Source organism: Rhinolophus sinicus, chromosome 18 (genome assembly GCF_057876585.1).
Source record: "Rhinolophus sinicus isolate RSI-liver-muscle chromosome 18, RSI-T2T, whole genome shotgun sequence".
Taxonomy (NCBI): domain Eukaryota; kingdom Metazoa; phylum Chordata; class Mammalia; order Chiroptera; family Rhinolophidae; genus Rhinolophus; species Rhinolophus sinicus.
Window position 1 is genome coordinate 47,104,590 of NC_142518.1, and position 72,089 is coordinate 47,176,678.

The window sequence follows — 72,089 nt, forward strand, 5'->3', positions numbered from 1 at the left end:
CAGAAAACTGAAGACAGAAAGACAGGAAATCCTCACATATCAATAATCACCCTAAATGTAAAACAAAAAATCATCCGATTTGTTTGGAAATACAAAAGACCCTGAATAGCCAAAGCAATCTTAAGAGAAAAGAACAATACTGGAAATATCACACTCCCCGACTTTAGCTTGTACGGCAGGGCTACAATAGTCAAAACAGCATGGTATTGGCAGAAAAAAAAGACACATAGACCAATGGAATAGAATTGAGAACCCAGAAATAAAACCACGTAAATATGGAAAGATAATTTTTGATAAAGAAGCAAAAAACATACAATGGAGAAAAGACATCCTCTTCAATAAATGGTGCTGGCAGAATTGGATAGCCACGTGCAAAAGAATGAAACTGGACTGCTATCTCTCACCATTTACCAAAATGAATTCAAAATAGATCAAAAACTTAAGCATAAGACCTGACAGAATAAGCTGCATGGAAGAAAACATAGGCACTATACTTAGGGACCTTGTGTTCAAAGAGCTTTCCATGAATTTGACTCCAAAGTAAAGGGAATTAAAAGCTAAAATAAACTAATGGGACTATATGAAACGTAAAAGCTTCTGCAGAGCAAAAGAAACCATCGACAAAATAAAGAGGGCAACCAACTGAATGTAAGAAGATTTTTGCAAACAATGCCTCTGATAAGGAGCTAATATCCAAAATATTCAAGGATCTCATGCAACTCAACAACAAAAAACAAACAACCCAATTGGAAAATGGGCAGGCGACCTGAAGGGACATTTCTCCAAAGAGGACATATAAATGGCAAATAGACATATGAAGAAATGCTCAACATCACTAATCATCAGAGAAATGCAAATAAAAACTACAATGGGATATCACCTCACCCCAGTCAAAATGGCTATCATCAACAAGACAAATAGTAACAAGTGTTGGAGAGGCTGTGGAGAAAAGGAACCCTCATACACTGTTGGTGGGAATGCAGACTGGTGCAGCCGTTATGGAAGGCAGTGTGGAGGTTCCTCAAAGAATTACGAATAGGACCACTTTCAATGTGTCCCATTGATTTGGGGTCATTGTGTTTTCATTTTTTATTGTCTCAAGGCTTCTTTTGATTTCTTCCTTGATCTCATTGTTGACCCATTCATTATTTACTAGCATATTATTTAGCCTCTATGTCTTTGTGTGATTTTCAGATTTTTTCGTTGTAAATGATTTCTAGTTTCATACCATTGTGGTCAGCGAAAACACTTGATTGATAAGACTTCTGTCTTCTTAAATTTATTGAGACTTCTTTTGTGACCTAACATGTGGTCTATCTTGAAAAATGTCCCATGTGCACTTGAAAAGAAGGTATATTCTGCTGCTTTGAGGAGAACTGCTTTTAAACATAGGAATTAAATCTATCTGGTCCAGTCTGTCATTGAAGGATGTTTGTTTTTTTCCTTTTTAATTTTCTGTCTGGAAGATCTGTTCATTGGTGTCAATGGGGTGTTAAAGGCCCTAGTAGAATTGTGTTACTGTCCATCTCTCCCTTTATTTTGGTCAATATTTGTTTTATATATTTATGTGCTCATATTTTTGGTACAAAGATGTTTCCTAGAATTATGTCCTCTTGTTGGATTCTTCCCTTTATTATTATGTAATGTCCTTCTTTGTTTCTTAGTATAGTTTTTGTTTTAAAGTCTATTATGTCTGATATAAGTATTGCTATTCCTGATTTTTTGTTTGTTTCCATTTGTGTAAAATGTCTTTTTTTTTTTTTATTCCTTTACTTTCAGTCTATGTGTGTCTTTCAATCTGAGGTCGGTCTGTTCTAGACAGCAAATGTATGAGTCTTGTTTTCTTATCCATTCACCTACCCTATGTCTTTCGATTGGAGTATTTAATCCATTAACATTTAAAGTGATTATTGATTGGTACATAGTTATTGTCATTTTTTTATTCGTATTTTTTATTTTTGTTTGTTTGTTTCCCCCCTTCCTCTTCTTAAAGAAGTCCCCTTAACATTTCTTGTAATACTGGTTTAGTAGTAATGAATTCCTTTAGCTTTTTTCTTGTCTGGGAAGCTCTTTATCTCTCCAATCTTAAATGATAGCCTTGCTCAGTAAAGTAGTCTTGGTTGTAGGCCCCTGTTTTTCATAACTTTGAATATTTCTTGCCACTACCTTCTGGCCTGCAAAGTCTCTGTTGAGAAATCAGCTGACAATCTTATGGGAGCTCCCTTGTAAGTAATTAGTTGCCTTTCTCTCACTGCTTTTAGGATTCTCTCCTTGCCATTTTAATTATAATGTGTCTTGGTGTGCACCTCTTTGGGTTCATCTTGTTTGGGACTCTGCACTTACTAGGCTTTTATGTCTATTTCCTTCACCAGGTTAGGGAACTTTTCAGTCATTATTTCTTCAAAGAATTTCTTGATCCCTTGCTCCCTCTCTTTTCCTTCTGGAACTCCTATGATGTGAATGCTATTACCCTTGATGTTGTCCCAGTGGTCCCTTAAACTATTTTCAATTTTTAAAATTCTTTTTCCTTTTTGTTGTTCTGATTGGGTTTTTTCTGCTCCCTTGTCTTCTAAATCGCTGAGTCTATCATCTGCTTTTTCTAATGTGCTTTTGATTCTTTCTAGTGTATTCTTCACTTCAGTTATTGTATTTTTTATTTCTGACTGGTTCTTTTTAATGGTTTCTATGTCCTTCTTTATGCTTCTTTATGCTCTTTGTTGAGGTTCCCACTAAGCTCCTGAAGCATTCTTATAATCAGTGGTTTAAACTCTGTCTGTGTAGGTTGGTTGCCTCCATTTCATTTAGTTCTTTTTCTCAAGTTTTCTCCTGTTCTTTTATTGGGGACACATTTCTTTGTTTCCTCATTCTGGCTGCCTCTCTCTGTTTGCTTCTATGTATTAGGTAGATGTCCTATGTTTCTCTTTGTTGGATGGCCTTATATAGTTGGTATCCTTTGTGGTCAAATGATGCCATCACCCCGATCACCTGTGCTTGTGTCCCAGGAGTGTGCCTTCTGTGTGTGTTCGACTGTTGTAGTTGATCCTTTATTGCTTTTGACTCATCAGTGTGTGGGATTCACACTCAGGCTGACTGGTTGTGAGAATTAGCTATGCCCACAGCAAATGACCTGCTGTGTTGGAGCTGATTCCTCAGAGGTGATTTGCTCCAGTGGGTTATTTTGCCTGTTGAGACCACCATTTGGGGGTACCACTTATAGTGTTGATCTAGTAATGCTTAGTGTGGTCTGAGGCCGGCCTTTGGGTGTGTTGTTTCTGGTGCCTCTTGAGAAGGGCTCCCATGCATGCCAATTTCAGCCTTGCCTGTGACTGGTTTAGAGCTACTGGTAGGAGCTACAAAGCTATATCCAATTGGTTGTTGCTTCTGCTGGACCTGGAGGCATGTGTGGCTTTCCTCACCATGAACTGAGACTGCCTACCACCAGTATTTGTCCTGGGGAAGCTTAGCAAAAGGTCCAAGGCCCCCAACACCTGTTGCCACCTGCTGGCTGCTTGTAAGGCTCAGCCACTGAAAAAGCCTTTTTAGATGCACAGGCTGGGCTGGTTCACTTGGTGTTGACAGTGCCCCTGGTGATGCCTCCAGATTTAAGTGGGGCAGCATCACAGGGAGTCAAGGGGTATGACTGGTGGTTTTCACAAAGTTAATGCAGATTCAGTTCCTGTGCCAGTGTTGAGCCTGTGTCCAGCCCAGAAAACATCCCCAGAATTGCATGGCCAGCTGTCACTTGCATTGGACCTGCAGAACACCTACAGCCACCCATGAAAAGCTGCAATGTGAACTGGGGCTGACTGCTGACAACCGCATGGTTTACAGGCCACCATGGGCTCTCTGCTGCTGTACAAGCCTCCAGCAACTTGTGTGGAAGGGCCAGCCATACATGAGTCAAGAGTGCCCCTGTCAATGCCATGCTAGCTGGGCAGGCCAGGGTTTCAGGGAGTTATGAAGTGGTGAGGGTGTTTTTTACACAGTTAATGCATATTCACTTATTGTGCCAATGCCAAGTCTGTGGTTACCCCTCAAAACACCCAATGAACACTGTGGCTAGCCACCACTTGCCTCTGGCCTGCAGTTCCCTGAGAGCTACCCAAAAGAGGTTGCAGCACAAACTGTGACTGACCACCTGAGCTCCTACCACTGGAAGTTCCCCAGGCCGCCACAGGCCTACTACTGCTGCAAAAGGCTTCTGCAGCTTGCAGGGCAGGGCTGATTTTCCAGGAGCCTAGAGTGCCCCTAGCAATGCAGCACTAGTTGGATGGGGTCCCAGGGAATCTCCAAGGTAGTGCACATATGGATTTTACCAGACAAATGGGAGTTCAGATGTGGCCCTTTGGAGGAGGGCTCAAGACAGGAAATATGTTGCCCTCTTGTAGACTACGCATGAGACAGGCTCCACACGGGGATAATGACAGTTGTCCCTCTAGTCCTCATCCTAAAGCCATAGAATTCAGTCTTTCCCTGTATGTCTCTGGAGCTTCTCAATTTGCTGCACCTCCACCAGAGACCTGGTGAATGTTTGCAAGGAAGTGAGTCTGTGTGCAGGCCCTTTAAGAGGGCACCTGGGTTTGCAGCCGCCTTATGTCTCACCAGGATGGATAGAGTCCTCACTGATTGTCACTACCAGATGTTGTGGGGATACCTCTTCCCAGAACAGGACCCCCTAAGCTGGGGAGCCCAATGTGGGGCTGTAACCCCTTACTCTTCAGGGGGCCCTCTGCTGCTAATATGTCCCTCCCAGTGCTCAATCACTACCTATGTGTTTGGGGTCAGTCCAATTCAAGTCTCTACCCCTCCTACCAGTCTTGATGTGACATCTTCTTTATGTCCTCAGTTATTGGTTCTGTTCAGCTAGTCTTCAGAGAATTCTTGAGGTTGATTGTCCTATAGTTTAGTTGTAATTTTAATGTGATTCCAGGAGGTGGCAGGCATTCCATTTACCTATTGTGCTATCTTGAACATTTTCCTATTGTTCCTTTTTCTTTCTTAATGTAGGAGTTTATCACTATAAACTTTTTTTTACTGCTTATGCAGCATTTTACATGTTTTGGGATGTTGTGTTTCAATTTTTGTATATATTCACAAATGTGAATAAAGAAAAAGGAAAAAAATATTATTTTACCCATTGGTTGTTCAGGACTGTGTTGTTTAATTTCCACACATTTGTAAATTGTCCAGTTTTCCTCCTATTATTGACTTTAGTTTCATGCCTTTATGGTCATAAATGATACTTGGTATGATTTCAAACTTCTGACTTTTGCTAAGGCTTGTTTTGTGACCTAACATATAATCTAATCTGGAGAATGTTCCATATACATCTAAGCATAATATGTTTTCTGTTGCTGTTGAGTGGAATGCTCTCTATATTTCTCTTAGGATCATTTGGTCTAAGGTATAGCTCAAGACCAGCATTTCCTCATTGGTTTTCTGCCTGGATGTTCCATTCATTTTTGAAGTGGAGTAATGAAGTCTCCTACTATTATTGTATTGTTTTCTATTTCTCTCTTCAGATCTGTTAGTGTTTGCTTAATATATTTAGTTGTTCCAATGTTGGGTTCTTGTATATTTACAATTATTAAGTCCTCTTGATTATGTATGATCCTTTTTGTCTCATTATAGTTTTTGACTTAATGTATATATTGTCTTATATAATTGTAGCTACCCCTGCTTTCTTTTGTTTTCCATTTGCATGCAGTGTCTTTTTCTTTCCCTTCACTTTGAGCCTATGTGTGTCCTAATTCTGAAGTGAGTTTCTTTTAGGAAGCATATAGTTGGGTATTATTTTGTTATCCCTTAAACTAGTCCTTGCCTCTTGACTACAGAATTCAATCCATTTATATTTAAAGTAATTATAAGTAAGTATGGACTTACAAATGACATCATGTGAATTGTTTTCTGGTTATTTTCTAGTTCTTGTGTTCCTTTCTTCCTATTTTGCTGTCCTTCTTAGTGAATTATTTTCAATAGAGGTATGCTTTGATTCCCGTCTCTTTATTTTTTTGTACATCTACTGTACAGTTTTGCTTTGTGGTTATGAGGCTTACATAAAACACCTTATAGATGTAAAAATATATTTTAAGCTGATAATAAATAAACTTAGATTGCATATAAAAACTATATCCTTTTACTTCCATCACTTTTATTTTTGATGTCATAATTTACCTCTTTTTATATCATGTATCCATTAACACATTATTGTATCTATAGTTGTTTTTTAATACTTCTGTTTTTAAAATTTATACTAGAGTTAAGTGATTAACAAACTACCATGTTACAATAGTATTCTAAATTTGACTATATATCTACTTTTACCAGTATGTTTTATAATTTTATGTTTTCATGTTCCTAGTTATCATCCTTTTACATCAACTTGAATAATTACTTTCAGCATTTCTTGTAAGGAAAGTCTAGTGGTGATGAACTCCCTCAGGTTTTATTTGTTTTGGAAATGCTTCATCTCTTCTTCATTCCTGAAAAATAACTTTGGTGGGTATTCTTCATTGGCAGTTTTCTCTTCCAGCATGGTTTCTGTCTTAAAGGGGTTCTCTTGTATATAGAGAATTTTATTTTTTTGCTGTTTCTAAATTTTTCTCATTGTCTTTGATTTTATACAATTTTACTATATGTGTCTTAGAGAAGATCTTTTGGGGTAACCTATTAACTTCCTGAACTCAATGTTCAAATCTCTCCCCAGATATGTGAAGTTCCCAACCATCATTTTAAAAATAAGCTTTCTTCTCTTTTTATTTCTTTTCTCCTTCTGTGATGACAATTATGCATATATTGTTGGTTTTAATGATATCTCATAATTCACAAAGATTTTCTTCACTCTTTTTATTCTTTTTGCTCTCTTCTCAGGATGATTTCAACTGTCATGTCTTCTAGATCACAAATTCTTTCTTCTGATTGATCACATGAGATATTGAATCTCCCTATTGAATTCTTCAGTTCAGTCAATGCATTCTTCAAATGTTGTATTTCTGATTTTTAAAAATGGTTTCTATTATTGGTTGGTGGATTTTTTAAAGTTTCATTTAGTATATTTATGCTTTCTTGTAGTTTACTGAATTTCGCTAGGAGGATTATTCTGAATTTTTTTTAGAGAGGGGCAGTCATTGATGTTTTATTAGTTTCTTTTTGTGCAGTCATGTTTCCTTGATTATTCATGATCTTTGTGATTTTGCATTGGTGTCTGTTCATTTCAGGATGTTGGCACATCTTTCATTCTTTATAGACTGGCTTTGGCAGACATAACTCTTCACCAACTCTACAGCCCTCTCAGAGATTCTGGTTGTGCTGTCTGGTGGTGTCCATCGGTGTCCTTGCTACTGGCATTCTTGACCATGCAAGTCTCATACCTAGGTCAGCAAACAGTCAGGGTTGGTGTTTGATTACACAGGAACCAGTCTGGTGACTGAGTCTGGGTAGTGGTCCTGGAGGCTGGGCTCAGTGAGTTAGGCCTGGCTCTCAAGTCTATGGTGGTGGGCTTAAGCCTTGTGTCTGTGCAAGTGATCTTGGATCCTGGGTACACAAAGGTCAATTACATTCTGGAGACCACTAAGGTGGGCCCATTGTCTGAGTGCAGGGGCCAATCCAGTACTGGAATGGGTTTATGGAGGCTTATTGGGAGCCTGGGCCACAGGATCCACCCTGGGTCATGGCAGCTAGCTGGCCCTGGAATTTAGTGGTAACCTGGTTTCATGGGAGCCTCTTGGGAGTGTGGTTCCCCAGTTGTTGGCTGGCACCAGGGTAACCCAGAACCATGGGCTCACCGTATTCTGTTGGGAACTTGCAGCCACATGAGCTGCCTGAGACTGCAGAAAATAGCAGGCACCAGGGTGAATCAGGGGCCTGGGTTTGCCAAAGCCCACTGGGAGATTGGAGCCATGGAAGCCACCTGGTCCTCTGGGAAACACTTGGGGTCACTGAAGTGACCCCAAGCAAGTGCTGGGAAGAACCAGGATTCTGGGTTCATGGCAACCTGCTAGGACCCAGGTGCTATGAACTGTGCCTGGAGTCACTGGAGCTGGTAGGTTTTATGGTAAACTGGAAACCTGGATTTTCAGGAGTCCACTGAGAGCTTAGTGCCAAGACACTGCTTGGAGTTGCAGAAGTTGCCTGAAACTTCTGAAGTCAGCAGACACCAGGATGAGCTGGGGACCTGGTTTTGTGGGAGCCCTCAGAGAACTACCTGAGGCTGCAGTAGTGGACTTGGTACAGTGGCATGCTGACTCTGGTGTCCATGGTGAAGTTAGGCACCCACTTTATTCTCATTCTCCCATAGGATGTTTGTCTCTATCAGTGCTGAGCTGCCCAGGCTTGGTAGAAGGGTGATGAAAACAATGAGAATCTGTCTTTCCTACTCACCTCAATGAGTCTTTTTTTTTTTTTTTAATTAAATTTATTGGGGTGACAATTGTTAGTAAAATTACATAGATTTCAGGTGTACAATTCTGTATTACATCATCTATAAATCCCATTGTATGTTCATCACCCAGAGTCAGTTCTTCCATCACCATATATTCGATCCCCCTTACCCTCACCTCCCCCCCCACCCACCTTACCCTCTGGCAACCACTAAACTATTGTCCGTGTCTATGAGTTTCTGTTTCTCATTTGTTTGTCTTGTTCTTTTGTTGTTTTTGGTTTATATACCACATATCAGTGAAATCACATGGTTCTCTGCTTTTTCTGTCTGACTTGTTTCGCTCAGCATTACTCTCTCAAGATCCATCCATGTTGCAGCTTTGTTTACGGTGGCCAAGACATGGAAACAACCAAAATGTCCTTCGATAGATGAATGGATAAAGAAGTTGTGGTACATATACACAATGGAATACTATTCGGCAGAGTCTTTTCTTATTTTTGTGCTTTACTCAGGTGCTGTAATCTTGTACCTGGAATCCCTAACTCTTGGGAAGGTGTTTTTTGTTTGTTTGTTTGTTTTTTGTGTATGCATGAATATTTGTTCAAATTGATATTTCTAGAGGGAGACAAATTCTAAAAATTCCCATGCTACCATTTTGTTGACCTTCCTTCCCTGTACCTATTTTTAATTTTATTTCATTGTTGGCAGAAAACATACTCTGTATGACATTAATCCTTTTAAAGTTTTCAAATGTTATGTGACTTAATATATGTTCTGTCTTGGAGAATGGTCCATGTTTACTTGAGAAGAATGTATATTCTGCTGTTATTGGGTAGAGTATTGTATTACAGCCTGTCAGGTTTATACTTGGTTTATAGTGTTGCTCAAATCTTATCTATCCTTGTTGATCTTCTACCAAGCTGTTTTATCTATTATTTAAAATAGAGTATTGAAGTTTCCAACTGTTATTGTTGAATTGTCTATTTCTTTTTTCATTTCCATCAGTTTTAACTTCATATATTTTAGGGCTGTATTTTAAGTGCATATACATTTTTAATTGCTATGTGTTCTTAATTGAATTACACCTTTATAATAATATTCTTTTTGTCTCCAATAGCAAATTATGCCTAAAACGTATTGTTTTCTGATATAGTTTAGCCCTTCCAACTCTATTTTCATACCTGTATGCATGGTATATCTTTTAACATCTTTGTACTTTCAACATACTGTGTGTTTGAATATAATGTACGTCTCTGTAGTAAGCATATAGTTGTTTATTTTAATCCATTCTACCAATCTGTTTTGTTATTGGAGTGCTTAATCCATTTATTTTAATGGAATTATAGATAATGTTCATTATAGGTCTGCTATTTTGCTATTTGTTTTTTTAATGTCTTATGACATTATGATACTCTCCTGTAATCATTCATTTCTATCTTCATTTGTGTTACATCAACATTTTTTTGTGTACCTTTTTAATTCTTTTGTTGTTTCTTTTATTTTAGTTTTTGAGTTATTTTCTTAATGGTTTCCTTGTGGATTTCAACTAACAACTTACATTAAAACAATCTAGTACAGATTAATATCAACTTAATTTCAATAGTATACTGAAACCCTGTTTCAAGATAGACCCATTTGCAAATGGTAAGATTTCTTTCTTCTTTATGGCTGCGTAATACTCCATTGTATAAATGTACCACAGTTTCTTAATCCAGTCATCTACTGATGGGCATTTCGGTTGTTTCCAGGTCTTGGCTATTGTATATAGTGCTGCAATAAACATAGGAGTGCATAAAGATTTTTGAAATAAACTAAAAACAAAGGCATGTTAAAAAAAAAAAAAAAAAAAAAAAAGATAGACCCATTTGTTTCTTCTTCTTTGGTTCTATTACTGTCATACGTCATATCTTTATACACTATAAATCCATTAACACAGTTTTATAATTGCTTGTAATTAATGTTTCATACAAATTTCCTTTAAATCAGAGAGTAAAAGAAAAGTGCTACAAACAAATACATGTTTATGCTCTTTTTTATATTTATTTATGTCGCTACCTGAACTGGTGAGCTTTACTTCTTGTTTTGGCTTCCAGTTACTGTCTCATTTCCTTTCAGTCATCATAAAGGACTCCTTTTACTATTCATTGTTGGTGAATACTACTATTAATGACTTTATTATTTTTTGTTTATTTAGGATTGTCTTAATTATTCCTTTTTTGAAAGATAATTTTTTATGGATATATTATTCTTTAGGTTTTTCTTTCTTAATTCTTGATGTTCACTTTTTTTTCTGTTATCATTTCCTTTGTGTTTGAATAATTTTCTTTAGCAATTGTTTTAGAGCATGTCAACTTAGTTTTACTTACCTGGGTATTCCCACAGGATATTTTTTCTGGCCTCTATGGTTTCAGACTAGTAATCTCCTGTCACTTGAACAATTGTTCCTCTATAAATAATGTATTGCTTCTCTCTGGCTCCTTTGGAGATTTTATTTTAGTCTTTACTTTTCAGAAGATTGATTATGTGTATTTATTTGCATTTATCCTGTTTAGTATAAACTCAGTTCTTGAATTCATAGCTATATGTCTTGCACAAAATTTGGGAAACTCAGCCTTTTTCTTGGAATCTTTTTTTCCCCACTCGAATGCTTATTTAGCGTCCAGTCCAGGATATATAGGAAGCAACACACACACACACACACACACACACACACACACACACACACACACACAAACTAAAGCCAGCGTCATGTAGTTCCTTGAGTCTTGAGATCTCTAGCTAGTCTTTCTTATTTTCTCCAGATTTCACAGTCTTCTGACATTTATTTTATGTATTTTCTCCAGGGATTTCAGCCATAATCACCAGGAAGAATGGGGTGGTGTGAATTTACTCTATCTCATCTGGAATTGGAACTTTTCAGAGCCATCTTACATGTAGGCCTATCTGGTGTTTTTTGGGTGGTGGATAAATGGGGATGCTGACTGCCAATTCCTAACACTATTAGTTTTTAATCTTGTACTTGAACTTCTATCACTTTCTTAATTCATTTAATCAACAAGTATGTTTAGTATCTAATGCTTGCTAGGAAATTTTTTATTAACTTGATCAAGGGAAATCCAATCTACATCCCAGAGTATAATATCTAGTGGGTGATCCAGTCTATAAGGGAAGTGCAGGGTCTTGTAGAAGCTCAGAGAAGTACCTAAGGCAGTGCTAGAGAGAAGTCAGGGTTTCCCAGAGGGTAATTTTATGTTAAGACCTAAAGGAAAATTACTTTGTCACATAAAAAAGTAGGAAAAGAAAATTCTAGGAACAGAGAATACTTTTCCTGATTCATAAAGGTACAGAATGCAACACATATTCAGGGAAACGCTTGGTATATTTCCTCTAGGTTGCAACTCAGGATCCTTATAACTTTGCATGCCTGTCATATTAAGTTTTATAATAAATTATTATCTATGCATTCAGAAATTTTACTCTCTCCTAAGGGATTTTTGAATGGTGAATGTGCTCTTACATATTCTGAAATAGACTTCCAGGTAAGGATGGTGGTACTCTTGCAGTGGCCCCCTGGGTAACATTTCTTGTGTAACATATCTCTATCCTCAAATATAATCAACATATTCACATGTCTTTACTGAATACATACTCTGTGCCCCATGTGCAGCACTCAGACTTGGAGAAGAATGTACATGAACATATGAAAAATGTTAAATAACTATAGCAACATTCAAATCTAAATATAATTATATGTTAAATTGTGTGATATAGTGAAAAGTGTACAATTAATAGAGTGAATTCACTAAGATCTGGATTCAATACCGGGCTTTCTCTGGAATTCTCTGCATGTCTTTGGACAATGTCCTTTACTTTTCAGTGCTTAAGATTACTCATTTTTAGCATAAAACTGGTAGACTAAGTATTCCCTAGGTTCTCTTCCAGAGCTATGATTCTTTGACTGTTAAGTTTAACTCAAGAAGTGCTTAATAAAATGTAACAAAAGAAAACTTAACAACAACAGAAAACTTAACACATGGCAGTAACTTGTTGTTAACTAAATGCAAAAGTACTATATAACTTCTGCATTTCCCAGGACAGAGAAGTACTCCAGTAACAGAGACCAATCTGTTTTCACCTTAATCCCTTTGTTTTCCTTTTTGTAGTTTCCTGTAACTTTTGCACACATCATAACCTTTTCCTTTGGCTTTGTAGCTAATATCAATTAAGTACTTACTATACGATAGGCACTCACAACCACTAAACTTTATGCTCTTCACCACTATGTTAAATTGCTAATGGAATGTCATCCATTCTGTTCCTTATTAGATGACATTTTGCCACTCTTGTAGCCTGAGCCACACAGGGCAGTGGACCTGGAGTGAGGAAAAAAACACTTTATTTCTATGTAGTGGGCCTGAACTTCTGATTATTATGTCTTCCTGCAGTCATGTAACAATAAGTAAATGAAGAACATAAAGCTAACATAGGGCTATTGGATTCTGTATGGAGCACTGGGTTTTTAACATAAAGTTAGTCACTGCTTTCCTTCCCTGGGACTCATTTGCAAATATTACAAGCCTTGAGTGTAAATGGAAACAAAGAAATAATAAGACTGGATACAGATAACATAGGCCTTTGTGTTACTATCATCAAGGAATAGTAAGCCTTATAGTAGGTCTGGATTTACACATGTACTAAATAGGTTATTAGCCAATAGTTATTATTTCAGAGTTGCAGAAAATTCCCTGACTCCAAAGTGCCCTTCAATTGGAGCTCTACTGTTTGAAATTCCACCATTCAATTATTTCAATTAAGCAAAGCTATTTAAAATAATTTTCTCCTTAAGTACAAATATCCTTGCAAGGAAAACTATTTTAAGCTATAACTAATCACTAACAATTCAATGTCAATTGGTTCATTACATTATTGATTCTATTGCTAGAAAGACTGTAGCAGGAGGGCTATGAAAGGACAGTACTGGTGGAATGGCATTCAGAGAAGCCTTCATTAAGAAGGTATGACAAATATAACTTTGATGGATGAGTATTATTTCATTAGATGTGGAAAATGGGATGGACTGCAAGCTTCATAAAGGCAGAGACCATGTCTGTCTGTATACCATCATCAGTATTTAAAACAATGCCTAATACATTGAAAACATGAAAAATGTTACATTAGTTAATTAATACCCATTATATTTAGAGGGAGACCGGCCATGATAAAGATTTGCACTTAAAGGTACATGAGATGAAATAACTAGGGAAAGGGTCCCAAGCCCATTGTGTACTCCAAAGAATGACTGTTATAGATGGAGAAGGATAGGGAAGGCTAATTTAGTATAGTAAAAATTTCCTATTGATGCCCATCTCTCCTTCACATCAAACCACGACTCATATGTTCCAAGCTTTCCTCTACCATCAGTACACCTGTCTTTGGGGTGTTTCATATAGCACTTTCTTCTCTTATCAAGGAGGCAGCCAGATGAAATGGAAAGATTATTAGATTGACAGTTTGATGTCTAGCTACATTTCAAAGTTTATATAATAAATGGGGTTCTTTATCCTCAGGCAAGTTACTTCACAATTTGTGCTTGTGCCTCACCAAATGAGTCATCAATGTGAAGATTCAAATGATTTCTTAAAATTTCTGTGAGTAGAACACTTCATCACTGGAGCCATACATAAGTGGGCAACTTATTATAGTTCTTGTTGCTAATATTTTTGAAGAAGTAGTGTTCTACAACCACCTTTGCTCAGTCCCCAGTAAGAAACATGAAACTCAGACATAGCCAAAAGAACACAATCATGGTGAGACTATTCTGTTCCCAAGCCTTTCGTTATCTGAAACCAGCAGCTGTCTCTAGCAAGTGTTGCCAGTCAGAGGTGGGAAATATTCATTGTCCTGCAGTTGGAGAAAAGAGGATGTGTTCTCTAGTCTAGATGGATTACCATCTACCTAAAATCTATTTGCAGAGCTAGTATTTCAGGAAGGGCTGAAAGCTTTAAATGAAATGAGGGGAGCTCTCTACTTGTAAAGGAATTTAAGGTCAGAGTCCCTAGACAATTCCTAGACAATATAGTCTAACTATATGACTGTGAAGGAAAACTGGGAAAATCACGTAGAGGCCAGTGACCAAGCCTTGGATGCTAGCAGTAGGATTTCCAGAGTATGGTTTTTGGTCCACTTCTGGCGTAATCTGTGTTTCAGTGGAGATAAAAGAAGATGTTTATCAAGGAACTTATACTCATGATTCACACCATAGACACAATAGCAAATAATGTATGGTAATAATACATACATTAAAAAGTTTGACCATTTCTTAATGGTCAAATGAGCATAATGAAAATATATACACAATGTTGTAAAGATTATGTAAGGTGCCAGATGGGCACTGGACTTATCAAGGGGTCACTTCATAGACTGTGTAGATGCCTGACCAATGCACCATACACCTGAAGCTGAAGTAGAATAACATTGTATGTCAAATATATATATATATATATATATATATATATATATATATATATATATATATATATATGTATGTATTTCCTCCCCCACAGGAAGTGGAGTATAGCATAAGGAAGATAGTCAATGGTATTGTAACAATTATATAAGATGTCAGAGGGGTAGTAGCTTGGGGGAGGGATGTTCTCATTTTGTGAGGGGTGTAAAGTCTAACTATTATGTTGCTTTGCACACGAGAAACTGATTTTAAAAAGTACTTAAAAAAGAAAGTATTTACATTTCTTATAGGATTGTCATGAGGATTAAATGATAGAACGTATGTAAAGTATTGGACATGTAGTAAATGCTCAGAAAATTTAATTTTATTAAATATAGATGTGGTATAAGTTGCTAGACACTTCAGAAATGTAAAGAAAGTGGAATTCAATGACCCAGCAATCCCTCTTTTGGGTATCTACCCCCAAAATATAAAAACATTTATGCATAAAGATGTATATACCCCAATGTTCATTGCAGCATTATTCACAGTGGCCAAGACATGGAAACAAGTAAAGTGTCCTTCAATAGATGATTGGGTAAAGATGTGGTAAATATACAAAATGCTATACTACTCAGCCACAAGAAAAGATGAAATACTGTCATTTGTAGCAACAAGGATGGATTCTGAGATTATTATTGTAAGTAAAATAAGCCAGACAGAAAAAGTCAAGAACCATATGACTTCACTCATATGTGGGATATAAACCTGAAAACAACAAAGTAACAAGACAAAGAAACAAAAAGCTATAGACACAGACAAGTTTAGTGGTTACCAGAGGGTAAGGGGGGAGGGAGGTTCTAGAAGAGGGTAAATGGGGTCAAATATATGGTGATGGAGGGAGAACTGACTGGGTGGCGAACACACAGTGCAATATGTAGATGAAGTATTGTAGAAATGTGCACTTGAAACCTACATAATTTTATTAACCAATGTCGCCCCAATAAATTTAGTTAAAAAATAAGGACTAGAGAAGTCAGGGGTAGCTTCCTGGGGTACCTGGAAGTTGAGCAGAGCTTTGAAATGTATTTATATTTCACAACTCAGAAGAAATACACAAAATTAACAAAATAATAACATGTGTTTTAATATTACTATGTACCAAACACATGCATCGCACATATTATCTTATTTCTTTGAATGTACACAAAAATGGTATACATTGTACAGTGGAGGAAACTGTGATTCAGATAAATTAGGAAATGCAACTCATAAGCAGAGGAACTTGGATTCAAACTCAGGTCTGTCTGACTCCAAAACCTGTAGTTTGAATCACTACACTGTGCTGACTGTTAAGGGGGAAAAAAATCCAGACATCTGAATTAAAAACCTATTGGAATAAGATGAAAAAGAATTTTAAATAAGTAGGTGTGGGAGAAAATTTATAAACCTCTCCAATCTAGGGAAAAACAACATCAGAAATATATTTTTCTCTTTAAAAGTGAAACCAGTCATAACAAACTTCTTACCAGCTAGATTTTAAAAACTAATGAAAATTCTTAAGACAAATGAATTTTTGCTTAACTTATGGTTTTCAAGTTTCTGACACTGAAAGAGACAAACATAGGAATTCTGAAATGACATAGTTAAGTTTTCTATAATGCATGTTTTATTTTTTAGGAGTTTTGGATTTTAGAAACATTGTTTATATACGCCATAAAACAGTGGTTATTCTGAAAATTGTTTATGATTTTTAAGTTCAATTATAATAATTTTATTTTTTATTTCCTACATTTTTATTAAATTCACTGGTGTGACATTAGCTAGTAAAATTATATGTTTTAAGTGTACATTAGTGTAATACATCAGGTATATATTGCATTGTGTGTTCACCATCCAGAGTCAGTTCTCCTTCCATCACCAAATATTTAACCCCCTTTACCCTCTTCTACCACCCCTTCTTCACCCTTACACTCTGGTAACCAGTAAACTGTTGTCTGTGTCTATGATTTTTTGTTTGTTTGTTTGTTGCTCTCAGTTTTATATCTCATGAGTGAAATCATATGGTTCTTGACATTTTTTGTCTGACTTATTTTCCTTAGCATTATAATCCCAAGATCCATCCATGTTGTTGTAAATGACAATATTTCATCTTTTCTTATATCTGAGTAATATACCATTGTATATATGTACCACATCTTCTTTACCCAATGATCTATCGAAAAACACTTGGGCTGTTTCCATATCTTGGCCACCATGAATAGTGCTTCAGTGAACATAGGGGTATGTACATCTTTATGCATAAATACTTTCATATTTGGGGGTTAGATATCCACAGGAAAGATTGTGGGTTGTATGGTAATTCTATTCCTAATTTTCTGAGAAACATCTGTGCTGTTTTCCATTGTGCCTGTACCAATTTACATTCCCATCAGCAGTGTATGAGGATTCCTTTTTCTCCACAGCCTCTCCAACACTCATTATTCCTTGTCTTATTGATGATAGCCATTCCAACAAGTGTGAGGTGGTATCTCATAGTGGTTTTGATTTGCATTTCCCTAATAGCTCGTAAAGTTGAGTATTTTTTTCTTATATCTGCTGGCCAGTTGTTTGTTTTCTTGGGAGAAGTGTCTGTTTACATTCTTTCTCTATTTTTTAATTGCATTGTTTGCTTTTTTGTTGTTGAATTGTATGAGTTTTATTTTATTTTATATCTGTTAGATATATTAGCCCCTTATCAGAGGTGTTATTTGCATATATCTTCTCCCATTTGGTTGGTTTCCTCTTTGTTTTATTTAAGGTCTTTTTTGCTGTGCAGAAGCCTTTTAGTTTAAGTAATCCCATTCATTTATATTTGCTTTTACTTGCCTTGCCTTTGGGGTCAAAGTCATGAAATCCTCTCTGAACCCAACGTCCATTAGTTTAACACCTATGCTTTCTTCTGTGCAATTATTGTTTCAGGTCTTATGTTTAGGTCTTTGATTCATTTTGAGTTGATGTTGGTACATGGTGACAGGTAGCTATCTAGTTTCTTTTGCACGTGGCTTTCCAGAGATTTTAAAATTTAATCAGTTGGATACGAATGTCTCAGGAATAAGTTTATTAGGCTTTTCTCAAAGATTCATTGTGGCAAAAAAAAAAAAAAAGTATTACAAGCTTAACCTTTCATTATAGCATTGAGACAACTGCAGATTTAAAAAAAAACACATAGAAATCCTTATTGTTTTCTAAAACCTATACTCAGTGCAAAATTTTTGTCCTCATTTTTCTTTTGTTTTATTATCACTTCTCTTCCACATGGGCAATACAGAATGAATAGTGTAGGCAAATAGGCCAGATTATGCTACACAGCTATGAAAGTTAGGTCACAAACTTCTGTGTGAGCTTCCTCATCTAGGATGGAAAAGAATATATGATTAATTTTCTTAGTCTCTTTGGGCTCTTATAACAAAAAAAATACCATTGACTGGATTGCATAAAGAACATTTATTTCTCACAGTTCTGGAGGCTGAGAAGTCCATAGACAGTGTTCTGCTCACTGGTAAAGCTCTCTGGGGTCTCATTTTTGTAAGGACACTAATCCCCTAATGACCTAATCACCTCCCAAAGGCCATATGTCTAAATACCATCACACTGGGGATTAAGTTTCAACATATGAATTTGCGGTGCACGTAAATATTCTAACATTCAGTCTATAACATTAATTAAATGATTCACAATATTTTCGAGGAGCTAATACATGGTTTCTCAGATAACAAAGACTCCTTTCTGGTATAAACCGTGCTTTATGGAAGTGTTCTTCAACATGTGGTCTCTGGATCACATGGGAACTTATTAGGAATGCAAATTATTGGGTCCTAACCCCGACCTACTTAATCAGAAACTCTGTAGGTGGGACAGCCTCCCAGATGTTTCTAAAACATGCTCAAGTTTGAGAACCACTGTGTTAAGTTAGAAATAATAAATTCTGTCTGGATTGATTTGTGACTAGGTAGAGGAAGTTACTTTTAGCTAGGCCTTAAAGAATGAGTCAGAATTTTGTACACCATACTTCTTCTTTTAGTTAAAAATAATTTTATATATTTGAAAAACCAATAGGTCTGACAATGTGATGTTATGGGAAAGAGTATCACTTTAGACTTTCATATAGGATGCCTTCCTGGGGGATAATCTGGCATTACACAGCAAACTCCTAGCAATTCTGCTTTTTAAAATTTATTCAATAGAAATAGTTGCTCAAATGTACTAAGTTGGGTGTACAAGAATGTTTATCAAAGCATTGTTTCTAATAGTGAAAAAATGAGAACCAACTCCATGTCTACTAGCTATTTAAATTATGGTACATAATTCTGGTGGAATTCTAAGTATACATTAAAATGACTAGATACCTATTCATTGACAAGACACTATATTCATAACAATTATAATTGAATACAAACTACGATTACAAAAAAATATGTGTATATAAGTCAAGTTTAGATAAAATATCTATACGTGTATTCATTTATAGGTCTGTAGTCATATTAAAAAAGTAGAAAGTAATACACCAAAAGATTCGCAATAGAAATATTGGTGATAGATATGTATATATTTAGATTTGTCTTTGCTTATCTCTGTTTTCTAATGTGAAGCTTCATTCTTGTGTGAAGAAATAGTGAAAGCTTAAGAACAACTTAATCTAAGAATTTTAAGCAGACTTTTTACAAAATCTTATAATTAGAGGCTAGAAACACCCTTTCTGTTTTTGAAAACACTGTATTTGTCCTGGAATATTTGGAAACAACTAATCCTTCTTGCTGTAACAGTTTACTGTCAGCGTTAGTGTTCTAAAATCTGGCATAGGTTTATTTCTGAAAGTTTGTATTGCTATTATATAATTACAAAAATATGGTTTTTATATTAGAAGTTCTTGGAAAAATAAAAATTGCTTTGTAGTAGGAAGCAAGAGATTCTGATTCAGCCTTGCCACTAATATTCTGTGTGAATTTGGAAAATTTAATCTCCATATTTTTGGCTTTGGTTTCCTCATCTATAAAAAATGGCAAGATCAGAAGATCTTAATGACCTTTAATAGCTCTAGAAATTCTAGATATTCTAGAAATCAATAATAAATTTAGAAACCAAACTATTTTCAGAGAACTATATGAGGAAGTATGGAGGCTGAAAAAAAGCTTTCTAAAATGTACTTTAAAGGATTCTTCTTCTGGTATTACACAGGAGGTTGTTGATATTTCTCTCCCTTAACATTTCTCCCTTAATTGAATTTAAAAACAAATTATGTGCTACTAAATACCAAAAGATAGTTGAACATTGGTATACTTGTGACACCTGGTGGTCAAATCAAACATCACAGCTAAATTCTAATTCCCCAGACACTCATTAGTTTCCTCTCAGTGGTGCTTTTTCTCTGTGATTCATCCATTCATCATGCATTCACTTATTCACTCAACAAACACTTAGTGGATAGTAATTATGTTCAAGACACTACTGTGGAGGAAAATAATAAGTAAGAATGAGTTTTTTATGTGTATGAGATTGCAACCTATTTAGAACAACAAAATAGACTCCCTGGGAAAAAAGTAACTGCAGCATGCTAGGTGTGTTAAGTGCACTCACCATAAAGAAAATGATCAGAACTATGGATACTATGAGGCTATAGGAGTGATCTGTGGTTTGGAGAGGTCAGGGAAGGCTTCTCGGAGAAAGTGAGCCTTGCCTTTCTTGGCGCTTCAGTTTCCCTATCTGTAAAATAGTGGTAATATTTTATTATTGCATAGGATTGTTGAAGAGGATTGATGGAGAGAGTGTGTAAAAAGTATTTAGTATAGCACCTTGCCCAAAATAGTCATTCAGTGATTGTTTATTATTATAACTATACCAGAAAAGATCAGAGAAGACTTAATGTATATTAACTGTTCCCTAATCTTTATTTAAAAAATAATTCAGGTTCAAGTATATGGTTTTTTATTTAGACTGACTGTATAGAACATAAGATCAATTACTTTAGTTAGTTCAGTGGATAAACAAACAAACCACAAAAAGAGATACTGTTGGCTCTATTTACAGTTTTCTGGATGAATTGATCAGCTCAGCAAAATAGTCAACTCAGTGAAAACAAAACACATTTGAAGTAGCTGTTTACTTAATGAGTTGATTGATTGACTGTAATGAACTGTCAGTAAATACAGTCTACTTGAAAGTCCCATGTAGTCAGTGCAAAAGCATAAAACAGGCTGTTTGGCATTGTATGAACTGTGTGTGGGTTAACTGAAGTTTTAAAATTTAATTGGTTATGCTTCAGGTTGAGTAGGCACTGTCTTAGACCATATATTGCTTTCAATAGTTAATGTTAAGTCTGTCTCCCTTTCTCTTTAATTCCATAAAATATGAAACAACTGCCTTTGCAAGCAACTAAAAGTACAAGGAAACATTAAATCCCATTTGTCCATTTGTTTTTACAATCAGACATATGCTTAAATTTCCTAAACATTTCAAGCATTTGGGTAGTTAAACTATCATTTTCAAGGTTAAAATAAGCTAAAGTGTGAGTGCTTTTTGCCAAAAGCAATAATGTTCTGATTCAAAAGAAAACCAAGAACAAGGACCATGTCATATTAGAAATGAATGTCTAACATGGATAAGGGAAGATTTGAGGGAGAACAGGATTGCTGTCTTTAGATATTTGAAGAGTTTCATTTGTAACAGGCAGATTTTATTTGGCTTTGGTAGGCAGAACTAGTTTGAAATGACAGGAATACAAATATTCTTTTTTTTTTCAATTACAGTTGACATTCAATATTATATTAGTTTCAGGTGTACAGCATAGTGATTAGACATTTATATAACTTACAAAGTGTCCTGCCCAATAAGTCTTGCACCCATGTAACACCATACATAGTTATTACATTATTATTGACTATGTTCCCTGCACTGTACTTTATAACCGCATGATTATTTGGACTGCCAAGTTGTACTTCTCAATCCCTTTACCTTTTTAACCAGCCCCCCAAACTCCCTTTCATCTGGCAAGCATCAGTTTATTCTGTATTAATGAGTGTGATTTTAGGGTTTTTTGTTGTTGTTCATTTATTTTGTTTTTTAGATTCCACATATAAGTGAGAGTATATGATGTTCATCTTTCTCTGTCTGGTTTCTTTCACCTAGCATAATACCCTCTAGGCCTATCCATGTTGTCACAAATGGTGAGGTTTCATTCTTTTTTAAGGCCAAGTAATATTCCATTGTATATACAAGGTGTGATCAAACAATACAGTGAATATTTAAATAAAAAAACATTACAGTAAAAAATACATTGCCATTAATCCCCCTCAGAATACTCCCCCTTGCTTCAAACACATTTATCCCATCATTCTTGCCACTTTCTGAAGCAATTCTGGAAGTCCTCTTTTGTGAGTGTTTTCAGTTGCACTGTTGTGGCTGCTTCAGTGTTCTGAATCAATGTAAAATATTTACCTTTCACGGTCATTTTGACTTTGGGGAAGAGCCAGAAATCACACAGTGTCAGATCCAGTGAATAAGGTGGATGAGGACACACCATAATGTTTTTAACAGACATTGCCATACCAGAAGCAATGTGTGACGCAGAGCATTGTCATGATGGAGGATAAAACCGTTTGCCCATTTCTCAGGCCATTTTCTTTTTTTTAAAATTAAATTTATTGGGGTGACAATTGAAAGACACGTGTGCTCCAATGTTCATTGCAGCTTTGTTTACGGGAGGCCATTTTCTATGCACATCATTTCTTAAATGCTCTAATACGCACTTATAATATTAACAGTTCACCGTAGGGTTCTTGGGTACAAACTCAGCTCACACAATTCCATCAAGGTCAAAAACCACAATTAATATCACCTTGATGTTGCGATCTTGATTGATGTGCTTTTTCTTTTCCACACAGGGAGAACAGGGTGATTTACATTGAGAACTCTGAACCTTGGTCTCAGGATCATAACCATAGACCCAAGTTTTATCTCCCAAGATGACATGTCTTAAATAGCTGGAATCTGAAGTGGCACAATTGTGCAACTCCAACGAAAATGCTGTTGCTTTTGTTTGACAGTGAAAATGCATGGAACAAATTTTGCACTTACTCCCTCATATTCAAATCTGTTGTTAAAATGCTTTAAAGGGAACCATAAGAGACGTTCAGATCCTCAGAAATTTCCCTAATAGCCAATCGCCTGTTTGATTGAATCATTTCACTTACTTTTTCAACATTCTCTTGGGTTTTTGATGTTGAAGGACATCCCGATCTCTCCTCATTTACAGTTGATTCACAACCATTACGAAATCACTGGAACCACTTATAAACCATCTTCATGGTGACTGCAGAATCACCATAAACTAGTTTTTAACATTTCATGTATTCCTTTCACACTCTTCTGCAGTTTGAAACAAAATTTCATGTTAAGGCATTGTTCATGATCCATGATTTATGGCACACTTTAAAACACACCTTCTCTCAACCATAGCTCACACCTGACTGACTGCACAGAACAAGCTGAAACTTGTCACATACTTTACTAAGATTAGACATGCCTCTTCTCATACTGAAGATCCCTGCCTTTCCGTTGCATGGCACTCAGCAGCAGCATTCACCATATATTTTGATCACATCTCGTATGTAGTTATTTCCATTTTGTTTTCTGATTATTCGTGTAGTTTTTCTGTTCCTTTTTTATTTTCTTGCTTTCTTCTCTTGTATGATGATGACTTTCTGTAGTGTTGAATTTGGATTATTTTCTCTTTATTTCTTGTATATATTTTGTAGATTTTGGTTTATGGTTTCCATGTGCTTCATATATACCAAAATATGTTTCATAGCACTGTATTTTACATTGATGGTCACTTAAATTGGAACATATTCTAAAGTCACTACCATTTTTACTCACCCACTCCACACATTTTGTCATTATTTTTTAATTCTTTTGTATGTGTGTTTGTGTGTATCCATTAATTTACTGTTGTAATTACACATAATCTTCCTACTTTTGCTTTTTAACCTTTGTACTAGTTTCAGTGTTGGTTGATTCACTGCTTTTATTATGTGTTTGCCTTTGTGAGGTAGAATTCTACTTTGCAATATTTTCTTATTCATATTTTTTATTATTTTTTCTTCTTAAAGAAGTCTCTGTAATGTATCTTGTAATAGTGGTTTAGTAGTGATAAACTCCTTCAGTTTTTTATTATCTGGGAAGTTCTTTATGTCTCTTTAGATTCTAAATGATAGCTTTGCTGGGTAGAGCAATCTTGACTGTAGATCCTTGCTTTTCATCACTTTGAATATTTCATGCTAGTCCCTTCTGGCCTGCAAAGTTTCCGTTCAGAAATCAGATGACCATTTTCTGGGAGCTCCCTTGTAGGTAACCAACTGCTTTTCTCATGCTGCTTTTAAGATTCTCTCTCTCTCTCTCTCTCTCTCTCTCTCTCTCTCTCTCTCTCTCTCTCTCTCTTTTTAACCTTTGGCATTTTAATTATAACGTGTCTTCATGTGGACCTCTTTGAGTTTATCTTTTTTGGGACTCTCTGAACTTCCTGGACTTGTATGCCTATTTCCTTCACCAAGGTAGAAAAGTTTTTACTCATTATTTCTTCGAATAACTTTTCAATTCCTTGCTCTCTCTCATCTCATTCTGGTACTTGTATAATGCTAATGTGGTTATGTTTCATGTTGTCCCAGATGTCCCTTAAATTATTAATATCTTTATTTTTTTTTCTTTTTTGCTATTCCAATTGGGTATTTTCTGCTATGTTGTCTTCCAAATTGCTGATTCGGTACTCTGTTTTATCTAACCTGCTGTTGATTCCCTCTAATGTATTACTCATTTAAGTTATTGTACTCTTCATTTCTGACTAGTTATTTTTTATGCTGTCTATCTACCTTTTTTTATTTACTGTCTTTTTGTTCAAGTTCTCACTGAGATCATCTATTCTTCCCCTAAGTTAATTGAGCATCCTTATAACCAGTGTTTTGAACTCTGCATCTGGTAGATTGCTTTATTTCCTTTCATTTAGTTCTTTTTCTAGAGATTTCTCCTGTTTTTTCATTTGGGATATATTTCATGGTCTCATTTTGGCTGCCTCCTTGTGTTTGTTTCCATATATTCAGTAAATCTGCTATGTCTTCCAGTCTTGGCATAGTGGCCTTACATAGTAGGTATCCTGTGAGGACCAGTGGCACAGTTTTCCTGTTCACCTGTGCCAGGTGTTCCAGGGGTATGTCTTGTGTGGGATGTTTGTGCCCTCCTGCTATAGTTGAGCATTGATTGTTGTTGGCAAGTCAGTGGGTGGTATTGACCCTCAGGCTGACTGGCAGTGAGGATTGGGCCTTGACTACAGTGGACACACTATTGTGTGGGGTGTAACCCCATGGAGCGGGATTCACTTTAGCGGGGTCCTGGTGCCTGCTGAGTCCACCATTTGGGTGTGTTGCTTGTGGTGCTAATTGGGTGGTGGTCTGGTCTGACCTGAAGCTAGCCAGGTCTGTTGATTCTGGGGCTCTTGGAAGAGGCTCCATTGCAGGCCAAGGTCAGCAGCTGCTTGTGTTTGTCCTGGGGCAATCTGGCATGAGCTACAAAGTGATCTGAAATTGGTAGCTGCCTGCACTGGGCATGGAGGCACCTGGGAGTGGTTATGCTGTAAACCGAGGCCTTCTACCATTAGTGCTGTTCTTGGGTTGGCTTAGCAGAAGGCACAGGGCATACCAAGGCCAGCTGCTGCTTGTTTGGGGTTTGCAGCACTTTGATAGATTTTAGGAAATTCCACAATTCAGGCCCAGGCCAGCTGTTTTTGTGGATTAACCTCTGAAAGAGGTTCAGGCACTGCATGTAAATTGGGAAAAGTGGGGTCTCAGAGAATCACCAAGGTAGGGTGAGAACAATGTTAGCCAGTTGAATGCAGACTCAGACTTGGCACCTGCCTGTGCCTATAGGCTGTGTAGAAGGAGGGCTCTACAAAGGAACAATGGCACCTGCTTGCACTTTATGTCTGGAGAGAGAGCTGCCCCTCTAGCCTTTTCTCTGAATCAGACAAGTCACTTTCTCCTTATATGTCCCTGGCACTTTTTGAGCTGCTGCCCATTTGCTGGAGCTTAGGGTGAGTGTTTGTGAGCCAGTGTGCCTGTGCTCAGGCCCTTTATGAGGATGCTTGGGTCTACAACAACCCTCCATCCCATCTGGACAGAATGCCCACTGATTTTCACAGTCAGAGGTCATGGGGACTCCTGTTCTCAGCACTGGTTCTCCAGGCTGGGGGTCCCAGTGTGGGGCTAGAAATTCTTGCTCCTCAGGTGGGACCTCTGCAGCCAAGATATCCTTCCCAATTTTTAACCATCACACACAAGTGTGAGATCAGCTCATTTTGCATCTCTGCCCCTCCTACAAGTCTCTATGTGGTTTCTTCTTTACATCCTTAGTTATAACAGTTCTGTTCAGCTAGTCTTCATGTGGTTCTCAAGGGTTGTTGTTCAATAATTTAGTTGTAATAATATAGTCATGGGAGGGGGAAAGCACAGTGTTTACCCACTTTGCCATCTTGACCAGAAGTCAACAGGGATATAAATTTCCAGTCACTAGAGGTAAGAACTTTCTAGTATGATTATTAAAAATAGATATTTTCCCAAAGAAAACATACAGATGTCAAACAGACATATGAAAAGATGCTCAACATTACTAATCATCATGGAAATGTAAATCAATACCACAAGGAGATATCACCTCACAGCTGTCAAAATGGATATGAACCAAAAAGTCAACAAATAGCAAGTGTTGGTGAGGATACGGAGATGAGGGAAGCCTCATGCACTTTTGGTGGGATTGTATGTTGGTGCAGCCAATATTGGAAACAGTAAGGAGATGCCTCAAAATATTAAAAATAGAACTACCATATGACCCAGCAATTCTATTTATGGGTATTTATTCAAAGAAAACAAATGCACTAATTAAAAAAAAGTTATATACACCTTTATGTTCATTTTAGCATTATTTACAATAGCCAAGATATGAAAGCAGCCTAGGTGTCCACAGATATATGAATGGATAAAGAACATATGGTATTTATATAAAATGGAATATTACTCAGCCATAAAAAATGAATGAAATCTTACCATTTACAACATGGATGGACCTAGAGGCTGTTATGCTAAGTGAAATAAGTCAGACAGAGAAAGAAAAATACCATATGATTTTACTTATATATGGAATCTAAAAAACTAATGAACAAAGAAAACAGAAACTCATAGATACAGAAAACAAACTGATGATCACCAGGTGGGAGACAGATTGGAGGGGGTTGGGCAAAAAAGGTGAAAAGGATTAAGAAATACAAATTGCCAGTTATAAAAATAGTCACAAGGATGTAAAGTACCGCATAGGGAATGCAGTCAATAATATTGTAATAACCATATATGATATCTGATGTGTACTAAACTTACCAGGGTGATCACTTCTAAAGGTGCATAAATGACTAATCACTATGTTGTACACCTGAAACTAATGCAATATTGTATGCCAACTATACTTTTAAAAATATTTTTAAAATGTGATCATTCCCATTAATAACTTTTCACTGAGCTTGCCCTGAGAACTGAAGTAGAGATAACCCCTTTTGCTGTATCTACCACCAGATACCCTCTAGTTCTTCACCTACTCTAGTAGTTTCTTGAAATAATTGCAAGGATAGTCTCAATAAATGTGAATGTCTGAAACTATTATAATTTTCTAAATAAACACAGATATTTTTAATTAGTTCATTGGGGTGACAATTGTTAATGAAGTTACATAGATTTCAGGTGTACAATTCCTTAATACATTATCTGTATATCACATTGTGTACTCACCACCCAGAGTCAGTTCTCTTTCCATCACCATATATTGGATCCCCTTTACCCTCAACTACCACCCCCCAACCCCCTTACCCTCTGGTAACCACTAATCTATTGTCTGTGTCTACGAGTTTTTGTTTCTTCATTTGTTTGTCATGTTCTTTTGTTGTTTTCAGTTTTATATACCACCTATCAGTGAAATCATGGTTCTCAACTTTTTCTGTCTGACTTACTTCGCTCAGCATAATAATCTCAAGATCCATCCATGTTGTCACAAATGGCACTATTTCATCTTTTCTGATAGTAGAATAGTAATCCGTTGTGTATATATATTCCACAACTTCTTTATCCAATCATCTATGGAAGGGCACTTTGGTTGTTTCCATGCCTTGGCCATCATAAATAAAGCTGCAATGAACATATCTTCACGGATAAATGTTTTCATATTTTTTGGGTAGATACCCAGGAGAGGGATTGCCGGGTCATATGGTAATTCTATTCTTAATTTTTTGAGGAACCTCTACACTGTCTTCCGTAGTGGCTGCACCAATCTGCATTCCCACCAACAGTGTATGAGGGTTCCTTTTTCTCCACAGCCTTTCCAACAGTTTAAACACAGATTCTTAAAGTTATAGAAACTTCTGGAAAGTGCCACGACATATAAATAGGACTAATTTTGCCCTTAGCAAAATTCTGAAGGTGACAAATGTTATCTAAGTTGCACCATCTTTTCCAAGCCCCTATGCTCCCAAGGCCTGGTGACCTGCTAGCCCTTCCCCAGGCCCTTATCCAATGTTTCATTCCCAAATGTTCATAGCCTCACCTCAGCTAAACACTTATAAGGTTGTAATTGAAAAGGGATTAAAACTTTCCCTCTCCCAGGGTTGAGAATAGGAAAATCAGCTAGATTCCAAACTTAAAATACATATGGAGACAACTGAAAAGCAGAAATGTGGAAACTCTCAAGAATGTTGGAATGTATGTTTGGGGGCTATTTTCTAGTGAGTTCTTGCTTGTTGGTTATCTCTGCAAGTTTGATTACTCTCTCTGACTACTAAGGGAAAAACCTGACTGTGATCATTGCTAAAATAGTGATCTTTTTGATTCCTGAAAATATCTTCCAGAATACTGTTATCCATTGGTAGATTGGCATGATATTTTCAATTTACACAGAAAAGACCTTTTGAATTTATGAAAGTTCACACTTGAATACTTTTTGGTAGGAAGTAAATATATTTATATAACCAAATATGGATTGACATGCCCTTGATGCTATTTTTACTCTATTTTCTGCAGAAATCATCACTCTCATACTTTCCTTAAGGAAGGAACCTATGTCTTCAAGATGGGAAGTAACAGCACAAACAGTACAAGAACAAAGTGCACTGATCTTCAAATGTCATTTCAGTACTCTCTCTATGCAACCACCTACATCCTTATATTCATCCCTGGTCTTCTGGCCAACAGTGCAGCCTTGTGGGTTCTGTGCCGCTTCATTAACAAGAAAAATAAAGCCATCATTTTTATGATCAACCTCTCTGTGGCTGACCTTGCCCATGTGCTGTCCTTACCCCTCCGGATTTACTATTACATCAGCCACCACTGGCCTTTCCAAGGACCCTTTGCCTGCTGTGCTTCTACCTGAAGTATCTCAACATGTATGCCAGCATTTGCTTCCTGACATTCATCAGCCTTCAGAGGTGCTTCTTTCTCCTCAAGCCCTTCAGGGCCAGAGACTGGAAGCGTAGGTATGATGTGGGCATCAGTGCTGCCATCTGGGTCATCATGAGCACTGCTTGTTTGCCACTTCCAATTCTGAGAAGTGCTGGCTTAGCCAACAACACTGAATCCTTCTTTGCCGATTTAGGTGTTCCACACATCAGCATGGCTTCCTCTTCTGGCATGATAACTGTAGCTGAACTTGGGGGTTTGTATTACCTGTTATAATTATTACTTATTGCAAATGGAAAACGAGAAAGTCTTTACGGGAATTTCAAGTTCCCCCTCAAAATACCAAAGAGAGGAAAAAGGCTTTGTGGATGGTCCTGATGTGTGCAGTGGTGTTCATTGTGTGTTTTACCCCCTACCACTTCAACTTCCCACTCTTTATGATGGTGAAGCAACATGTCTTTTCAAACTGCTCCTTTATTAAGAGTACTCTATGTTTCCACATCACTTCCCTGTGTCTTGCAAATCTGAATTGCTGTCTTGATTCAGTTGTATATTATTTTATGATCTCAGAATTTCGTGATAGATTTTCACAACATGGTGGCCTGGTTCTTCAGTCATGTGTGGTATGTGAGGATAGTGTTTTGGAAATTCATCGCAGGAGGGAGGATCTTCAAGCTATCTCTCTTGAATTTTTGAATGATTCCAAGGCAATGTAATCAAACAATTAGCTAGAACAATCTATATGCTCTATCAGTTTAGCTATGTTGCCTTTAAGACTTTTCTTAAAAAATGGTGTTGTTGAGTGCCTTAATAAAATATGGTCCGCTTCCGTCATTCACAAAATGATCCTCCTGAAGGAACTATACATGTCTACATTTTCTGTCCAAATGGAAACATATTGTTCTATGGGGAACATAAGAAAATATTTTTCTTTACAGAAAGTGATTAACAACGGAATGAATTGTGCACCTGTTCCTCAGCAATGGTTCCAGTCTTTTCATCCTCTTTTGCACACACACACACACACAAAAGTAAATTGGAAACAGGTGGACATAGGTGAATTTTCCAACATTTCAAAATGTACAGAAGAGCAATAGTATCCTAGTTTTATTTAGAAAATATACACTACTTGAAGAACGTAGACTAAAGAGGAAAAGTTTATTAATATTAATAGGAGTTATGAGAAAAGCATATGATGCATGCTTTTATATATTAGCACTCATTCAGAAAATGTTTTGCTATATTTGTTTATTAAAATCAAGCATGCCATGGTCTGACTATATCAATTTGTCTATATACAACTTCAGTCAAAATTTTTCTTGATAGATTTAAACAATGAGTTAATGAAGACTCATACACATGCACATAATTTTTCAGGTGGATCTCATTTCTCACAGGTAAAGATGTATGTAAGGAGAACATTGGTGGATTGAATGTATTATAAACATAAAATGAAAATTTGCTATTTTATAATTTTCAGTGTTTAAATCATTTTGTAATGCAAATCATACACATTGGAAAATTTGAAGCTTAAATTTTCATATATTGGATTTTATTAAAACAGTATTTTAAAAAGCACTGGTTACTTTTATAAAAATACAGTCATGCACCAAATAATGTTTCAGTCAGTGCTAGACCACATATATGATGGTGGTCCCATAAGATTAGAAAGTCAAAATATTGTTATCTCCTCGTGATGTCATGGCCATTATAACATCATAGTGAAATGCATTACTCACATTTTTGTGGTGATGCTGGTGTAAACAAACCTACTATGCTGTCAGTCATATAAAAGTATAGTGCATACAATTCTGTACAGTACATAATGTTTGATAATGATAATAAGTGACTATGTTACTGGTTTATGTATTTACTATACTATGTCTTTATTATTTTTTAGAGTGTAATCTTTATATTTATAAAAAAAAAGTTTACTGTAAAACAGTTTGCTGTCTAACACCAGCAGCAGGCTTATACATCTCATGTTTACTGCATCTCTTGATTGCATCATTTTCTTTTGTGCTTGATTTAATCTTGTGTTGTTCTGTGTTGTAGTTGTGTTGTAACATGCTGTATAAACTTATAGCCTGGGAGCAATACACCATACCATATAGCTTAAGTGTGTGATGGGCTATATCATCTAGGTTTGTGTAACTGCACTCTATGATGTTTGTACAACTATGAAATTGCTTAATGATGCATTTCTCAAAACATATCCCCATTATTAAGAGTGCATGATGGCATAGGTATTTATTTTCTTATCTTTATATGATTGAAAATTCACAAAATGTTTTATTCTAGTTAATTTATTTTTATAATAGTGATTGCCTATCAAAACCAAAATGGATAACATCTACCACAGGGGGTTAAAAAAAACACAGTAAAACCTAAGTTCTCTGTATTTTAGACAGTTGTATACTGTAGAAATGATTGAGTAGCTCTTTAAGTACCTAAATATTTAAAACACCATTTTAGGTGGAAATGTTTCTAAATTATATTCTTCCCTACCCACTTAAGCAGTTTGTTTTTAACATGAGGACATGGTATATTGAAGAAACATGAATCCAGTTTCAGAGGACCAGGATCCTAGTTTCACATCTGTCACTGAAAAGCTATGTGACTTTGAGCAAGTTGCTTCTCTTTGGGTTTCATTTTTATCACCTGTCCATAAGGGAGCTAGACTAGATGATGTCAATATGAGGCATACTTTTTGGAATGTGCTTTCTAAACCTTAAGTACTTTACAAATGAGTGTTTTTGTTATTATTAGTATTAATATTGTTCTTATTTAAAAAGAGCTTCAACTCTAACATTTAATGTAATCTTTTCAGGATGACTGAGGGTCATTATTAGAAACATCAGTTATTATACCGTACACACACACATTTGCTTCTCTCAGAGCTATTGAAATTTGTAGAATTGCTTGTACCTACACCAAAATGGCCTTATGAACTTTTAGTTCTTATGTATTTGGTGGTATAAGTGTGTCTTTCTCCACCTTTTCAGGCTATCTGTTCTTACTTCTTGCCATTATCAGTAGGAATATCTAATGAAGTCCCTATAATTTTATTTAATGCTTTCCAATATATTATGGCTTTGAAAATACAGTAATCAAGCTAGTTGTGACAATTTCAATTTAACAAAAATGAGTAAAGCCTGCTTATTTTATTTTATTTGGATAGGGTGTGTGTGGAAAAGGGAAAATCTCCTATGGAACAAAGTATATGGGTTTTAGTTTATGGACTTTATGACAACTATTTTGGCTATGCAGACTATTTTGCTTCCTTTCTGGTTCTGTCAGCTGTGTTTGGATAGCTGAGGTTGCCAGACATTTGAGTTCCAGTTGGCCGAGGTGTGGCTAGCTATTTATGACACCAAAAATTTCTGGAATATAAATATCACCAGTGTGTGTGTGTGTGTGTGTGTGTGTGTGTGTGTGTGTGTGTGTAATTTAAATTTCCAAAATCATTACTTGTTTCTCTTCTGGAGGTTTCTGTTTTCCATAATTCTCTTAAGAAAACACCTGCTCACTCTGGCCCTTGCTCCCTTTTATCATGTTTCCCTGAAAATAAGACCACGTCTTATATTAATTTTTGCTCCAAAAGATGCATTAGAGCTTATGTTCAGGGGATATCATCCTGAAAAATCATGCTAGGGCTTATTTTCCAGTTAGGACTTATTTTAGGGGAAACGTGGTACTGTAAGGGTATTGGGTAGAAATTCCCTATGTATTTGAAGTCTTATTTGAAATATAATATTTCTGTTTTTTTGAAGTTGGCCTGTTGTTATCATGAGTAATAAACATTATCCAAAATATTTGGAGAAGTAAATAAAACAGACTGGGTTACCAACTCTCTTGAAGTTATCAAAATTCTCTAGAAAGCTCCAATTTACTCCTACTTCTATAGGAAGGGCTATATGCAGTCATACTGATCCAGTATTTCTGGGGACAGGCAAATAGCCAACCCCATCCCTCTTCTCCTTGTCCCCCAAAATACTGTAATGCAGGAGTTCCAAGAATGGAAAGCTTGTGTCTGCAGCTATAACTAATTGATAATAATTAGATAGACTTGGGTTCTAGTACTATATCTGCCCTTTTCTTAATTGTGTGATCTTGCGCAAAATACTTTACCTCTTTGAAGCTATTTCCTCATCTGCAATGTAGTGCTAATAATCTCTACCTTTTCTGACTCACAAGACTCTTGTAAAGATCCAATAAGAAATGTAGATGAGAATTATTTTTAAACTATAATGATTACTTAAACATAAGGACACAGGAAGAAGTAGTATTAAGAAAGGAATCAGGGAAGGGAGATAAAGTATCCCCTCAAACCCATAACAACATAGAGGGTATTATTAATTATTTTAAACAACCTATTAGAATAGAAAACATGAAGGTTTGAAGTACTTCCCAGGGTTAAAGCAATACTAGCTGAGGCCTGTAAGAGTAACAAAAGAAGCCATTTCCCGTGTCCCCCACCATGAGTTAGTTAGGTTCAGTCTTTCAGAGCAGTGAGTTATGATTAGGGTTAAGGATCTCTGAAGAAATCAAATATCAGAGATTGGCCATAGCCTTAGGGAAACAATGAAAAAACAATAGAGCACAGTCATGTCTCCTGTGGATGAATTCAGTAGGAAGGCAAGGTCTTCAGAACTTCGGGAAGGAATGGATTTGAAACAAACTTAGAGGAATCTACAGTAATAAACGGGAGAGCTGAGGGCAGGAATAGGTTACTTAGCAGCACTGTTTGGACATGAATACATTTGTTGAAGGGCACTTAAATGTTCAAATTACTTCCTTCATTCAGTGCAGCTCTACAATCACTGATCTGGTTAAACATATCGAATAATCAAATCTGCATAAATATGAAATATGCAAAAACCCAAAGGCTCCTGAAGAATCATCCAATATACACACTTTTGCTTTTGCTTATATTGTTTCTCTATCGTATATGCCTTTGTTTCCCCTCTTTATCTATCTAGTCTTACAAATTATTTAAGATTCAGATTAAATCTTACTTCACTGTAATACCACATAGTCTCATTTACACAGTAAAGTCCTTGTGAGTACACAACCAAGGACAGTATAATATGAGGTCTGACCATTGAATGTGAGAACTTGTTGCAACAATGTTGATAACTTTTTTTGATATGAGAGGGATTATTCATTATGAATTTGTACCAACCTGACAAACAGTTAACCAAGTTTACCATTTGGAAGTGCTAAAAATGTTGCATAGAAAAGTTAAATGACCTGAACTTTTTGCCACCAAGTCATGGCTGTTGCATCACGACAATGCATCAGCTCATAAGGCACTGTCTGTGGGGGAGTTTTTAGCCAGTAAACAAATAAGTTTATTGGAACACCCTCCCTAATCACATGATCTGACCCCCAATGACTTCTTTCTTTACCTGAAAATAAAGGAAATATTGAAAGGAAGACATTTTGATGATGTTCAGGACATCAAGGGTAATGTGACGACAGCACTGATGGCCATTCCAGAAAAAGAGTTCCAAAATAGCTTTGAAGGGTAGACTAGGCACTGGCATCGGTGCATAGCTTCCCAAGGAGATTACTTCGAAGGTGACCATAGTGATATTCAACACTTAGGTATGTAGCACTTTTTCTAGGATGAGTTCGTGAACTTAATTGTCAAACGTCATATGTTGTACTCTATAACATTGAAAATGAACCCAATTTCTTATAGGGATTTTAAGACTTTGGTAGTAAGTTTTCATTACTAGGTTAATTAAGGCTTGCATATTTCTCTCATTATGGAAGACTGCATTCTGGGTATAAACTAGAGAATCTATTGATATATGGTAATCATATAGTTAATCTAATTCTATCAGCAACATACAAATTGTAGGTGCTCAATAAATGCTTGTTGAGTGATTTAAAAGAAAATGTGGAGTGATTAGTTAGATAGCTAGGAGAATAGTCCCTATAAAGCTGACATTAATAAATTTCACAAGATTTATGTACTCATTCTCTCTGCCTTTAATTACCATAACCACTAGGAGCTAAAGACCTGAGAAGAGATTCTTTTTCCCAACTTTACTGAGGAATAACTAACACACTTAATTGTATATATTTAAATTATAAAACATGATTATTTGATATACATATTAAATGCATACCTGCCACTAAAGTCTTTGTATCTTTGCAGGTTAGTTGAATTAACTGAATACAAATTGGGCCAAACTCTGGCTCACTCTCGGTTAACTAGGTAACCATATTACAGTAGACTCTGATTTTTGTAGTTATGTAAAATGTGTTTGTAAGCTGCACGTTAACTATTGAAACATTAAAATATTTCTTAAAATTTGATTTAGTTTTGTTTTGATGTTGTGGTTGTTGCTATTAACAAAGGACTGCATATGTCTTCTTTTCTCAGTAGGGAAGTGGATGTGTAAAGGAGTAGGTGCAGAATAATGATAATAGCTCACATGATAAGTTACTCTTTCCATCTCTCACCTATATTCCTAAATCTTTATTTCCAATGGATTCAATAAAGTATTCATAAAATCAGACCTGTGCGAGCTTCATCCAAGTTGCTTATGATGTCACCTTTTTGTGTTTCCTCTAGTAGCCAGAAACCTGGTCCTGTTCTTGCTTCCTCTACAGGTCTACTTCTACCTTGCCATTATGTAGTCACTCTGTCTTCTCTGGGCCATTCTTCTCCTTGGCTAGTTGTGACTGCCCAGTTAGATTCTTATTGTATATCTGTGGGTTTGTCCTACCTGTAAGTCAATGAGAAGTTACTGGTTGATCACATTCTAGGACCCAACATTTTTGAAACAGCTTATAGGCATATACACTTCAAACTGTATTTAGTATCACTTCTTAGTTTCTTACCCCAATATATGTGTCTCCTTTGATATCCACTGCTAATAGTAGAAAAACCCAGAGTCCTTGACCTGCCAATATGCTACCAATAACCAATACAATGGTTAAGTTTCCTTGTATGCCCTATCCTATTCTGGTGCTAGGCTGACGTGGTCCTTTTATGGCCTTCTCCTCCCTCGCATAGTTACTCTTCTATTAAACCAGTTTCAAAAATGTTGGGCCCTAGAACGTGATCAAGTCTAGAACCAGCCTCCTTTATGCACCCCCAACTTCATCCACTTCTCCACTCCAGACAAATTAGTTTTTTCACTCTCTTCCAGGCTTTTCCATCTCACCTCCTGACCCCTCTTTCCAGAAGACACCTTATACTCCTCAGCCCATTAAAATCCCAACATTCTTGGGGAAGATGGGTGGCTCAGTTGGTTAGAGCACGAGCTCTGGGCAATGGGGCTGTCGGTTCGATTCCCACATGGGCCAGTGAACTGCACCCTCTGCAACTAGCATAAAGTCAATGAGCTGCTGTTCAGCTTCCGGGTGGCCAGATCGCTCGGTTGGTTGGAGTGCAGGCTCTCAACCACAAGGTTGCTGGTTCGACTCCTCGACTCCCACAAGGGATGGTGGGCTGCATCCCCTGCAACTATCAATGGCAACTGGAACTGGAGCTTAGCTGCGCCCTCCACAACTAAGATTGAAAGGACAACAACTTGACGTGGAAAAGTCCTGGAAGTACACACTGTTCCCCAAAAACGTCCTGTTCCCCTTCCCCAATAAAATCTTTAAAAAAATCCCAGCATCATTTACCTTAGATCCCACCTGATTCAGGAATATATCTCTATTCTTATCACACTCAGTTATGTATCTTTACTTTTGTGCTCCTGTAGCACCAATTGGCTAGGCCACACCTGTTATGCTCAACTTAGGGTAGTATTAGGTTGGTGCGAAAGTAATTGTGATTTTTGCAATTATTTTCAACCTTTTAAACTGCAATAACTTTTGCACCAACCTAATAGAAAAGGGAGCTGGGTGAAAAGGATGAAGGGATTAAGAAGTACAAATTGGTAGTTACAAAATAGTCACAGGGATGTAAAGTACAACATAGAGAATATAGTCAGTAATTTTGTAACTATGTATAGTGCCAGGTGGGTACTAGACTGATCGGAGAGATCACTGCATAAATTACACAAATGTCTAACTATATATATATATATATATATATATATATATATATATATATATATATACTGTACGCCTGAAACTGATATAAAATAATATTGAATGTCAACTGTGACTGAAAAAATATTAAATCAAATAGAAAGAAAGGATACTTAGAAATTGCCTCAATATAATAAGAGTTTAAGAGTGTCAATCCAGGTGAAAAGAATCAGGGACTAGAGGGGAGTTTCTCAGGAGACATACAAATGCAGAATCAAGAAAATGGTATTTGTCAATATTATAGAATGAAAGATGAAAAGAGACAGAACTGAATACCTTTTCCTTCCCCTTACCCCATACCATTCCTTGATGTAGCCACTATCAAATGTCTTCATTTCAAGGGGAAAAAAAACAGAGCCAAAGAACTGCCAGAGTCTTATAGTAAATGATCCCACAGTAAATGGTGTTAGAATAGGAACTCAGATTCAGATATCCTGATTCGCAGTCCTAATCTCTTTCCACTACCTTATGCTACCTTTTGAGTTATTTTTTCAACCTTATACATGTTATTTTATTACCTAAATTCTGAGTTCCCTAGAGGCAGGGATAGTCATATTCATTTCTATTTCATACAACGTAGTTTAGCACAGGACGTGGGCATCAGGTAAACAATCTATAAATAGTTGCTGATTAATTGATTTATTTTATGGATGTTTAACTTGTTCATATTTTTTCTTTACAATTATTCAAATCATATTAAATAACAACAAAGCCCCAGGAAGAAAAATGGAGTGTTCTCCAATGTATCTATATCAGCGTTGTGAAGCAGAGATAGTTACTATCGTGTTTCCCCAAAAATAAGACCTAGCCGGACAATCAGCTCTAATGCGTCTTTCGCAGCAAAAATTACTATAAGACCTGGTTTTATATTATGTTACGTTACGTTACGTTACGTTACGTTACGTTACGTTACGTTACGTTACATTACATTACATTACATTACATTATATTATATTATATTATATTATAAGACCCGGTCTTATAGTATAATAAGACTGGGTCTTATATTAATTTTGCTCCAAAATATGCATTAGAGCTGATTGTCCAGCTAGGTCTTATTTTCGGGGAAACATGGTATCTTTGAAACCTTGAGTAAGTCACTGTCTTTCTCAGGAGTTTGATTTCCTCATTTTTATAACCAGGGAGATGTGATACATGCTTTCTAGACTCCCTTTCAGCTCTAATATTCCAATGAAGTTAATTTCTCATTTTAAAATTGTTTATAAAAATCTCATTAGCTTAAAAATTTAATACTTCACATCAGCAAGATATGGCATAATTACTATCTTAACAAGAAGCAAACCCAGAAGTTCACATTAGATCAATTTTAGATGATTGAACACCAGAATGGTGAATCAAATCTCACTTTCCCAAACAGGTTAATATTACTTTATCTCTACGATTTTTATTTTTAATAATGGGGAATTATTTATTTCTACCTTTCTTTGGGCATTAAAGTTGGTCAATTCTGTGCTTAAATATCAACTTCACCATTAACTATTTGATTTTGCATGAGTTACTTGACCTTACAGGATTGCAATGAAGATAAAGGGAACATATACAAGTACATGAAAACTCTTAGTACGGTGAATGGCACCTAATAGGTGTGCAAAACATCATAGTGATAGCAATGTATATTGTGTGTAATTGGTACTACTAAAGAGTTGGTTTTTTAGTGCATCTTTTCTGTGATTCTAATACTGCATTTCGTTAATCTTCAGTTAAGCTTGTAGGTTAAAAAATGGAAATGGTGAAAGAACATTGAATAATCTTTTCCTCTGACATCCTCTTCAGCATACAGCCTATCAATTCAGGTTTAAGATCTACATGAGAAATACATGGCATGAGGAGTGTTTAGAAGTGGCTTAAATGAAACAAAAGCATGTGACAAAATTGTAAGCAATCAAAAGAATTTGTATGAGCTGGCTCCCAACACGAGCAGACCCTCTACTTCTCTGCATAAAAATAGAACTCTCAATATCTAATAGCAGATGCTGATTCACGGACACATCTAATCTTGGTCATATACAAATAAGCCCTTGGTGAGATAACTATTTCCATGGAAATTGTAACTCACTCTCATTTAAATCTCTGAATTCTACTACCAGTGATTATGTCTTCATGTCTTGGTTGACTCAATTTATAAATTTGATCTTTAACTAACATTCAAAATTTGACTCAGGGTGGCCATAGACAGCTGGCATGAGTCAAGTTTACATAAAAGAATAGAGAGAGAGAGAGAGAGAGAGAGAGAGAGAGAGAGAGAGAGAGAGAGAGATAAAGAGAGAGAGAGAGAGAAACTTGAGAGGAAAATAAATAATAAAGTTGTAGAAAGAAAGCAATTCACCAGAGCTCCCTACACCCAAACCTTGAGTCCAAACTAACCTTGAGTTTTGAGTTAGCAAAATAACAATAATTACCCCAGTGAGAATATGAATTGTTTATAGTCCCTCAAACTTGCATTCTGTCCTGTTTCTGTTGCCTCTCTGGCCCTGATTCTATTATTGATGAACATGTTCTGGTAGCTGGATTTACTGATAATTATGAGGGAAAGTATTGCTGCTATAGAAGAAGAACACTGGCCTGGGAGTTACAAGACCCAAGGTCTAGTCCATGCTCTGCTGCTCATTTGTTGTGACCTGACACAAATCATTAGCCTTTTCTGAGCCTCAGTGTTCTCTTCTGTTGAATGAGAAGGTTGGGCTTTATGTTCTCTGAGGTTTTTTGTTTTTTTTTTTTTTTTTTTTTTTTTTAAAGATTTTATTGGGGAAGGGGAACAGGACTTTGTTGGGGAACAATGGTCAAATTGTTGTCCTTTCAATCTTAGTTGTGGAGGGTTCTGTTCAGCTTCAAGTTGTTGTTCTTTCAGTCTTAGTTGTGGAGGGCACAGCTCAGCTCCAGGTCCAGTTGTCATTGTTAGTTGCAGGGGGCGCAGCCCACCATCCCTTGCGGGAGTCGAGGAATTGAAATGGCAACCTTGTGGTTGAGAGCCCACGCTCCAACCAACAACTGAGCCATCCAGGAGGCAGCTCAGCTCAAGGTGCCGTGTTCAATCTTAGTTGCAGGGGGCGCTGCCCACCATCCCTTGCGGGAGTCGAGGAATTGAAATGGCAACCTTGTGGTTGAGAGCCCACGCTCCAACCAACAACTGAGCCATCCAGGAGGCAGCTCAGCTCAAGGTGCCGTGTTCAATCTTAGTTGCAGGGGGCAGAGCCCACCATCCCTTGCGGGACTCGAGGAATTGAACTGGCAACCTTGTGGTTGAGAGCCCACTGGCCCACGTGGGAATTGAACCGGCAGCCTTCGGAGTTAGGAGCACGGAGCTCTAACCGCCTGAGCCACCGGGCCGGCCCCTCTGAGGTTTTTTTATAGTTATGCCATTCAGTGGCTCCAAAAAGCAATATCAGACATTTTCAGAAAAGTCCAGGTGAACTGATGCAACTACGTAGGGCATGAGGGAGCAGCAAGGCACAAAGTCTCTGGGATAGAACAGTGAAGGTTACAGAAAGTTACAATTTCAGAGAAACAAAGATTAAAGGGTGATATATTTTATGGCTGCTACTACTACTACAGACAGGCCCCTTATTTTATTGTCCATTTATCTGGACCCGTATGGACCATAAAGAGTAACGCTGTAGTGTCAGGACTGCTAATGTGATGCAAACAAGAAACAGACCCATGTCCAATTAAACTGGGAAATAGAAAATACTTACATACCCTCTTCTATTTCTCTTTCCATGAAGTTCTATTAAAAGTAGCTTCAAAACATTAACACAAAAAGCAAGTTGCAAAACAATGTGCACATTATAATTTTTGTGCTGTTTTAAATATTCAATTACACTTGACATTCAATATTATTTCATATTAGTTTCAGGGGTACAGCATAGTAGTTAGACATTTATATAGTTTATGATGTGATCCCCTCAATTAGCCTAGTACCCACCTGTCACTATATATACTCATTACAATATTATTGACTACCGTGTTTTAGACCCCTTATATTAATGTAATATAAGATGGGGTCTTATATAATACAATAAAAGACTGGGTGTTATATTAATTTTTGCTCCAAAAGATGCATTAGAGCTGACGGTCTGGCTAGATCTTATTTTGGGGGAAACACGGTATATTACCTATGCTATATAATTTATTTTTTGTTTATATAAATAATTGGAAGCAAACTCACTAGAGTCATAGTAATAATGGTTATATCAGAGCAAATATAATTTTCTTTTCTGTGCTTTTACACATTTCCCAAATTGTTTTACTCTAACCTTCGTAATGGACTCCTCTTTCCACCTTTGATCCCTAAAACACATTCTTCATTGAGATTTCAGAATATCTTTTCCTAAAAAAAAAAAAAAGAAAAAAAAAAGAATCATGTCATGTATATCTGTAGCTTAAAAGCCAGGAGTGGATTCCTATCACACTAGTAATATAAGCCAAGCTCTTTACTATAGTCAAAAAATGGACAGAAGATATGAATAGACATTTCTCCAAAGAAGACATACAGATGGCTGACAGGTACATGAAACAATGCTCAACATCACTCATTATCAGGAGAATGCAAATCACAATCACAATGAAATATCACCTCACACTGTCAGAGTGGCTATTATCAAAAAGTCAACAAATAACAAGTGTTGGCCAGGATGTAGAGAAAAGGGAACCCACATGCACTGTTGGTGGGATTGTAAATTGGTGCAGCCACTATGGAAAATAGCATGGGGATACTGCAAAACACAAAAAAATAGAACTACTATATAATCGAACAATTGCACTTCTTGTTATCCAAAGAAAATGAAAATACTAATTTGAAAAGAAATATGCACTCCAATGTTAATTGCAGTATTATTTATAATAGTATTATTACAATATGGAAGCAACCTAGGTGTCCACTGGCAAATGAGTAGATAAAGAAGATGTGATATATATATATATATATATATATATATATATATATATATATATATATATATATATATATATATAATAGAATATTATTCAGCAATAAAAAAAACTATGAAATATTGCCATTTGGGACAATATGGATGGGCCTAGAGGGTATTATTAGGCTTAGTAAAATAAGTCACACATAAAAAAAATACTGTAAGATTTCACTTATATATGGAATCTAAAAAACAAAAACAGACTCATAGACAGAAGAGATCCAAGATGGCAGAGTAGATAAATGCTCTGCTTGCTTCATCCCATGAACACATCAAAATTACAATTAAATTATAGATCAATTAATGTAAAGAACCATCTGAAGTCCAGCTAAACAGAAGTTTTATAACTCAGGATATAAAGAAGAAGCCACATAAAGACTGGTAGGAGGGGCAGAGACATGAAACAGGCTGACACCACCTCCATGTGGCAGATGAAAATTTGGAGGGTTATCTCAGCCACAGTGGTTCCCCATGGAGGAGAAAAGGACCCCAGCCCAACACCAGGCTCCCCAGCCCAGAGTACTGGTATTGAGAAGAGGAGCCCGTACAACATCTGGCTGTAAAAAGCAGTGGGGATTCTGATTGTCTGGGTGTGATGAAAGGCTGTGGGAAACCTACATGTCCATACAGACTCACTTGCAGGCACTCACCCTGGGCTCCAGTGGAGAGACAGTGACTTGCGGGGTGTCAGAGACATACAGGGAAAGACTGAGTTGTGTGGCTTAGAAGCAAGGGCCAAAGGACGGTCACCATTTGCTTTGTGTAGGTTCCTCCTCCCAGGCAGCCAGCAGACAGTGCCATCTTTTCTATGTTGAGCCCTCCCTCATGCCCATGGTAAAATCTGAATCTGAATTGGTATGGTGAGCTCCGCTTGCTCTTCTCTGGTGAGTAACTGAGACCCTGCCACACCCAACTCTGTACCACATGAGATTTTATCAGCAGCTGAACCTTACAGGAGCTGGCAACTGGCAGCAGACCTGGGGTGTTCTGGCTTTGTGAGCTACCTCAGACCTGGTACTGGTGGCACCCATCCTCAGTTCACAGGGTGGCCTCTCCCACACACTTCCAGGTATAGCAGAGGCAGCAACCAACTATAGATCACTTCATAGCTCCTACCAGGTAGTCCCTGGCCAGTCACAGGCAGTGGCTGACCTGGGCTTGCAACAGAGCCCCTCCCAAGAGGCCCTAGAACCAAAATACTTGGAGGTTGACTTCAGACCACAGCAGAGCACCACCCAATTAGCCCCACAAGTGGCACACCCAAAAGGTGGTCTCAACAGGCACCAGAGCCCACTGGGGCAAATCCAGCCCCATGGGGTAAGCCCCCCAGAAAGCAGCCTGTAAGTTGTAGATGGGGCCAAGCCACACAGCCAGTCAGCCAGAGGATCACTGACATCCTAATAGCAATCAAGGCTCAAATATAACAGGACAGCACACACAGCATTTGTAAAGAACACTCCTGGAGCACCCAGTGCAGGTGACCAGGAAGACTGTGCAACTAGGCCCCACAGGACATCTATTACATAAGGCCACCTGCAAGATTGGGAGATGTAGCAGATTTACCTAATACATAGAAACAAACACAGAGAGGCAGCCAAAATGAGGAAAGAAAGAAATACATTCCAAATGAAAGAACAGGAGAAAATTCCAGAAAACAAATCAAATGAAATGGAGGCAAGCAACCGGAGACAGAGTACAAAACACTGGTTATAAGGATGTTCAAGAAAGTTAGTGAAAACTTCTACAAAGAGATAGCAAGCATTAAAAAAAAGACATAGAAAACATAAAAAAGAACCAGTCAGAAGTACTGAATCAGAACAGCAAAATGAAAAAAAAAATAAAAGATGAGGATAGTTTAAGAGACCTCTGGGACAACATCAAGCATAACAAAATTCACATCATAGAAGTACGTGAAAGAGAAGAGAGAAAGCAAGGGATTGAGAATTGTTTGAAGTAATAATAACTGAAAATTTTCCTAACCTGGCAAAGTAAATGGATATACAAGCACAGGAAGTTCAGAGAGTGCTAAACAAGATGAACCCACACAAACCCACACCAAGACACATTATAATTAAAATGAAAAAAGTTAAAGACAAAGAGAGAATCCTAAAAGCAGCAAGAGAAAGGCAACTAGTAACTTATAAGGGAGCTCCCATAAGATTGTCAGTCAGCTGATTTCTGAACAGAAACTTTGCAGGCCAGAAGGGATTGGCAGGAAATATTCAAAGTGAAGAAAAGCAAGGGTCTGCAACCAAGACTACTCTACCCAGCAAGGCTATCATTTAAAATTGGACAGGTAAATAGCTTCCCAGAGAAAAAAAAGCTAAAGGAGTTCATCACCACCAAACCAGTATTATAAAGAATGTTAGAGGGATTACTTTAAGACAAAACAAAACAAAACAAATAACTGATAAAAATATGAATAATAAATGGCAATAGTTACATATCTATCAACAATTTATTTCAATGTAAATGGATTAAATGCTCCAATCAAAAATATAGGGTGGATGAATGGATATGAAAACAAAACCCTTACACATGCTTCCTAGAAGAGACTCACTTCAGATTGAAAGATACACAGAGATGGAAAGTGAAGGGATAGAAAAAGTTATTTCATGAAAATGGAAAACAAAAAAAGACAAAAAAAAAGCTGTGGTAGCAATACTTGTACTAGACAAAACAAACTTTAAAACAAAGGCTATAAGAAGAGATAAAGAAGGACCCAGTAATCCCACTTCTGGGTATTTATCCGAAGAATCCCAAAACATGACATCAAGGGAACCTGTGCATCCATATATTCACTGCAGCATTATTTATAACAGCCAAGATGTGGGGGCAGCTTGGGTGTCCCTCGATGGATAAATGGATAAAGAGGAGGTGGTACTTATATATAATGGAATATTGCTTGGCCAGGGAAGGGAATGATTTCTTGCCATCTACTGTAGCACGGATGGACCTGGAGGATATTGTGCTGAGTGGAGTATATCAGACAGAGAAAGACAGATGCAATGTGATTTCACTTATATGTGGAATCTAAAGAACAAAATAAACAAACAAAACAGAAACACATAGAGGAAAAAATACTCATAGAAACAGAGATCAAACTGATGGATGCCAGGGTGGGGATGGGATAAAAAGCTGAAGCGCAATATAATTAATAATATTGTGATGAGTTTTCACAATGACAGATAGTACTACACTTCCTGTGGTGATCATATCATAAGGTACATAAATGTTGAATCACTATGTTGTACACCTGAAACTAATATAGTATTGTATGCCATCTATACATTGTTTCTTAAAGTTATGGTTTGGCCTCTGACTTCTTTTTTTTCAAGAATAAATGAGGAAATTTATATCCATTTTTTCCTTTATCCATATTTTTTATGAGTTTCAGGTATACAAAACAGCATAGTGATTAGACATTTACATCCTTCACAAAGTGATAACCCCAGCAAGTCTACTACCCATCTTATACTGTACATAGCTGTTACAATACCAGTGACTATATACCTTATACTGTACTGTACATTGCATGACCATATATTTTTAAATTATAGTTGACATTCAGTATTATTTTATATTAGTTTCAGGTGTACAGCATAGTGGTTAGCCCCTGACTTCTAGGAACTAATTTTATATCACTTTCTTTTCATGGCCTACTCTACTTAAGCTCTTTGTACTGAAGCCCAATCCTGCCTCAAAACCTTGCCTGAAATGCACTTCCTGCAAATTTTCACACAATTAATTCACTTTCATTCGTTTTTTTTTTTAATTCATTGGGGTGACAATTGTTAGTAAAATTACATAGATTTCAGGTGTACAATTCTGTATTACATCATCTATAAATCCCATTGTGTGTTCACCATCCAGAGTCAGTTCTCCTTCCATCACCATATATTTGATCCCCCTTACCCTCATCTCCCACCCCCCACCCCCCTTAACCTCTGGTAACCATTAAACTATTGTCTGTGTCTGAGTTTCTGTTTCTCATTTGTTTGTCTTGTTCTTTTGTAGTTTTTGGTTTATATACCACATATCAGTGAAATCACATGGTTCTCTGCTTTTTCTGTCTGACTTATTTCGCTCAGCATTACACTCTCAAGATCCATCCATGTTGTCACAAATGTTCCTATATCATCTTTTCTTACTGCCGAATAGTATTCCATTGTGTACATATACCACAACTTCTTTATCCATTTATCTATCGAAGGACATTTTGGTTGTTTCCATGTCTTGGCCACCGTAAACAAAACTTCAATGAACATTGGAGCACACGTGTCTTTATCTCTAAATGTTTTCAGATTTTTGGGGTAGATATCCAGGAGAGGGATTGCTGGGTCATATGGCAATTCTATTCGTAATTTTTTGAGGAACATCCACACTGCCTTCCATTGCAGCTACACCAGTCTGCATTCCCACCAACAGTGTATGAGGGTTCCATTTTCTCCACAGCCTCTCCAACATTTGTTGATGATAGCCATTCTAACTGGTGTGAGGTGATATCCCATTGTGGTTTTTGTTTGCATTTCTCTGATAATTAGTGATGTTGAACATTTTTTCATATGTCTATTTGCCATTTGTATGTCCTCTTTGGAGAAATGTCTCTTCAGGTTCTCTGCCAATTTTTCAATTGGGTTGTTTGTTTTTTTGTTGTTGAGTTGCATGAGTTCTTGTATATTTTGGATATTAGCCACTTATCGGAGGCACTGTTTGCAAAAATCTTCTCCCATTCACTTGGTTGCCTCTTTATTTTGTCGATGGTTTCTTTTGCTGTTCAAAAGCTTTTAAGTTTGATATAGTGCCATTCGTTTATTTTAGCTTTTACTTCCCTTGCCTTTGGAGTCAAATTCATAAAATGCTCTTTGAACCCAAGGTGCATAAGTTTAGTACCTATGTTTTCTTCTATGCAGTTTGTTGTTTCAGGTCTTATGCTTAAGTCTTTGATCCATTTTGAATTAATTTTGGTACATGGTGACAGAGAGTGTCCAGTTTCATTCTTTTGCACGTGGCTTTCCAATTCTCCTAGCACCATTTACTGAAGATCCTGTCTTTTCTCCATTGTATGTTTTTTGCTTCTTTCTCAAAAATTATCTGTCCATATTTATGTGGGTTTATTTCTGAATTCTCAATTCTATTCCATTGGTCTATATGTCTGTTTTTCTGCCAATACCATGTTGTTTTGATTATTGTTGCCATGTAGTACAAGCTAAAGTCAGGGAGTGTGATACCTCCAGCATTGTTTTTTTATTCTTAGGATTACTTTTGCTATTTGTGGTCTTTTAGATTCCAAAAAATCTGATAATTTTTTGTTCAATTTCTTTAAAAAATGCCATTGGGATTTTTATGGGGATTGCATTAAATCTGTAGATTGCTTTGGGTAATACTGCCATTATAACTCTGTTGATTCCTCTTGTCCATGAACATGGAATGTCTTTCAATTTCTTTCTGTCTTCTTCAATTACTTTTAAAAATGTCTTATAGTTTTCAGCATATAGGTCTTTCACATTCTTGGTTAAGTTTATAACTAGGTATTTTATTCTTTTTGTTGCAATCACAAAAGGAGTTGATTTTTTTTTTTCTCTTTCTGAGATTTCATTGTTAGTGTATAGAATGCAATGGACTTTTGTACGTTGATATTGTAGCTGGCAAATTGACTGTATTCGTTGATTGTTTCTAATAGCTTTTTGGTGGAGTCTTTAGGGTTTTCTATACATACCATCATGTCATCTGCAAAGAGTGATAATTTAACATCTTGATTCCCAATTTGCATGCCTTTTATTTCTTCCTCCTGCCTGATTACTCTGGCGAGGACTTCCAACACTATGTTGAAAATCACAGGTAATAGGGGACAGCCCTGTCGTGCTCCTGAACAGAGAGCAAAGGGCTACAGTTTTTCAGCGTTAATTATGAGATTAGCTGAGGTTATGTCATATATGGCCTTTATTATATTAATGTATTTTCCTTCTATACCTGTTTTATTAAGTGTTTTAGTCATAAATGGATGTTGTATCTTGTCAAACGCTTTTTCTGCATCAATAGATATAATCGTATGATTTTTGGACTGAATTTTGTGTATGTGATGTATCACATTGATGGATTTACGTACTCTGCACGATCTTGTGCCTCCGGGATGAACCCCACGTGGTCATGATGAATAATCTTTGTAATGCATTGTTGCATTCGATTTGCTAGAATTTTGTTTAAGATTTTTGTATCTGTCCCCCTTTTTATGTTTCGGTTGCAACAAATTTTCTTTCTTGATGGTGGTCGAATAGCCTCCTATAGTGTTTCTTTTAGTGCAGGTAATGTATTAGAAAATTCCCTCAGCTTCTGTATGTCTGGAAAGGTGTTTATTGCTCCTTCATATCTAAAGGATATGTTTGCTGGGTATATTCTTCTTGGCACATAATTTCTCTCTTTCAACAGTTTGAATATTTGGTTCCAATCCCTCCCGGCTTGTAGAGTTTCTGCTGAAAAATCTGATGATAATCTCATGGGCTTTCCTTTGCAGGTTACCATCTTCTTTTCCCTGGCTGCCTTGAGGATTGTTACTTTGTCATTGATTTTTGACAGCTTCAATACAATGTGCCTTGGAGAAGGCCTGTTGGGGTTGAGGTGCTCTATTTGCTTCTTTGATTTGAGGATCCAGTTCTTCCCACAAGTTTGGGAAGTTCTCATATACTATTTGCTTGGATATACTCTCAGTTCCCTTCTCCCTTTCTTCTCCTTCTGGTGTGCCCATTAGTCTCATATTGCTCTTTCTTATGGAGTTAGAAAGTTCCTGAAGAGTTCTTTCATTCCTTATAAGTCTCAAATCGCTTTCTTCTTCCATCCGTGTCATTTCCAGGTTTCTATCTTCGATGTCACTGATTCTATCCTGCACATGGTCAACTGTACTACCTATGCTGGCTATTTCATTCTTCATTTCTTCTATTGAGTTGTTAATCTTCAGAAATTCTATTTATTTATTTTTTAAAATTTCAATGTCTTTGGTAAAATGTTCATTTTATTCTTTAATTGTGTTTCTGAGTTCACTAAACTGCCTTTCTGTGTTGTCTTGCAACTTGTTGAGCTTTTCAGAACTGCAATTTTGAATTTTGTGTCATTTAAGTCACATATTTCCATATCTTTAAGTTCATTTTCTGGAGACTTTTCATTTTCTTTCTGAGCTGTCTTCTTGCCATTGTTATTTGTGACAATTAATGATTTATTATTTCTCTTCCTAAGCATCTATAGGAGTGGGCATCTATAGGAAGAAGTCTCTCTTTGGTTTTCCAGTAATTGTTGATAATGTGTTTATTTTCTCTCCAAGTGCAGCCTTCTTTTCTCTCACACAGTGTAGTGTTATGTTTCCTCTGCACTATTCCAGCTTCTCACACAATGGGGGGATACCCTGGAAGGCGAGCTTCTCTCTGTGAACAGTTCTCCTGGATTGCCTCAGTGTGTGGATGTGGAGAACGTCTGAAATTCCAAAGCTCTTTCTGCACCAAATCAGAGCCCGTGTGTTTCAGCAGCTCTGTTTACTCCTGCAGGGATCCGCTCAGATACATGGGAACCAGATCTGGTTGAGTTGTGAGAGTTAGCCCAGGACAACAGCGGCGATCACCACCACAGCCAGTCCTGCTTCCACAGTTCCCTCCCCTTTGCCAGAAGTAGTTGGTCTGCGAGTCTCTGTCTGTGGACCACAGTTCTTAGGACAGCAAATATTCTGTTCTTTTGATCTGACACTGCTACTGTTCTTCTAGCTCTGGGCAGGTGGGGTTGGGGCGAGCTCTGGGAGGGTAGGGAGGGGGCGGCTAGTCTCAGTGCCTCAGGCTTCCATTCTCTGCTCAGTAGTGAGAGCTTAAACCACTGTTTACAGCCTTCTTCCCTCACTCTTTGCTCCCTTGTGTCTGTGATGAGCGTTTAGTTCAGCTGTGTTATATGCTGTCCCCACAGCCCTGTGGGCCATAAGCGGAGCCCTAGCTGTCCAAGTTCTACCCATCCCTCAGCTGCAGTAGTTCAGGGATGCAGGGCGCTTGGAGCACCAAACCAGGTGTGCATCCTGCTCCCTTGCGGCCCCATCTCCACACTTCTCCCTTTCCTCCTCCCCCACTGCCACAATTTGGGCACCTTTAGGTGAATTCAGCAGTGAGCCTCTTAGTCTTGCCTGTCCGTTGCACAGGGAGTCCTTTGTGGAGTGATAGTTGTTCAATTTGTTGTAAATTCCAGGGGAGATTTCCAGAGGCTCACTATTGTGAATAAATACACGCTGCCATTTTTGTGACGTCACTATAATACATTTTTAAAAGAAACTGCAGATGACACAAAGAAATGGAAAGACATTCCGTGTTCATGGATTGGAAGAATCAACATAGTTACAATGGTCATATTACCCAAATTGATATACAGATTTAATGCAATCCCCATCAACATCCCAATGGAATTTTTTAAAGAAATAGAACAAAAAATCATCAGATTTGTATGCAACCAAAAGAGACACCGAATAGCCATAGCAATCCTAAGAAAAAAGAACAATGCTGGAGGTATCACATTCCCTGACTCAGCTTGTACTGCAGAGCAACAATAATGAAAACAGTATGATATTGGCAGAAAAACAGACATACTGACGAATGGAATAGAACTGAGAATCCAGAAGTAAACCCACATAAATATGGACAGATAATTTTTGACATAGAAGCAGAAAACATACAATGGAGAAAATACAGCCTCTTCAATAAATAGTGCTGGGAGAATTAGAAAGCCACGTACAAAAGAAGAAAATAGATTGTTATCTGTGAACATGTACCAAAATTAACTCAAAATGGATCAATGACCTAAACATAAGACCTGAAACAATAAATTGCATAGAAGAAACCATAGGTGCTAAACTTATTGACGTTGGGTTCAAAGATCATTTTATGAATTTGACTCCAAAGGCAAGGGAAGTAAAAGCAAAAAATAAATGAATGGGACTATATCAAACTAAAAAGCTTCTGCAGAGCGAAAGAAACCAACCTAATGGGAGAAGATTTTTGCAAACAATATCTCTGATTGGGGGCTAATATCCAAAATATATGAGGAACTCATATAACTCAACAACAAGAAAACAAACAACCCAATTGAAATATGGGCAGAGGACCTGAGGAGACATTTCTCTAAAGAGGACATACAAATGGCAAATAGACATATCAAAAAATGCTCAACATCACTAATCATCAGAGCAATGCAAATAAAAACCACAATGAGATATCACCTACCCCAGTTAGAATGGCTATGGTCAACAAGACAAATAGTAACAAATGTTGGAGAGGCTGTGGAGAAAAAGGAACCCTCATACACTGTTGGTGGGAATGCAGACTGGTGCAGCTGCTATGGAAGGCAGTGTGGGGTTTCCTCAAAAAATAAAAATAGACTTACCATATGACCCAGCAATCCCTCTCCTGGGTATCTGCCCAAAAAAATCTGAAAACATTTATCTGTAAAGATGTATGTGTTCCTATTTTCATTGCTGCTTTATTTATTGTGGCCAAGACATGGAAACAACCAAAGTGTCCTTCGATAGATGATTGGATCAAGAAGTTGTGATATACGTACACAATGGAATAGTATTGTGCCATAAGGAAAGATGAAATAGTACCATTTGCAACAACATGGATGGATCTTGAGATTATAATGCTAAGCGAAATAAGTCACACAGAAAAAGTAGAGAACCATGTGATTGCGCTGATAAGTGATACACAAAAGTGAAAGCAACAAAAGAACAAGATAAACAAATGAAGAAACAAAAAGTCATAGTCATAGACAACAATTTAGTGGTTATCAGAAGCTAAGGGTGGAGGGCTGTTCTAGAAGAGTGTAAATGGGGTCAAACATATGGTGATGGAAGGATAACTGATTCTGGGTGGTGAACACATAATGTGAGTTATAGATGATGTATAACAGAATTGTACACCTGTAATCTAGTAGCTTTACTAACATTTGTCACCCCAATAAACTTTAATTAAAAAAAAATTCTAGTAAAGCGGCTTCTCAATTTCCCTAATGTGAGAAGACAATGAGAGCACCATTTGAGTATGTCTATGTAGTATTGCTGTCTTTAAATAAGAAATTAATATAAATACTTGTACAAAGGAGGAAAAAAGTGGTGAGTATTGACTCTGCTCTACCTGTCTTTGACTGAAAAATTGAGTGGAAATGATGACTTTTTAATATCAGCATGTCTGACAAATTAATTCCTTGGGAACTATTAATTATAGCACTTCTCTTACATTCTATAACCAGCTGTCATGTAAAGTGCATACAGCAATTCCCTCTGCATTTGCCAGAACAGTTCATTTGTTGACTACCACATTGCCCCGAAAATAAGACTTCACTGGAAAATATGCCCTAGCATGATTTTTCAGGAAGCTTGTAATATAAGCCCTACCCCAAAAATAGGCCCCAGTTAAGATCATCATCCAGACGGATGCATTTAGTGCATCCGTTGCAACACAAGATGGACATATTGAATTATAAAATAATAAGGTTAATATGTAATTAAATATAAATACTATTATTGACATTAATACTGAAAATAAATGATAATGTAAATTATAATTAAGTATTTGTAAATACCCAAGCGGGCAACTTTGGACGAGATGTAAACGCCTATGTGAACAGATGAACTCGAGACTTATTGCCCAATGACCAATCGGAGTACAGACACATGACATGAATAACGTGCACACTTGATAATGAACGGACATGGTTGTGTCTAATATGAATTTTCATAATTCAATACGTTGTGTGTTGTAATGGATGTACTTAATGCACTCATGTGTAATAAATAAACTTTTTCTGAATTTTGGTGCCTGCCATTTTTCGTCGCTTTTGTGTGGACCATCATTCTTAAGTATCATAATTTTTGTCGCTACTCCTGTCTTGTAAGTCTTCAATTAATACTTGATTTAATAGAAGGTTTAAAGGGAATAACATTTTGACCCACAGACAAAATGAGTGCATAAAAGAAAGAGCTATTCTGTCCAGTACAAGAAAGGAAGTGTGCAGGACTCCTGGGGCAAGAGTCTTATGGCTTTCTGCAAAGAGAAGAAGTTGGAGCTCCAAATGGTCCAAAAATGGTGAGCAGAGTAGACAGCATCAGTTAACAGGTGGACAAGGGAAATGCTAAGAAGTGCAAGTGTGGATCAGTTCAGCAACCATTATTTCCTGAGCTGGAAGACATCATCTGTGAATGGATTGCTGACAGGAGAGCAAAGGCTTTGTTGTGCACAGGGCTGGTATTCAAGCATTTGCCCTTGCAATGGCACCACGGTTAGAAATATCCCCAGAAGAATTAAAAGCTTACAACACTGGCTGGATGGCTTTCTTCACGCGATATGAACTGTCTCTAAGATCGACAACACTGTTCAAGCTGGAATATACTAAAGTTGTTAAACATGCATTTGCATTCAAGTCCTTTGTTGATGGCGTCAACTTTTTAAAATACCAACTCTCGTACATGATTGCTATGGATGAAACTGCAGTGTTTATGGGCCAAGGATCTCAAATGACAATTGATCATAGGGGTGCCTCGTTAATCTATATTCCCTCTACTGGTTATGAAAGTGCACATGTTACCTGTATTTTGGCAGTTCATCTGGATGGAAAGTCAGCCCCACCTCTAATCATCACTAAGGGCTAGAAAGATAAAGTTGAACATATTTCAGGCATTTATGTTTTTGAAACCAAAAAAGCCTGGTGCACACAAGCAGTAAAAAGGAAGTGGGTCAATTTAATGCTGCCACTTGTTTTGTGAGGTGGCCAAAGAGGTCTGCTAACCTGGGATTCAGCCAGCACTCATTGTTCTAAAGACATGAAGAACTTCCTTGCAGGGAGAAAAATAGATCAAATAATGATTCCCGTAAGAATGACTGCCTATCTCCAGACTCTTGATATTGCAATAAACAAGCCATTCAAGGACAATTTGCGCATGAAAATCAATGACTACACTGAAAATATACAATGGAGAGAAATCAGTGTGGAAACTTTGTGAAGCCTAGCCTGCAAGTGGTCGTGACTTGGGTGAAGAATTCAAGGGATAAAATCACTGACAGCTGTGTTGCCAATGCAGGCTACATGCATAAGAAGTGCTCTTTTAAGGAAAGCTCTATTGCTGGACATGAGAGATTGGGGCCAATGGTGCTACAGGAAATGGAGCTGCAAGAAATTCAAGCCAGAATTCAGGGTTTGGAGAGTTATGACAATGTTCCAGAAGAAGATGACATGACTACATTTGAATAAACATAGATTTTTGTACATGAATAAATGAATAAATGTAGGTTGTTTTACATGAATAAATGTAGATTGTTGTACATGAAAAAATAAGACATCCCCTGAAAATAAGCCCTAATGTGTCTTTTGGAGCAAAAATTAATATAAGACCTGGTCTTATTTTCAGGAAAATATGGTAGTACTGAAGAAAATTATATGCTCATAGTGTTTGAATTACAGTATGAATTCAACAGTGCTAAGGAGCACAAGTTTTATAGTGTTATTTTGTTTTTAATTCCCTTATCACAAGGTTTGTTTTGATGTGATATCTCCCTATATGGAAATATATATGTTTTTTTTTAATGCAAGACAGTGACAATTAACTGTTTTTTGTTTTTGTTTTTGTTTTATTGGGGAATGTTGGTGAACAGTATGTTTTTCCATGGCCCATCAGCTCCAAGTCAAGTTGTCCTTCAATCTAGTTGTGGAGGGCACAGCTCATCTCCAAGTCTAGTCACTGTTTTCAATCTTTAGTTGTAGGGTGTGCAGCCCACCATCCCATGTGGGAATTGAACTGGCAATCTTGTTGTTAAGAGCTTGCAGTCTCACCAACTGAGACATCCTGCCGCCCCTCCAGTAGCTCTTCAATCTTCTTATGGAGGGCGCAACTCATAGGCCCATGTGGAAATCGAACTGGCAACCCTATTGTTCAGAGCTCACACTTAACCTACTGAGCCATCTGGCCGCCCCTGGGAAAACATCTTGAGGTTGGGGTGATTAATCATATGTCACCTTTAAAATCACCTGTAAATGTCATCTAAAGATCCATTTTTTTCTCAGCTCTGTTAGTCAAAGTGGTTATTAACGCTGGCTGTACCTTTAGAATTATTTGGTGAATTGTTTAGTTTTATTGTTCTTATAATTGAGGCTTGGCATCACAGACCAGGTGCTCTAATTTAAACAGCCTTGGGTAGAGCCTAATAATAAGTTTTTAATTGATTTAAAAATCATTACATCATGTAAAATTAACCATTCTAATACGTATAATTCAAAGGCATTTAGTATATCCACAATGTTGAGCAACCATTACCTCTATCTAGTTCCAAAATATTTTTATCATCCAAAAGCAAAATCCATATTCATTAAGCTGTCACTCTCCCTTCCTCTTACTCCCCAGTCCTGGCAACCATTTAATCTATTTTATATCTCTATGGATTTATCTGATCTTGATATGTCATATAAATGAAATAATACAATATATGACATTTTGTGTCTGGCTGCATTCATTTGCCGTAAGGTTTCCTATGTTTATGTATGTTGTAGCATTTCATTCTTTTTTACAGTTAAACAATATTCCATTGCATGGAAATGCCACAAATTGTTTATTTATTCAGCATTCGATGAAATTTTGGTTGTTTCCATTCTGGGCTATGGTGAATATGCTTCTATGAACACTCATGTATATGTTTTTGTTTGAACACCGATTTTCCATTTTGGGGGTATACAATAAGAGTGGAATTTCTGGGTCATATGAAATTCTATGTTAAACTTTTTGAGGAATAGCCAGACTATTTTCCACTCTAGCTACATCGTTTTACATCCCCCACCAGCAATCTATGTAGGTTTCAATTTCTCCACATCCTCCTCAACACTTTTTTTAATTATTATTATTATTATTATTTTTTTAGTATAGTCATCTTAGTGGGTATCAAGTAGCTCCTTATTGTGGTTTTGGTTTCCATTTCCCTGATGGCTAATGATGTTGAGCATTATTTCATGTGTTTATTGGCCATTTATGTATCGTCTTTGGAGAAATGTTTATTTGGATTCTTTGGCCATTTTTAAATTGGGTTATGTGTGCCTTTATTACTGAGTTGTACAAGTTCTTATACATTCTAAAGGCAAGTTCCTCATCAGATGGTACTTGTGAATATTTATCCCATTCTGTATGCTGTTTTTCACTCTCTTTAAACTGTCCTCTGATGCACAAGAATGTTAATTTTGATGAAGTTCAATTTATCTATATCTCTTTTGTTCCACAAGCTTTTGGTGTCATATATAAGAATCTGTTGTTAAATCCAAGGTCATGAAAGTTTATCCTATGTTTTCTTTCAAGATTTTTAACCCTTACATTTAATTATTTGATCCATTTAAGTTAACTTTTGTATATGATATAAGGTAGAAATTTAACTTCATTCTTTTGAGTGTGGATAGCAAATTTCCCAGAACGATTTGTTGAAAAAAACTATTTTTCCCCCATTGAATGATCTTGGCACCCTTGTTCAAAAATAAATTGATCATAGACACAGAGTTTTATTTCTGAACTCTCAATTTCATGCCATTGATCTATGTGTGTATCCTTATGCCAATACCACACTGTTTTGATAACTGTAGATTTGTCATAAGATTGGAAGTTGAGAAGTGTGAATCCTCCAAATTTGTTCTTCTTTTCCAAGGTTGTTTTGACTATTCAGTGTCACTTGCAAAACCATATAAATTGTAGGATCAGCTTATCCATTTCTGAGAGAAAAAAAAAAGGTCAGGGGGATTTTGATAGGAATTACATTGAATGTGTACATTGTTTTGTGGCATATTGCCATATTAACAATATTATGTCTTACAACCCACGAATGCAGGATGCCTTTCCATTTCTTTATGTCTTTTCCAAAATTTCTTTCAGCAATGTTTTGTCGTGTTTAATGTACAAGTCTTGAATCTCCTTGGTTAAATATATTCCTAAATATTTTACTATGTTAATGCTCTTATAAATTAAATTGTTTTCTGAATTCCATTTTCAATTTTTTTCATTGCTATTGTGTAGAAATGTAATTGAGTTTTTCATGTTGATCTTGTATCCTGCAACTTTGGTCAATTTATTCAGTTTTCTTGTGAATTATTTAAGATTTTCTCTACATAAGAACATGTCATCTAAGAATAGAGATCATTTTTCTTCTTCTTTTTCAATTTGCATGCCATTTTTTTCCTTCCCTAATTTTTCTGAGTAGAGCTTCAAGTACAATGTTGAATAGAAGTGGTAAAAGCAGGCATCCTTGGCCTTGTTTCTGATCTTGGAGGAAAAGCTTTATTCTTTCACTATTAGATTATAATGCTAACTGTGGGTTTTTTCATACATTCTCTTTCTCATGTTTAGGAAATTCCCTTCCAGTCCTCATCTGCTGAGTGTTTTTATTATGAAAACATGTTGGATTTTTTCAAATGTTTTTTCTGCATCAATCGTTATCATTTGTTTTAATTTTTCTTCCTTCTATTAATGTGGTTTATTACATTCACTGATTTTCTTATTTTGAACAAACCTTGCATTCTTGGGAAAAATCCCACTGATCATTGTGTACAATCCTCTTCATATGCTGGTGGATTTAGTTTGTTGGAATTTTGTTGAAGATTTTTGGATTCATACTCACAAGCTTATTGGTCTAAAGCTGTCTTTTCTTGTTATTTCTTTATTTGGTTTTTGTATCAACATAATGATGGCCTTGGATAATAAGTTAAGAAGTATTCTTTCCACTTCTATTTTTTGGAATAAGTTGAAAATCACAATTGTTAATTCTTTTGAAATGTTTGGTAGAATTCACCTGTGAAGTTATCTGGTCTTGTGGTGTTTTTTGTTGTTTTCTTTTGTTTGTTTGTTTTTGTGGGATGTTTTGAGTACTGATTCTATCTCTCTACTGTTTTCTAGATCTAGTCATCTTTTTTCTTTAGTCAGTTTTGATAGTTTTTGTGTTTCTAGTGAATTGTTTGTTTCATCTAAGTTATCTTATTGGTGTGGAATTCTCTTATTGGTATAGAGAATACTAGCATTCTCTTGTAATGCTTTCTATTTCCAGAAGGCCTGGATTAATGTCTTCACTTCCATTTATTATTTTAATAATTTGAGTCTTCTCTTTTCTCCCTTGGTCAATCAACCTAAATTTTTGTATTTACATTTAAATTAATTACCTTTTGCATTTCTTTTATTCAATTAATAAATTATCATTTATATTTACGGTAATTCTGAATAAGTCAGAATGACTACTTCCATTTTGCTATTTTGTTTTCTGTCTCTTCCCCCCAAATTCCCTCATTACAACCTCCTTTGTAATTTTTTTCTAGTTTACTATTTTGATTGCTTTCTAGATTTTTTCTGCATTTCTTGTTTTTTCCTTAATGTCACCCATAGGTTCTTCAACTTTAAATAAAATGATGTATAAGCAGTCCGGCCCGGTGGCTTAGGCAGTCGGAGCTCCATGCTCCTAATGTGAAAGGCTGCCAGTTCTATTCCAACATGGGTCAGTGGGCTCTCATCCACAACGTTTCTGGTTCAATTCCTTGACTACCTCAAGGGATGGTGGGCTCCGCCCCCTGCAACTAAGATTGAACACGACACCTTGAGCTGAACTGCCACTGAGCTCCCGGATGGCTCAGTTGGTTGGAGTGGGTCCTCTGAACCACAAGGTTGCCGGTTCGATTCCTCGACTCCCGCAAGGGATGGTGGGCTGCGCCCCCTGCAACTAACAATGACAACTGGATCTGGAGCTGAGCTGCGCCCTCAACAACCAAGATTGAAAAGGACAACAACTTGACTTGGAAAAAGTCCTGGAAGTACACACTGTTCCCCAATAAAGTCCTGTTCTCCTTCCCCACCCCCAAAAAAATGATGTATAAAAAAACAATATTACCATAGACTAATTGATACAAACAAAAGTTAAATTCCTATGGCATTTCATCAAGGTTATAATGAAATAATGTTGCAATGAAATAACATTGAACAAAACAATGTCATTTGAGGACCTGCTGTAGTTACTCTGGGGATTACAATTAATATCTTAACTTTATAACATTGAAGTTTGAATGAATATCACCTTAGTTTCAATAGTATACAATAACTCTATTACTTTCTATCTCCACCTCCTCTCTTATGTTTTTGTTACAGATTAAATTTTTATACATTCTGAGACCATTAGCATAGATGTGTAATTGTAGTTTTATGCATTTGTGTCTTAAATCATATAGAAAAAAATGAGAAGAGTTTCAAGCCAATAATGCAATAATATTGGCTTTTATATTTGCCTATGTAGTTACCTTTAGCATTGTTCTTTATTTCTTGGCATGACTTAAAATTACTGTATAATGTCCTTTCATTTCAGTCTTAAGGACTCCCTTTAGAATTTCTTTTAGGACAGGTGTACTGGTGACAACTTCTCTTTATCTGAGAATGTCTTCATTAATTTCTTCACTTTTGAAGGATAGTTTTGCCAGATGTAAAATTCTTGGTTGACAGTATTTTTCCTTTCAAAAGGTAAGATATGTCATCCCATTATCTTCTGCCCACCCCCCATATTTTTCTGAGGAGAAATTGTCTGTGAATGTTATTGAGAATTTCTTTTAAGTGATATGTCATAGCAATCTTTCTGCTTCCAAGATTCTCTGTGTCTTTGTCTTTCAATAATTTGACTATAACGTATCTCAGTGTGGATCTCTTTATGTTTTTCCATCTTGGAATTTTTTTGAGCTTCTAAGATGTGTTTATTCATATATGTCATTAAATTTGGGAAGTTTTTTTTTTTTTTGCCATAATTTCTTCAAATTATCTTTTAGCCTCTTTCTCTCCCTCCTCTCCTTCTGGGAATCCCATTATGTGTATGTTGGTACAGGTGATGATATCCTACATGTCTTAGTCTCTTTTCATTGTTTTTCACTATTTTCTCTTTCTGTTCCTTCAGACTGAGTAACCTAAATTGATCTGTCTTCAAGGTAATTGAGTGTTTCATCTGTCTACTTGAATCTGTTGAATATGTCCAGTAATTTTTTTTTAGCAGTAATTTTTTTCAGCTTGAAAAATTCTATTTGATTCTTGTTATAATTTTTATCTCTTTATTGATATTCCCTATTTGGGGAGGTATTTTTTCTTCTGGTTCTTTAGTTGCTTGACCAAGGTTTCCTTTAGCTATTTGAGCATATTCATGGCAGTTGATAATGTCTTTATCTATTAAGTCCAATGCCTGTGCTTCTTCAAAGACAGTTTCTGCTCTTTTGTCTCTCTCTCCCTTTTTAAATTTCCTCTGAATGAGACTGACTTAGTAAGCTTTGTAATATTTTTTCTTGAAAACTGGGCATTTTAAATACTATAATGTAGCAATTTTTGGTAATCAGCTTCTGGAAATAAAGATTTCCTCTTCTTCGGGATTTTTTTGTTGTTGTTACTTGTTGTAGGTTGTTGTTTTGGTTTGTTTAGTGTATTTTTATCAATAATTTTTGTAATGTTTGTTTATGTTATTTTTCAGTGTGGCTACTGAAGTTTGTGCTCCATTAGCTTAGTGTGAAGTATTGTTTTTACAGAGACTCCTTAAACATCTACTGAGTAGCTGGGCATGCTTTACGCATTAGGATCAACCTGAAATAAAGGTTTAAGGTCTTCTCAAGTCTTGTCTGAGTGTGCATCTTGTTGAGTCCTGTATATATATATATATATATATATTCCACTATATAGGCAGCTGATTTTGAATATCTTTATTTCCCAAACAATTTCATTGCAGTTTCTCCTCAGGTCCTTAGATGGTCTATCATGTCTCCACTCATAATCCATTGTTGCAGCAATCTGAAGTATATATAAAACACTCTTTAACTTCATCTTTTCTGAGCAGTGCCTTCTGCTTTCTACCACTTTCCTCATTTGTGAACTGAGCTTTTCTGCTTATGCTTGCCTGAGGTTTGAGTTTGGAAAAAGAAATACTAGTCCTTCAGACAGTCCATAGACTGGTTAAAATTTGCAAATAATATCTATTCTGCTCTATCTGGTTCCAGGGAGTAAATCAAGAACTGGGCTGCTACCTCCTCCAGACCAAAATCACACCATGCCATGTATAGGATAAAGTGAGGTAGTGGGATAAGAGTGAGTAAAAACACCATGACATTTCTTACAATTTTTAATTTGGCTTTTTCTTGACTGGGCATTTGCTTTATTGCTATAGATCTTTGACTGCTTTTCTGAGCACCTATAAAGTTATTTTAGCCTGTCTGGTTGTTTTTTGACATTTCCATGTAAATGTATGTACAGTTATTATGGAAATTATAATACACTGTACTTAGTAGCTTAAAATCTGTTTCACTTAATACATAAGAGCTATCCTTCAAAGTTATTCACTGAATCCATGTATTCTGACAGAACCCCACTACATTGCAGCTACTAGTACAAGTCAGATCTTACAGAAGGTCATGGTCCTTATAATAGTATTTCTTAAAGTTTGTTTCACAGAAAGCTAGTATGCTACAAGATATTCCACAACTTTCCTGGAAAGGGATCACTAGTCCAATATATTTAGGAAACACTTGACAGCATTAGATATTCTCTTTTTGGTCACAATCTCTACCATTCTTCTAACCTCCTTTGTCTTGCACTGTGTCTGAAAGATAACTCCCAAGGATTGTATTACCTGGGGTCTCTTCTCCTCTGGCTAATTAGAGATATCTGTCAGATATCAGAGTATTGGTGGAGAGAATTGAAGACTTCACCTAGTGAGATAGGATACTTAGTATGTTGCTAGGTAGACAGGAGTGTCCCTGATAGGATAAACAAAAAAAATAAACAGCCATATCCTGAAACTCCAGGCCCTGGAATGTCTCCTTCACTCCAGGACAGAGACATGAGAATATGCCTTGAGGTTAATAGATTATCTCAAATCTCTTCTGGCCAGACAAAGGAGCAGATCTGATAGATAGGAATGGGTTGGTTCACCCTTCAGGATGAGCAAACAGGACAGAACTAATAGATGAATTCCATTAGAAGGCACCAGCCCCCTTCCCCAAACATACAACAGAAGGTATAAAAGTAAGAGCTTTTGCCTCAGTCACTGGTCACCCCCATTCAGGACCTCCTCCCGCTGGGGTGCTGCGACCTCTTCTCCTGCCTCTAACAAACTATCTTCCTTTACAACTTTTTGCCTCTCCCTGGTCCGTGTGTCCATTCTCTGGTCTCACGAGACAGGATCCCGGCCCACACCCAGAAACTGCCTGCAGATCCAACATCATTTACATCATTTGGGGAATCACAGAAAAATACTCCTACTTCACTAGGAAGTTACATTTGAGCAGAGTCTTGAAGAATGTTTAGGAATTTGCCTCTCAAAGAGGAAGGAAACACTATTAACTACCCTGATCCCTTTAGTCCTAGGAGTAAAAATTGCTTGTTGATAGTCTTTGCATGCCTCAACATTCCTTGTTAGCTTCATTAACCCTGCAAAGGACTCTGTGAGGCATTAAATGATTAAAATATCTTTATGCAAACCACTTGAGGTGAACTCTATTCCCTCTAAAATCCTGACTGAGTTAAACAAAAGTTAGATTCTTTACTGTAGAAGTTTTCAGAGGCTTTAATATGCTAATTGCATTGTTAATCTGTCAACGGATGCTATTATCTGGCAGCATTTCCCAAAAGTATTTGTCTACAGGGCTCTTTTAGAAAAATAATGAGTAACTTGTTTATGCATTTATTTATGTTGACTAGCTTTCAGATTAATATTCAGGGAAAGTAGTTCTTGAAAATGCTGCTTAATAATAATATCAAAACTACCAATTATCAAGTGTTATACTTAAGACACTGCACTAAGCACTTTTCATGGCTTATCTCACGAAATCCTCATCAAAACCTTATATGGATTTCATTACTGTAATGTTATTTCAAATTTTTAAATGAGAAAAGCAAGTTCTGAAAAGTTAAAGGCTACACAGTTTAGAAATTGTGAAGATAAGAATCAATTCCAAATCTTCTTGATTTTAAAGCCCCTGTACTCAAACCTTCAAGGCTCTGCTTCAGGTTACACTGAAGTTATGACTAATTGGTCTGAAGGTAGGTACCCAACACTCATGAGGGCCTGAAAATGGAGATTTCCAATTAGAAAATGGACAATTCATTTCAATGTGATCCAACTGTCTGGATGAATAGATTGCCACATACTGCTTAATAAATAAGTCCCAGTGAATGTTGATGCCCTAAGTGAAGATTTTTTTGACCCAAGAGAATTAATGTAACTCTCTAGGCCCCAAACTTACTACCTGGAAATGTAATGTTCCATTCAGTATTTTTTAAAGTCTTATTAATTAATTTGAGGACCAGTTTTTCTTAGCTACTGAGATCTTGAGAACAGGGATCACATCTCATTCTTTAACTTGTATTCCCAATGTACAGCGTACCTGTCACATGGTAAATATTCAATAAATGCTACCTATTGGGATTTCTGCTATACAACATTGTCTCTACAAAGTCCAATGACAGAGCACACTTCCATGACAGCCTCATCTTATTTTTAGTATCTTATCCTCCATACCCATTTTCTTATCATACCCTTTTTATTTTTTAGCCTCACTTAACACTCACTTAACTTTAGAACTTTAGAGATAGTACTGCCTAGTTGGAAAGTCTAAATTGTTTTGGTCATGGTTCAGCTCATAACAGAAAAAGAGTAGAAATACCATTCTAACATAATAAAAACTATGAATTGAACATATGAATTTCAGGTACAAATTAGCATGTTCTAAATGGATGTGTGTGTGTGTGTGTGTGTGTGTGTGTGTGTGTGTGTGTGTAGTGCAGCATGGTGTATATATGTAGTTTGTATACGTGCTTGAGTTTGTCATTCTTCCCTAGAATAACCAAATGTATAGCTAGCTGAAAGTTGGTTCTGTGGAGGTAAATGAGTAATGTTATCAAGCAACTTTAATTTTCAATGGACAACTTTTTAATGAGCAACTTTGTTCTCACCCAGACATCTTGGGTCCATTTATTTTGCTGCAGAAGTCTAAGCACATAAAAAGAAGTTTGACTACATTAAAAAATAAGTGATAATTTCTTTTAACTAAAGTTTACTGGGATATGTGGTATATGAACCAAAAACAACAAAAGAACAAGACAAATGAGAAACAAACACTCATAAGTAATAATTTTGATCAAACAACCTATACTTCTTTTGTCTATATAACTCTATATTAACCTGATAATCACAGAAATTTTTAAAAAATCAATCCTCCTGATTCTTTTGAGCTTAAGATCTTGTTTCTATATATGATAAACTATTTTGGTATGTGTTTACCACATTACTTACCATCTTTTTAAAAATGTTTGCCACACCTGGTTACCATGAGTTATAATTTAGTTCATTTTTCTCTAAATTGACTTGCACCTTGTTATTTCTTAAATAAGTTTAATTTTTAAAACTTTATATTAGTACCATAAATGGAAAATCAGTATCATTTACCAAAAATAGAATGGAGCATTAAAAATAAATGTAGTAAAATCAAAACATTGAAATTAAAATGTCTTTCCAGACATTGTGCTTGCTCAAGTCTCTGAACCTGTGGTCCACTGTATGACAAAAAGGGAAATTATCAACTGTTATTTAGACACTAAAGACTAAAAGCAGATACTTTGTATTTGATATAATCAGAAGTATTGAAAGACACGCTTTCCTAACTCTGTGATTCAATATACTTAATACTGAGGTTATGTCACACCTCATAATTTCACATTTTAGTAAACACTCATAATTTCTTCTGTAACTTATGTCTAGCTGCAGAATAGCATACCCATGTCTTATAGAACAGTGCCAACAGAGAGAATCTGTAGATAATTGATTTTCTTCCCTAGGACCCAAGCATACTACAGTTGGGATAAGGAGTACGCTATTCCACTGCTACAAAGAAATCATGGACAGGGTTACATAAACCCCTTCTTGCTTAGGGTTTCAGTATTAGACTCAGCATGGCTTAAGGCAGTAAGTACTATTATAACTAATGGAACATAATGGACAATAAGCAGTTGATAATACCAATTTGCAAGCAGAGTTATTCTTGTTAAATCAAGGCCTGACTGGCCCACTTTTCTGCCTGGAATTTTATCTGCAAAACCCTCCAATTTATAAAAGTAATTATCTCTGTATAGACATAACCAAGAATCATCTGAAGATTTGTTTCAGCTCTTTCATCTTCAATATTTAAAAAGAATCATGATCCAAATGCTTCATAATCAATGTATCACTGTATATGTTCTTGATGTATTATAATAACAAAAATAACAATAACTTTAATTCATCAATTGCCTAGTATATGCCAGAGAATTTTCATACCTCATTTCATTTACTGATATAACAACCTATCTGAAAGGTTGAAAAATAGTTGAATATGCAATGATATTCTAACTCTGTGATTCAATGTTATAACTATAAGGTGGTTGGTATTATTATTCTACTTTTACTAATGGGAATATTGAGGCTCCATGTCTATGCTCTTAAAACTGTAAAATATTTGTTTCCTGAATGTGGGAATCAGACACACCTAGATCCAAATTTTAGCTTTACCATTTTCTGCTGGGATATCCTGGGAAATTAAGTTCTTTAAATTTACATTTCTTCCCTTGTAAAATATTTTTTTAAAAAAAGATTATTATGGTTGAATTGATACTGAGTGTCTGTAAAATAGTTAAGGTGGCAATAAATGTTAGTGGCTTTCCTCTTTGTCTCTGCTATTCCTATGTGACTCTTTGGTGCAATTAAAATAGTTAAAATTCCATTCACATGATTTTTGAGAAGTGCCTTGGACTGAATTAGAATATCTGGATACTTATAGAATTTAAAGCTAGAGCCCTGCATCAGAGTACTTAATATAGTGTCTACAAAATGTTTCTGGTTGTAAGTTATGCCTCACCAAATAGCCTACAAGCTCCTAGAGAGCAAATTTTTGTCTTGTGCTTCTTTGAATTCTACCTGGAACTTGATACAGGGTTGGGAATATAGCATAATGGTTACAGGCAAAGGAGACGTAAAGGGTGCTGCTACTATTTCTGTTGACTATATGATCTTAAGCAAATCACTTAACATTTCTGTCTATTTCCCCATTTTTAAAATGGTGATGATACTGTAATACCCACCTCATTAGATCAAATGGTATAATGCATATAATGTATCTAGCACAGTGACCAATATATTGTGTTTAAAAATGGAGTTATCATTTGTATTAAGTTCAGTTATCAATAAAGACATGATAGATTAATCTAATTCAAACATTCTAAAATATTAATAATAACCATATGAATGTTTCGAGGTGAAGATTCTTTATTTCTCTGTATTTTGGCATCATTATCAGTGTGATTATTAAAATCATGGCCATTACAACATTATTAGGATGACAGCCTATTCCTAAAATATTTTATTTTGCATTATTTCAAATCTCTTGGGTTCAGGATGACATGTATTCTGCATTTCTTATAATTAAGTCAGTGACACTACATGGAAGAAGTTCTGAATTAATTATTTTGCTTGTTTCAGGTTATGGACTCATTATTTGGCTGAGCAATGAACTTTGGTTGCTATTCATAAACCACTGGCAAAAACAGGATATAACATCATTTCCTTGGGTTTAAAACAAAAATCCCCTACAAGAGTAACTAGTACAATCAAAATGAATATGTGAGATCAGACACTTAAAACTCATTAATATTTAGCTGTTAATGAAGAAAAGTACAAGTCTGGGGATTTACTGGGTAATAAATTTACCAAAGAAGCATGATATCATGAAGAGATAATCCAGATCACTCAAGCCTATTCTACTGGGCCAACCTGTCCTATTCAAAGTAAGACTTTGACACCACTTTTGAGAGAATGGGTAAAGTGAACAGGGAAGGCAAAACAAACCCCACTTTATACATGTTAAAGCTTATATACAGGTTGGCATGCAGGCCACTGGGATAAATGTGTGCTATGATATTTGGGGCCTGTAACTTCCTTCCCCCAAAGGAGTTTCCTTCTTGCTTTTTACTCATTTCTAAGACCTCATTGCTTTGTTATGCCATTTAGTAAATGGATAGGCTGTAAATGAGTTTATTAGGGACTCTGTGTGTTCTCCAGTAACTTAATTACCGTCTAATTAGGAAGGGGAGAATAGCCAGGAAAAAATAATGAACACTACAAACATTGCAAATGAGGATAAGATAATCCCAAGGTTTAGGAGATTGATAGTTGTTGGATCCAGTGTAAATGAGAAAGAGCTTTTGAAGGATAATGGACAGTTATGATTTGGATGATCAGAAAAGCATTATCTTTTCCCATTTCACAGACTATTTAGGTATTCCTATTAGGATTACTTGATCAACGTGTTGTGCATACACCAGCTGTTTTTTTCCCCCCATGTCTCATCACTTATCTTGTACCCACTTCATAATCTAAACATATAAGCCTAATAGACAAATGAAAAATGTTACCTTCTAAGCCATAAAAGTTTGTGAACTAAAATCAACTTATGTTGAAATACAACTCCAAACACATACAAAACTGAACAAAGAAAACTTGACCACTTTGTCTAAAGCAATGAGTTTAATTTATTATGTTTTAATCTTTGATATGGAACCACTTGAAAATGTTCTCTATAGCACTCATCACCACCTGCATTTATAGCAGTCTCTTCCTCAAGCACAGCCAGGTCCTCTACGAAACAATCTTCAACCTGGGCAGACAGCTTAAATGCAGAAACAATTGCCTCTTTAATATTAAATTTAGCAGTAGATTGAGCACTCAGAAAGACCTGATTGCAATTTGAGAAGCTGCAATGGTTCAAATTTTGTTTCTCAGAAGTTCAAGCTTGCAATTAGAGAACTCTGAGCAATCAACCAACTGAGCTCTCTCAGAGAGAATATGAGAGTTCAGGCCAAAATATGAAACCCAGTAAATGCTTTAAATATCAATTTTAAAACCTTGAAATTTAAAGGTTTCAAATACAGTAACTCAAAGGGAAACTATATGTGTGGGTATTAAAGAGAAACAAAGTAAATTCCATGATAATGGACTTTCTGTAAATTTCTGAAAATTGAGTTTAAGAAATCCAATAAAACTTATCCTAATGGTTACAGTCACTCTGACAAGAATTCCGTTTCCCTCAACGAGCCATCATTAGACAGGAAGAAAATTTTAGAAAAATAAAGTCAAGGTCTTTTCTCTGAGTTCTAAATCTGTTCCAATTTTTTTTTTAAACAAAAATAAACAACCCAGAAAACAAATATTTACATTAACTCTACTTTCACATGGGGGCAAAAACCCTGACATTTGAGACATGTTACTGTCATGCGGGGTGTCATGCGGGGTCTCTGCTCCTGCTCCCCATATAAGAATTCAGGACATGGTGAGGCCAAAAAGGAACACCCACAGAGCCATAGATAGGGGAGTCACACCACTATAGTCTCACTGGCAGCTGGGTTGGAGACACAGGAAGCAGGAGCCACGCTATCTGCATCCTGCTGTCTACTTCTCTGCAATCTGCAACCGGCACTCTGCCGTGCTAACTGCAGTCCATGCTTGCCAGCCACCATCTTCTTGCCAGCCCCCATTTTTTGCTAGCGTAGACACAGCAGTTATATTAGTGGCCAGTGGCTCACTGGTTACAGCTGATGGCCAACTAGCCACAACTGATGGCCATGCAATCACAGTTGATGGCCATTTACTACCTGAACCAGCACCTTTCCATGTGAGGCCGAGAGCCTGGAAACTGCACTCCTGTCTCTGTCCCCACAGTTATCTTTCAGGTCACTACAAACCTAATCTCAGACAGCTACACATATATCTTTGCTCGGGTGAGTTCTAGAAAACCACGCAAAAATATGGTTTCACTTTCCACCAATTTTCTGATTTTTAATGCTTCTTTCTTCTTCCCACTAAGGTATTCTTGCCCTTCTCCTATTCTGACTTCAGCTCCATACTTTCCCCTAAGATGCTGTTGAACAATAGCTTGCCCATCAAAGGGACTATCATTTTAATATACTAAAACATTTTCTATTTAACATCCATTACGTGTAAGGTTTCTTGCTTTATTTGAACTGGAAAAAAGGCTTTAAACAAAGGCACAGGTGTGTCTGTGTGTGTGTGTGTGTGTGTGTGTACACAGGTAGGCAAATGTGGGCACACATATAGAAAGTTTTACTTGAGGATATTTCAAGTATTTAAGGCAAGTTGAAGAGATACACGTTGTAGTTTCTTTTTGGTGAATTTGGCCACACACCTTGGTAGTTCTAAAAGAGATCTACATTGGAAAGATTGAAAATCCAATATTTGTGTCTCTAAGTATTAAGGTTTTTCTCTCATCAATCACTATGAGGATGTGTTGAGGTTGTAAAGTAAGCCTTTTGTGTGTGTGTGTGTGTGTGTGTGTGTGTGCTGATAAATTGGCTTCTCTGCTAAAAGGAGTCCTCTCTCCATCATGATAATTAGTAACGATTTGAGGTGGCCAGAGTTATCTGTGCTTACATGCACAATATGGGTCAAGACAATACCTTTAAAATACTTTTAACAACAATAGCAAAAATCCATGTTATAAAACCACTGACAAACATGTTGAAAGCATTTACTACATGTAGGGTACAGTACTGAATACATTTAAATTTCCATTCACATCATTAACTAAGGTGAGCACCCACAGCTATGGAGTGAGTGCAGCAGATACTATTACATTGAATTGACAGATGAGAAAAAAATGTCCAGAAAATCTCATTTATTTTTTCAATTCCATGAATTAAATGTGTCATATCTGAGACATTTGCACATAGCTCAATAGCTTAGCCCTTTACATACTATCTTAAATATTACTTGTATTAGAATTAAATGTATGTATTGTCTGTAATTTCCGCAGTTACTCAATAGGCAAGACCCCAAAACCACATATTTTGCTTTAAAATAATGCTTGTTGTACAGTTGAAGGAAGGAGGTGCTGAGCTAGTGGTATACATGAGGTTTTTATCCTCCCAAAAATGTAAATTGTGAAGTGGAAAGGAAGAGCTTATGAAGACTTGGAAGAGTGGAAAAAGAGAGTAGCTCACAGCTGTTGGGAGAAATTCAGGGTTATGCATCAAGCTTGGAATTTCGCAGCTCTGGGGCCAAATTTGCAGAGACTGTGGCCCAAACTGGGTAAATGGAGTGAAACATGGGGGATGTATGCCTTGGGGTCTATGTGTTACTGGGAAAATCTGCCCCAGGTGGGAAGCCCTTCCAAACTCTTTCCACCCAGAGAACACAGATGGAAAAAAACAACCTCTAATATTTAGTAGATTCCAGAAATTTGTGGAGTTGAAAGTGGCCTCAGAACTCATCTAATCTAACACCTTTTTATAGAGAAAGAAACAGGCGTACGTGGATGGAGGTAAGGGTAATAAGGTTACACACTGAGTTAGGAGAAGAGCTGGGGAAAGAGCCCAGCTCAGCACTCCAACTATAGCCTTGTAGCAAGAAAACAGCAGTCTGAGCAGAGGCACTTTGCAGTTAAAGGGAGACTCCATTAGAAAAGACTACAGTCTGATTTCAGTTTACAGATTATCCAAAAAATGTGCTTCCCTACTCTCCAGTTGCTTGAAAAGTGAATGACATAGGTGTGCTTGTTTGCAGAAGGGATTGGTCATGGACAAAATGCAAATACCTAGGAGGAAGACGAGAACTTTCCATTATAGGGGAAACAGCAGGACCCAGCTGTGGGATAACAGAAGATTTACAAATCATGCTTGGAATTTCACAGCTTCGGGGCCAAATTTGCAAGAGCTGTATCCCATCCTGGAAACAGTGAGCAGAGCATGGGAAACATTTATCCCTGTGTGCCTGGAGCTCCAAGGAGGAGAGGGCTAAGAGTTTCAAGGGGGAGGGCTTCCAAAAGGGTAATAAATATCTGCCTCTGCAGTGTTTGATAGTTTACCAGTCTCAGATAATTAAAACGTGCATTTTCTTGCAAATTATCTGAAAGCAGGAAGCATAATATTGAAAATATGAAAGTCAGCAATCAAGAGTGATTCACCCCAATACATTTAATAAAATTTTAAAAAAAGAGTGATTCAAAATGCATCAAGAAAAACTGGGTGCAGGTACTTCTCAACATCCTTTTAGCATTTCAGTAAATCTTCTCTTCCTTTATTCCACTCACACTCTATATTCTCATTTTGCCTTTTCACTAGTCAAATTTTCCTTCCTCAGTCCTCCATCCAGGCCTACACTTCTCTAAAATCCCCAGGATTCCTAGATATTTCTCAGATCATAGCCACCTGCTCCTAAATTAGAATTTTCCCATTAATTTATAACAAAATTTAGATTACTGGCCAAACCAACTATACCCCCACAGCCCTCTGAACTGGCTTGCATCTTAAAAGAGGATTATTGACTCAAAGCAATGCCTATTTAAGTGAGGAGTTGGCAAAATTTTTCTGTAGAGACAGATAGTAAATACTTTAGGTTTTGCAGTCCATATGATCTCTGGACTGCAAAGAGTTGCAACTACTCAACCCTACCTTTGAGTTCTAAAGCAGGCATACTCATACACACATTAATGAATGAGCTCACACATGAATGAGCATAGCTGTATAGGAATAAAACTTTATTTATAAAATAGGCTGGTAGTGTGAGGAGCTCAGCAAACTTTCTCCTCAGAGCTACAAGCATTTAACTTATGAAAATTATTTTAAAAGAAACATTTACATTATCTGAAAAGTGACTTAAGAAGCA

General features: G+C 36.6%; 1 pseudogene; it reads left to right on the top strand.

The window, feature by feature from the left end:
* The first annotated feature begins 19,965 nt into the window (after positions 1–19,965).
* Positions 19,966–36,077, top strand: LOC141569640 (putative P2Y purinoceptor 10; annotated as a pseudogene).
* The last annotated feature ends 36,012 nt before the right edge of the window (positions 36,078–72,089 follow it).